The 68,834-nt window shown below is 47.0% G+C and overlaps 13 protein-coding genes; 5 read left to right on the top strand and 8 right to left on the bottom strand.

Annotated features, from left to right (window-relative positions):
• Positions 1-17,277: 17,277 nt before the first annotated feature.
• GSTUM_00003758001 (uncharacterized protein) lies at positions 17,278-18,048 on the bottom strand (the record flags this gene model as incomplete). XM_002837376.2 has 1 exon in its annotated part: positions 17,278-18,048. The coding sequence occupies one exon, from the start codon at positions 18,046-18,048 to the stop codon at positions 17,614-17,616; it is 435 nt and encodes a 144-aa protein (XP_002837422.1). The 3' UTR covers positions 17,278-17,613.
• A 3,418-nt stretch (positions 18,049-21,466) lies between these two features.
• GSTUM_00003756001 (uncharacterized protein) lies at positions 21,467-22,203 on the bottom strand (the record flags this gene model as incomplete). XM_002837375.2 has 2 exons in its annotated part: positions 21,467-21,717; positions 21,811-22,203. One exon carries the CDS (start codon positions 22,201-22,203, stop codon positions 21,919-21,921), a length of 285 nt encoding a protein of 94 aa, XP_002837421.1. The 3' UTR covers positions 21,467-21,717; positions 21,811-21,918.
• Positions 22,204-23,506: 1,303 nt separating this feature from the next.
• GSTUM_00003755001 (uncharacterized protein) lies at positions 23,507-24,559 on the top strand. XM_002837374.2 has 2 exons: positions 23,507-24,052; positions 24,132-24,559. Exons 1-2 carry the CDS (start codon positions 23,823-23,825, stop codon positions 24,265-24,267), a joined length of 366 nt encoding a protein of 121 aa, XP_002837420.1. The 5' UTR covers positions 23,507-23,822; the 3' UTR covers positions 24,268-24,559.
• A 25-nt stretch (positions 24,560-24,584) lies between these two features.
• GSTUM_00003754001 (uncharacterized protein) lies at positions 24,585-25,581 on the bottom strand. XM_002837373.2 has 2 exons: positions 24,870-25,581; positions 24,585-24,802 (listed from the first exon to the last, which is right to left on the bottom strand). Exons 1-2 carry the CDS (start codon positions 25,547-25,549, stop codon positions 24,775-24,777), a joined length of 708 nt encoding a protein of 235 aa, XP_002837419.1. The 5' UTR covers positions 25,550-25,581; the 3' UTR covers positions 24,585-24,774.
• Positions 25,581-26,392, bottom strand: GSTUM_00003753001 (uncharacterized protein; the record flags this gene model as incomplete). XM_002837372.2 has 4 exons in its annotated part: positions 26,286-26,392; positions 25,948-26,222; positions 25,673-25,890; positions 25,581-25,595 (listed from the first exon to the last, which is right to left on the bottom strand). Exons 2-4 carry the CDS (start codon positions 26,114-26,116, stop codon positions 25,581-25,583), a joined length of 402 nt encoding a protein of 133 aa, XP_002837418.1. The 5' UTR covers positions 26,117-26,222; positions 26,286-26,392.
• A 957-nt stretch (positions 26,393-27,349) lies between these two features.
• On the top strand, positions 27,350-30,571 carry GSTUM_00003752001 (uncharacterized protein). XM_002837371.2 has 2 exons: positions 27,350-28,063; positions 28,169-30,571. Exons 1-2 carry the CDS (start codon positions 27,461-27,463, stop codon positions 30,416-30,418), a joined length of 2,853 nt encoding a protein of 950 aa, XP_002837417.1. The 5' UTR covers positions 27,350-27,460; the 3' UTR covers positions 30,419-30,571.
• Positions 30,572-33,146: 2,575 nt separating this feature from the next.
• GSTUM_00003751001 (uncharacterized protein) lies at positions 33,147-36,135 on the top strand. XM_002837370.2 has 3 exons: positions 33,147-33,477; positions 33,547-34,784; positions 34,844-36,135. Exons 2-3 carry the CDS (start codon positions 34,752-34,754, stop codon positions 36,083-36,085), a joined length of 1,275 nt encoding a protein of 424 aa, XP_002837416.1. The 5' UTR covers positions 33,147-33,477; positions 33,547-34,751; the 3' UTR covers positions 36,086-36,135.
• A 464-nt stretch (positions 36,136-36,599) lies between these two features.
• GSTUM_00003750001 (uncharacterized protein) lies at positions 36,600-38,166 on the bottom strand (the record flags this gene model as incomplete). XM_002837369.2 has 4 exons in its annotated part: positions 36,600-36,896; positions 36,958-37,100; positions 37,152-37,820; positions 37,892-38,166. The coding sequence occupies 4 exons, from the start codon at positions 38,164-38,166 to the stop codon at positions 36,718-36,720; spliced, it is 1,266 nt and encodes a 421-aa protein (XP_002837415.1). The 3' UTR covers positions 36,600-36,717.
• A 611-nt stretch (positions 38,167-38,777) lies between these two features.
• On the bottom strand, positions 38,778-40,273 carry GSTUM_00003749001 (uncharacterized protein). XM_002837368.2 has 2 exons: positions 39,841-40,273; positions 38,778-39,526 (listed from the first exon to the last, which is right to left on the bottom strand). The coding sequence occupies exons 1-2, from the start codon at positions 40,063-40,065 to the stop codon at positions 39,458-39,460; spliced, it is 294 nt and encodes a 97-aa protein (XP_002837414.1). The 5' UTR covers positions 40,066-40,273; the 3' UTR covers positions 38,778-39,457.
• A 2,658-nt stretch (positions 40,274-42,931) lies between these two features.
• Positions 42,932-46,410, top strand: GSTUM_00003748001 (uncharacterized protein; the record flags this gene model as incomplete). XM_002837367.2 has 7 exons in its annotated part: positions 42,932-43,138; positions 43,260-43,301; positions 43,467-43,545; positions 43,606-44,754; positions 44,810-45,592; positions 45,654-45,897; positions 45,972-46,410. Exons 1-7 carry the CDS (start codon positions 42,992-42,994, stop codon positions 46,408-46,410), a joined length of 2,883 nt encoding a protein of 960 aa, XP_002837413.1. The 5' UTR covers positions 42,932-42,991.
• A 2,526-nt stretch (positions 46,411-48,936) lies between these two features.
• GSTUM_00003747001 (uncharacterized protein) lies at positions 48,937-51,242 on the bottom strand. XM_002837366.2 has 1 exon: positions 48,937-51,242. Exon 1 carries the CDS (start codon positions 50,459-50,461, stop codon positions 49,496-49,498), a length of 966 nt encoding a protein of 321 aa, XP_002837412.1. The 5' UTR covers positions 50,462-51,242; the 3' UTR covers positions 48,937-49,495.
• A 1,031-nt stretch (positions 51,243-52,273) lies between these two features.
• GSTUM_00003746001 (uncharacterized protein) lies at positions 52,274-53,227 on the bottom strand (the record flags this gene model as incomplete). XM_002837365.2 has 1 exon in its annotated part: positions 52,274-53,227. The coding sequence occupies one exon, from the start codon at positions 53,225-53,227 to the stop codon at positions 52,889-52,891; it is 339 nt and encodes a 112-aa protein (XP_002837411.1). The 3' UTR covers positions 52,274-52,888.
• A 155-nt stretch (positions 53,228-53,382) lies between these two features.
• On the top strand, positions 53,383-54,776 carry GSTUM_00003745001 (uncharacterized protein). XM_002837364.2 has 4 exons: positions 53,383-53,476; positions 53,677-53,846; positions 54,166-54,248; positions 54,357-54,776. The coding sequence occupies exons 1-4, from the start codon at positions 53,469-53,471 to the stop codon at positions 54,696-54,698; spliced, it is 603 nt and encodes a 200-aa protein (XP_002837410.1). The 5' UTR covers positions 53,383-53,468; the 3' UTR covers positions 54,699-54,776.
• Positions 54,777-68,834: the final 14,058 nt, after the last annotated feature.

Raw genomic sequence — 68,834 nt, 5'->3', positions numbered from 1 at the left:
TGCACCTGACTATAATGAACGCCAAGAATCATCACCTCAGACTGCGTTCACTAATTTTTACTATGGGGGTTCACTAAAACAATTTTTTTCCCACCTGTGCAAATGCACTAGCGTGCTCAGATGAATTGGTTCATTGTAGCCAAATATTCATTATAAAGAAATTCCTGACGTTTGTGAACGCAACCCAAGAAATAGGTTGGAGCCTCAAGATTTTGGTGGTATCATATATGCAATAGCGATCGTGTCTACAAAGTTACGAGTAAGAGACTAACGTCCAAAATGTTTCACCCCCTCACTTTTAACCCTTTACAACTACAACCGATAAACATCCAATCACCAACACTCCACAAACACCGTGTCAACTCTGAGAAAGATCCATCCGCCAAAATGCCCATAATCAACATTATTAGACATACGAGACTTGTCGTCACCGGATGTTCTGGGATCAACCGCAGGACCTTCCCCCAGGTCTGTATAGCCGTGGGAATCATACTAGATCCGAGGTAAATCAACCACCGTAGTGTTAGCAATTATTATTTGCTTTTACTAAGTCAAGCGTTCAGCCCACCAGTGACCACACCCCTGAGCATTCTATTCTCACGACCTCTAAATCGACGCTTAAGGCAGCAAATCATGCGTCCCCGTCCGGCAAGCTAGGATTGCGAGGTATACTCCGCAGATGTCTCATCACACTAATGACTTTTTAGGCATTTGCTGCTCTAAAAGCAGACGTGGATCAATTGAAAACGACCGGGGCCGTGGTTACTGTGCAACTCGAGAACCTCAAATCCTCGCTCGATGAGGTGAGGAGAGATGTGAAAGATATAGAGAATAGATTTGAGCGCCAAACGAATGAGGTGAAGAGAGATATGAAAGATAGGGGGAATAGACAGTGATCCCAAGCGGCCTGTCCGGACCATAGTCCGGACCACGAGTCGGCAGTCCGGTCGAAATTCTCAGTGGCCGCCAAAGCCCGGCGGCGCCCAGGCAACCGCCGGGTCGAATCTTGGCGCAACACAGGTCAAAGCCGCCAGATGCCCAGGTAATCTGAAGATATCTGTTGACGGCCCGCATGCTATCCATTTTAAATCACTTGGAATAGGATAATAGTACCAACACGCCCAGCGCTATATCTCGCTTAAACCAAATCTATGCCATCCGCAGATGAACCACCATGATACCCAAATATACTGTCCAACCTCAAGACAAACTATACCATTCTTCACACAACTCTCTAACTAGCTTGGGTGAATATGTATTAACCGAGTGACTTCGTAAAAAATTAATCCTGTTGAATAATAAAATATTTATTAGTAATGAAAAACAAGTGATCTCTTGAAACATCAGCCTGCAGGCGACCCAGGCCGGGCCCGGCTTTGGTTTGGAAAAGCAGCTTTCCCACAGTCCGGCCGCTTGGGATCACTGGGAATAGATTTGAGCGCGAAATAAGAGATATGGAGAATAAAGTTGATAGGAAAAGCGATAAAACCGACGCTAAGATCGACCGCGCGGTATATTTTTTTATCGGCAGTCTGCTGTTGAAAGGATTCTATGACCACTTTATGAGGTTGGAAAAAGTGGCGGTAATGGAAACTCCCCAAGAGAGAAAGAAGGAAGCTCCCCAAGTGGGAAAGTAAGGTGGCAGACCTCATACTCGAGCGCTGTATTCCATCCTAATTGATATCAGTACTGACGGCGTTAGGGATTGTTTTGTTTCGCAGCAGCAGGGGCGGTCTCCATTTCTGTTGTTATTAGATTTTCATGGTGGGGAAATTGTTTTTCTCATAGTTGATTCTTTTCTGTACGCCCTAAGGGTATATATTTATGGTGGAACGGGCCCAATGAAAATTACTTCCTCGAGTTCTGTGGATTAACCTTGAATGCCCATCGGTACGTTAAATCATAATATTCTGTCACTTTTATATTGGGAGTGTATATTTGTGGTGAGGACTTGGTGCTGGACGCCTCCAGAGTCATTTCACAAGTCTCGGCAATGCTTAACCTTACTATGTGCGCCAACATTCTGGCCAGAACCTGCCAAACTTATGCGTGCGATCTGGCCACCATGCCACACTCCGACATCACGATACAAACCTCCTACTTCATTCTAGGAAACACTAATGGTTATTCCAGATGCGGCGATGTTGGCGGCAGAGGTGGCTCCCCTATCGAGTTGTTGGGATCTATACCAGACCTCACAGACAAAGTTCGGATCCGCACGAGCAAAATGGTCGAGGCGGGGCAGCCTCCTAGCCGAGCAGTTGGTGGAGGTGCTGACGAGAGGACAACCGCTATTGGCGCGGGATTCCTTGAGTTTAGTGCAGCTCAAGAGGCTGGTCCTCAAGACGACTAGATTAAAGGTACGTTTCTTTTCGCTTTACGCTCCGCGGGAGAATTCGCAGTAATTAATTGGAGTGTTGCCACTCAGACTTGGTGAATCGAACTTTCTACAGGACTTGCTGCTGCTGCTGCCGCCTGTGGTGCACTTGAAGGCACTACGAAAAGGGAATCTGACGGTTCACCAGCAACCGGAATACGCATTTCATCGCTCCCCTATGTCTACATTTACTACGAAACTGAGCGGGTGGTTCTCTTACTCGCCCGCAAGTGACCTCTCACTCCTGCTACTTTCTAAACAAACCTTTGAAGCAACTTACCCCGTTCCATCACTCCCACCGTACCAGATAGTTAATCACTAGTAGGAAAATGGCCCCCCGAGATGGACTGCTAGCAAAGATGTCAAGTGCAGGGGTTTTATATCTCGATGTGCGGACCTCCTGGAACATATAAGCCAGAGGGAACGAGTAGAGGGCCTTAGGGGGTCGGCCTACCTTGTTTAGGACGCATTTGGGGACACCGTTTCCGAAGAGAACTATCAAGATAGGATTAGGAAACAACCTTGCTTTTGTAAGGCAGGCAAGGCTTGCAATGGCGTTATTTAATTGTGTCCGAAGTTTGGTAGGAAGGGAATTATGCTGCTGTGGGTAGTAATTCGAGAGATGAGACGAAAGAAGGGGAAAGGTGATGGAACAGGAAGGAACCCCGGTAGGGTTTAACGATATTATGATTTCTGGTGGCAGTCACTTGGCACCATGGTCAGGACGCGGAGGGGGCAATGCCGGGAATGGACCAATAAATTTATCATAGTTCCTCCTTGACGAGGTTGCTGCTTTGCCGGGAGAGAGTGGTTTGTTAGGATTCCTGACAAAAACTTTGGGTCATTTACGATGGGAGGACAACACCGATTTACCAGTTGTGAACATACTCCTTCTCCCATCGAAAACTATGCAAGTTGTAGAAGGGCACAGCAAGAAAGGTCCACTTGTTACTGATCCCTATTCATTACCATAACCGTTTCGTTCAAGACCACTGCCTACAATGTCAGCCTACACTATCATTCGCAGAGCTGGGTTCCCATGTCGCTTATCCCCACCAAGATTCACTAAGTTAGGTTTAGTGGGGGCAGGAGTTGATTTTTTTGCAACGTTCACCTGGTGTAGAACCAACTATGATACGAGTATCATACACCACGGAACCACCCAAAAGTTGATCAACCTCCCCACCTAAACTTGAATAGGGAAGTGATGAGTCAGCCATCGGTTGGATACCACATTTTCTATCGAAAATCATCCTCTTCCCCCGCCAATCCCAACCTAGGAACATATGGATATGTTTTAAACAACTAATTTGGTGGTGGGGCACAGCGGATCTAATCCTTGTGGACCGAAGGACACAAAACCTTTATTGGTACGAGTAGAGATGTTGTAATAAGGGAATAGAGAAGTAAAGAACAGAAGTGTAACAAAGTAATAGGAAATCGTCTAACTAAATAATGAATGAATGTGATGAAAAACTGATATGAAAACAAGTGAACAAGTGGAAAACAAGACAGCCTTATATCCTCCTCCAGAGAAACCCTCCTGTCCTCGCATGCTTCCTGAGCATGCCTAATCTCACATGAGATTGTTCCACTCTACTTCTTTTCATCCTGCGGTGCCAAATTCTTTCTGAGGTGACTGAGGATATAGTTGTTGTTCAACATCAGTACTGCTTGCATTTCATAGTAGGTGATCTGGTGTTTGTGGTAGTTGTACTTTGTATGCAGGGTGGATGTTTGGCCATGTATGAAGCTAACTATAGTGAAACTGCTGGTGAGGAAGGATGTGTAGTGGATTATAGAGGTTCCATTTCATGTGACTCCATGAATGGGAAAATATATGTATGTGGTGAGCAGCTGAGAATGACGAATCTCTAACACTCCCACTCTGCGAATCCACAAATCCTAGTCTCATCCTCCAAATGCCAGTAGAACAAACAAATACCATCCAAGGAAAGTTAATCAGTAAGATAAAAATAAAAATAAAAAATAAAAAACCAGCTCCAATCCGCAATCTCCCACTTGCTTCCAACTTTCCCCCTCTTACTATTCAATCTCATAAACACCAAGGTGTTTGCGTAGTCACTCTACCTTTTCCCGTGGTAGTGCTTTGGTGAGTAAGTCAGCCAGCATGTCCCCGGTAGGTTGATATTCGAGTTGCACCTCCTCCTCTACAACCTTTTCCTGGATAAAGTGTTGTTGGATACTGATATGCTTGATGCGATTGTGAAACTGTGAATTCTTTACTAACACCATGCTTCCTTAGTTGTCAGCAAAGATCGTAATCGTTTTTGATTTATCCCCCAAGCCACTAATCTCGTCTATCTTTGTAGTAAACCTTTTAATCCATAATGCTTCTTTACAAGCTTGTGTGAGCGCCCTGTATTCGGCCTCCATCGAAGAAAGCGCAACACTAGTCTGCCGGTTGCTTGACCAGGAGATTGCCGTGTGTGGTGAGTTTGGCTGATTTGTTGATATCGTACAAACATAAGCCCCTGTACTCCTTCTATTATTCCTATCACCAGCCCAGTTGGCGTCACTGAAAATGAGTAGGGTAGTGGTAGATCATTGATCGAAGTGTCCAAAGTGTAGGCCATGGTTTTTCATTTTCCTAATATACCGTAATAGTCTTCTTGCTGCATTCATGTGTGGGATAGTTGGATTGGAACTGAATTTACTTAGTGTTCCCACAGCGTAGGCCAAGTCTGGTCTCATACAGAGTATTAAGTACATAACACTTCCAAGGATGCTCCAGTATACTGCCTCATCCGTACACTGCACCTCTGGTTCTGCCTTGAGTAACTGGACTTCAGGCTCCATAGGTGTTGACACCATATACGAGTTCTCATAACCGAAGTACTGAAGAATAGTGTCAACGTATTGGTATTGGGAGAGGGTAACTTTTCGCAGCTCTAGTTGGCGAACAATCTTCATGCTTAGGAAAAAGTGTGCGATGCCCTTATCTTTTAATAGAAAGAGTTGACCTAACTCTTGTTTTGCTTTAGCGATATCCTCGGGGTTACCTATCCAGAGTACATCGTCCACCCAAATAATCATCCACAGAGGTGCCTTCTTGTGTCCAATACGATAATAAAGCTCCATGATCTGCTGCTGACCTGAGAAATTTACATTTCTCAATAAGAAACTCATCCCATGCCTTGTTCCAAAGCCTGCCCAATTGTTTTAGCCCATAAAGTCCTCAGAGGTGTCGACAAATAGTTCTCGCACTCTTGGGTTTCGCTTCAGGTACCAGAACTCCTTCCGGTATATCCATATAAATTTCTTCATCCAGTTGTCCCTGTAGATATGCACTCTTAATATCCTCCTGATGGATTTCGTAGTTGTTATAAGAGGCAGTTGCTAATAGAATCCGGAGCAATCCTAGCTTGACGACAGGTACATATGTTTCCAAATAGTCAATTCCATACTGTTGAGTAAATCCTTTACCTACCAACTGTGCCTTATACCTTAGAGTCTCGCCTTCTGCACCCTTCTTCTCTCTAAACAACCACTTGCAGTAAACAGGAGTTCGGTCAATCAGTAGCTTGGTCAAAACCCATATTTTGTTGTCATTCAAAGAGGTTAGTTTTTCTGCTATCACCTCCCTCTACTCCATCTGGTGTGGACCTGAGATAGCATCTGCATAGGTACTTGGTTCAGTTGTACTAATAGAAGGTAAGGCATAGAACGCAGGTGAGGCTCCAGAATGCTGATGCACTGCCAAGAATGATTCATCTTGGAATCAGGTAGATGTGTATTTCCCCATGTTCAAACATTTTGGGCATTGGGCATAAGGCTCTTCTTGTGCAGGAGGATCAGAGAAGCATACTTGTATACTATCAAGTGGAGTGTCTATGGGGAAAGCACTGGGAGTGTGGGATCGGGGCGGTATCTGGAGCAATAGTGGTAAGTCTTCTGGTTCCGGTGGTTCTGGTGTTAGAGGTTTAGGTTCCTCAATAGGAGCCACTGATGCAATTGTGTCATCATTGTCCTCGTCCTTATTTTGGATAGGGACATATATGTCCTGTTGACAATCTGGTTCTATTTTCGTCAGAGGTTTGGATATCATAAGATCTTGAGTAATATGAATCTTGCGGTCTGTAACCGGTACAGGTACTCGGTTATTGGTTTTGTTTTATGTTTTGTTTTAAGTATCGCTTTGATACTTGGTTTGTTTTAAGTATCGTTTGATACTTGGTTTTGTTTTATGTTTTGTTTTAAGTATCGTTTTGATACTTAAGGAGTTTTACCAAAGTGTATCGATTGATACCTTTGATTAGTTTCGTTCATGCTAGATATGAACAGATTTGTGTATTTAAAGACCGCCTGTTTCTATGATAGAAAAGGCAGACTTCGACAGACAGTATTTCAATATACTTGGTTGAACAGTTACTTCTTTGTTCCTCAGTACACCCTCGAAGCCTCCTTTAGTTCTCAGCTCTCGCCTCCTCTCTGGAAGAGCAGGCCACCTGCCAACTATCGTATCTATTCCCAATAACGTGATTAGCACCCTGCGAACACGTTACATGGTCAATCAATATTCGAAATTGACCTGATCCAGCATATCCAGTGAATATGCAAGCCATACTATTTGGCTCCCACTTAGTCTTTAGCTTCTTTAGAATGTGTTTGTATCCTTTTACCCCAAATGGGATCAGCACCCCGAGCTTTGGAATTTCTCCAGTGAATAGCTGCAATGACGCCATTCTCCTGTCAATACCACTTGTGGAACTTCTATTTTTTAAGAACACTGTAGTATGGACTGCTTCTCCCCATCTTTCATCCTTGAAACCACTAGCAAACAGCATCATCTTTGCTCTTTCGATAATGGTCCTGTGAGCATGCTCAGACACTCCATTCTACTCAGGCCTGTATGGTGCACTTTGTTTTCATATAATTCCTGCATTCTCCAATACTTGCATAAACTCCTTACTGACAAGCTCTCCTCCCCCATCACTTCAGAATCTCTGAACTTTGTTGTTTTACTGTCTTTCGTCTAGGGCTTTAAACATTTTAAAGCAATCAATTTCTGCTGACTTTTTTGGAATCATGTAGACTGTTGTATACTGAGAATAATCGTCAATGAACAACAAGAAGTATCTTGCTCCCCCGAGTGAGGCTGTAGCCATTGGTGCCACTACATCACTGTGGATAAGTTCTAGTGGCTTGGTCGTATGATGGGTGGCTGCACTAGAGTTTGGGTTTTGTGTCTGTTTAGCGAGTTGATATGATTCGCAAGTGGAATTGTCCATACTTCCGGTAATTGATATTTCTGTTGTGGTTTTGGCTAATAGCTTAACATCCTCGAATACTAGATGTCTAAGATGTTCATGCCACTCTGTAAGTGTCCCAGTAACCTTACCAAGCCCTGCTTGATTTGCCGTTAACTTGTTAGCTATATTCACATTATAGCTTTCTGCTTTCACTAATAACACGTAGGAATTAGATTTCAGATTGGCCACTACTATCTCCTCTTTATTCATCCAAATCATAACTTTGTTTGGTTCGGACTCTCTAAAGACAACTATGGCACTGGCCTTCTGAATACAACATATGGAGACCAAGTTGTTTGGGCCGAGATCTGGAAAGTAGAGTGCTTCTCAGAGAAGAATTGATGTAGTATGTCCCTTCGAGTTTGCTGTCTCTATTAGAATTTCTTCTTTCCCAGTCACGCCAATCGTTCCTCCATTGGCAATACTAATTGAGGCATTATAAGTTTCGAAGTTTCAAAAAAGATTCCGTTTGCCAAACATGTAGTGTGTTGCACCAGAATCGAGGATCCAGTTTCCAGTATGGGAGTCTGGAGTTGCTGCTGTGGCTACAGCTCATGCTCGAATTGCTTTCAATCGTGCCTCATTAGCTATCTTGGAGCTCTCAGGTATCTTCTTGGGATAGTTTCGAGTCCTATGACCTTTCTCATGACAATGCAGACAACTGTCCTTGTCAACCCTAGGAGATAGGTTTCCCTTGTTGCCTCTCTCCCCCTGGTGCTGATGGTTATACTCTCCCACCCCAGCTCACAGCTGATGGGAGCTGTTAGGAATACCGAGATCCGATACCTAGGAACCACCCTAGGTAGGGTAACCTCTCCCGAAATCGAAATCTCAGGTCTCCAACACCCCCCTCCGGCCCCCTTACGGGGCCCGCGCGTCATCATACATATCGATCTAAGTTGCGTCCTGTGAGTATTATACCACAGAATCGAAGGTGTTAAAATAACACCGTATACGTCGCCACCGTCCGTCCGACCGGATCCTGTTCGCAGAATATATAAGAGGGGACCTTCGGCTAGGTCTGGGAAGTATAACGGAGTGAATCCGTCAACTACCCAGAAAGTTACTAGGCTTCAAGAATGAGATATCTTTGGCATAGGCCACAGGTAACAGGACATTTTCGCGCAAAGAGATGATGATGAATAGTAAAAAGGATCTTAATAAAAGACCAATACATTCACATCCACCCTACGATAACCAGAAGAGTCTGGAACTCCTGAGAATACTACTATCGAACCCAATGGAGTTCGAGGAGTGTTACAACTAGGTTCCGGTACATACTGCAACCGAGGGGGTGACTCCCAAACCGGTGACAGTAACCAGAATCCTATTACCCACAGTAACCAAGGATTACCGACCGAGGGATTATCTACCAACCCTATGGAAAGGCTTCCTGCAAGTAAGTAGGAAGTCCTCCGGAAAAGATCTATCGGTTGGGTATGGAGTTATGAAGAGTTGAAGTTAGATGACCTAGAAAGTCGGTAATAACAACTATCTTCGCAGATGCAACCCGCAGACGAAACTGATCATTTCATCGACAAGGGAGACGATTGGAGCCAACACAGTTCGACTTGAGAATTGGGCCAATTGTCTAAGAAGACTCTCACCATCGGATAATTACTATTGGAAACAGCATGACTTCCAAATAGTCATATTATAATTATCAAAGAGGGTGGAATGATTTTCAGGGTCTCCAGGTGTTCGCACCTTGGAAGAAAACCCGACGTTGCGAGTTATATTGGAAAAAGGTACATGGTTGTATGTTAGTTAGATGTAGCCCGCGAATACTCAGATGCAGAATATAAATATCGAAGTGCCTCCCAAGCTTTAGACATTGTCAAGCAACGGAGAAGAGACCTTAACAATATAATATTGTTCTTACGATTTTACTTTACCTTACTTTACCCTATTTTACTTCACTCTTAGTAGTCATAAACGAAACGAGTGAAGTCTGAGCCTTCCTAGACAATCTCCATCTATAAAAACGAATCTCGATTGGCCTAGACAACTCTGAAGTCTATCGGGTTGTCTCCGTCTAACAGGAGCATCCAAAATGTCTTCCACATCTGCGTTCTCTTCTGTATGTGCCTCGTGAGGAAAAGAATGCTCCACTGGTACTAGTGGTTACTGAACCACCCAGTGGCTTTCCAGTATCTCCGATGAGTTGCTGATATTCCAATATCAGCCTGTCGCAGATATCATCTTACTTAATATCGTCGTAGTTTGCCGTGTTCAAAATAGCGGTACGGAATGGGTGGTATTCGATGAAAAGGTTGGAGAGTAAAGCGTATAGTTTATCCTTCTCCCCCTGCATTTCTCCTGCACCTGCCAGCTGATTGAAAAGCTTCTCCAGTTTTGCAATATAGTCAACTATTGGATCTTGATTATACTTTACTTGGGATAATTCGCCTCTCAAATACCAGATCCTAGCCTTGTCCTTTCCCGCATACCTACTCTCTAGCTTAGTCCAAAGCTTGTGAGGATCTCATTCAGTAGCATATAGTTCTCGATGGTTACTGTCCATCATTCAGCCAAGTAGTCCCCTTGCCTTTGCTGCCTTTTCCTTAACTGTGTTATCAGAACTCTCACCGAATCCTGGCTTGGACACCATGTCCCAATAGCCCTTCTCAGCTAGTATATCAATTACTGCTAGCTTTCATTCCCAGTATTCAGATCCTCAAGCGAGTGGTCGAATTCTGGTACCGGCTAAGAGCTTGTATTCGGTAGTAGCAGTGGCAGACATTTCTTGTACTCAGAGTTCCTCAAAGTCGTGTTTCTAGTGTCAGTTCGGTCTAGAGCCCTGGGCTCATAACCTTTTAAACAACTAATTTGGTGGTGGGAAACAGTGGATCTAATCCTTGTGGACCGAAGGACACAAAACCTTTATTGGTACGAGTAGAGATGTTGTAATAATGGAATAGAGAAGTAAAGAACAGTGTAACAAAGTAATAGGAAATCGTCTAACTAAATAATGAATGAATGTGATGAAAAACTGATATGAAAACAAGTGAACAAGTGGAAAACAAGACAGCCTTATATCCTCCTCCAGAGAAACCCTCCTGTCCTCGCATGCTTCCTGAGCATGCCTAATCTCACATGAGATTGTTCCACTCTACTTCCTTTCATCCTGCAGTGCCAAATTCTTTCTGAGGTGACTGAGGATATAGTTGTTGTTCAATATCAGTACTGTTTGCATTTCATAGTAGGTGATCCGGTGTTTGTAGTAGTTGTACTTTGTATGCAGGGTGGATGTTTGGCCATGTATGAAGCTATAGTGAAACCGCTGGTGAGGAAGGATGTGTAGCGGATCACAGGGGTTCTGTTTCATGTGACTCCACAAATGGGAAAATATGTATGTGGTGAGCAGCTGAGAATGACAAATCTCCAACAATATGTTCACCTCTAACGTCAAAAATTATCACCCTTTGCATGGCACCAGCCCCCCCCCAGGCTCCAGCCAAACTACACCCTACCCTCTCAAGCCTATCAATTTCACCACTATTTTCGAAGAAGGACCCCACCGATACGCCAGACCACTGGTCAAATGAGTGAAATACTTCCGCTACCTCCCACCCTTCTCCCCCACCACTTCAATTCTACCAACTGACCGCACTAACAAGACTTCCGATCACAGCGATCGGGAAAGAAAAGTACACAGGGTTCGAGCTGTGCAAGACTGAATAAAGGGGTATAGGATATATAGTAGTGGGTGGATGGATGCGGGAGACTAAACGCCCTTATGATAAGCGCAGAACAGAAGAGTATTGTTGCGCAGGATTTATTTGACTTCTAAGTAGGGCTACGTGAGTATGATACATGACTGACCCTCGTATGATGTTGATAATATGGAAATGATTGGGCCGCAGGTTATGAAGAATCAAGAGAGAAAGAACTTGAAGGATGAAAGAATGCCCGTATCTGGAGAGGAAAAGGTTGGTTAGTTGATTGTTCAGTAGAGTGAGAGAGATAAAAAATTGTTGATTATGATACAGCACAAGAGGGAGGAAGAAAGATATGATAGATGGAGACCTGCCTCTTCGGTGCTTGAGCATTCGGCCGACACGTGCTGGTATCATATTATAATTATAATATGAGCCTGTACCAGCAAAAACCTGAGTATCGGACGCTCACCTCGAAAATTTATTTTGCCTTAGCCATATAGTTCAACATGTAAAGTATATGTACAGTACAGCATCTTAGAAAATATTATTCATACCTGAACGAGCTCTGTAGCTCATTTTATAGTTGAAAATCTCAAAATCCTTGAAATTTACTTTTCACCATCTAAAATAACTTTACATTCTGGTGTATCTTATTAAAGAAAATATATTTGTGTAATGTCAATTGGTTGTAAAGCTATTTCAGTTGCATATTTTTTTTTTTGGAAAACTATATGAACACAACATCCTTGGTATGTAATAATGTTTTGTTTACATAATTTATTTTAGCCATCATGAGGTGTTTGATATTAGTAGTTACAATTCACCCTCCGCATATTTTAAAGATTGGTGCATATTATTAAAGTTTTTTTTTTATGTTGGAGTAGTATTAGTTCAAATGTGTTGCAAATAACAAAATGACCGATACCTCAAGACTTATTTGGTGGGTTACTTGGGTTGCAACGCATTTTTCTCAACACCACACAAATGGCCGATACTCCGGTTTTTGCTGGTACAGGCTCATATGATATCACGGGTTGTCAAATTAACGCCAACACCTTTGTGTATCATAGCAAACACGTTCCCTATCCTAATACCGTACGGGGCGATAGTATGATAACTCGGGTAACCTCAACAACAGAAACAAAAAAAAAAAAAAAAAAAAACTTATCATAATACACTTTAAATCTTGTATCCCATCCATCAACATCATTGACAGCTTTCATCCCGTGGGGTGCGCTCCTTGCCAGCAAGCAGGTTGTGCTGAAACCAGAGGAAGTACCCTCACAGATTCCCAGTTGGGTATATCATACCTGGTCGCTACGCAAAGGTATTCGCATTGATTCGACACCCCGCGGTACAGTACGCACTTTTGCTGACATCTTTCCCAAGATATGATTGACTACGTCACACGAGTGATCATTCATGACGGCGGATGAAAACCTCTTATGCCATAATCACAGCGCCCTGCGGACCGAGAGTCTACTACTATACGAAATGCCAAAATCATATCATAATATTATTTACAATATATATATTTCTCAAAGGGGACGAAACAAGCAACTCACTTACCAGCTTACCGTAATCAAAAAAAAAAAAAAAAAAGCAAAACCTAAAAAGTTTTCAAGTCCAAATATTCCCCCCCCCCCCCATGAATATTTTATCATAATATTATTATCATAATTATACACCCCCGTGCTACCACTGTTTTTACCCAAGGCTCTACTTCCTAGGCAGCGGCACCGAGGTGAGTCCAATTGGCGTGAGACCTATCATACCGGTGGTAGGTTGTTTTAAACGACTATGATACGAGAAACGACGACAATGAAACTGTGAGTATCATAAGAACCAGCGAAACGGCAAAGCAACGAAATGCCAAAGGGAACGAAGCGAGATGATTATTGGTCACTCTGAAGAACCAGGGCCTATGTCGCCAACACAAGAAATTGGAAAGGAGGGCGAGTTCACTCTCGTTCAACACTCTCCCTCGCCCCGCTCGCTCTGTCCCCCAAAACATTTAAGTATACTACCGTAATGTAACTAAGCGGAAATGACCAGAGTATATATCATATCAATCACAACAAAGGTATCCCTCCTATGCCAACAAAAATGACAGGCTTTAAGAGAAAGGATAGGCTTCGTTGACGAGGACCCCCAAAAGATGAATTCGTTCCCTACCACACCTGTGCTCGAGCTTTCCCCGGTATGTTTCTCGTGAAGTTACCGTAAGCTAGCCATGGGCCATGGTCATGAGCTAAATGAATAAAATTTAGAAGCTCGGTGTTGATACTTGATTTTTCCTTTTTTTCCGAGACTGAGATTCCTTATGATACTAGTACTTGGACCCCAACCTTACACCTATGTGCAGTCTATTGTTAATCACCGGTGCATACTGAGGAGCTGGTTGCAGAGTTTGTGGCGAGGTGGTGTTACAAGGAAATGTGTTTTGGTCATTCGGGAACAGTGAAGATTTGGGGTGACATGGTATTATTGCGAAAAAGGAGAGAAATGTGCGCAGGCTAGTGGTGAAGGAGCAAGAATTAAGCACTATGTATTGATGATGGAATTGCGGTGGCAGACATTGTAAGGGATTGGAAAAGGACAGTGTGGCAGTTATGTAAAATGGTAGACATGATGTGATCGTGTCAAGACTTACACGAATGATGAGTATGGTTATTTGTACTTAAGGGCACCCTGGCCCCCGAAGTTGGAGACGATAATAGCAATACAGGATCAGATTCTACCCCAGTTTTTATCAGTCCTCCAAAGTATCTTACAAAAGTTAATAATTGAGGCATCAGGCCAGAGAAAAGACAAGAGAAAAGAAAGGAAAACCGAAACCCATTAAAAATAATTTGTACTGTACAATGCGCCCGCTGCAGAAAAATGACTACCCAAAACCCATGAACAACAAAAATAACCCCCCAGAGGATTAAATATATCACACTAAAAGAAAAGTATACATGTAAATAGTGCCAAAGCAAAAGAAAACATAAAGCGCCCACCAATTTAAACCAACGCCAACCTAAAAATTCAAAAAGTCAAGTTGCAAACTATGTACCAACAAACCAAACTCAAAAATGTGATAACAAAACACGCCGACGCCCTCTCCCCTCTGCCTTACTACCTATCCATCGCCTATCCTACCACTCTCCGGCGTTTCCAAGTTCCTCACGTCCCTGCTCTCCCACTCCTCCACTTCCTCAACGACAAGTCTTCGCTCATCGACGACGAGTCCAATCTCTCTGATAAACTCCTGGGTGATGGACAAAGGCCTACTACTCTCCCGCTTCCTAGCGACGCGGACCATCTCCAGGACTTCTCCTGCGTCGGCAGGCATCGCCATGGCTCCGTCTGGTTGGTTGTGGTGGTGGATGCATAAGCTTGTCTTGCTAGTGCCGAACAGACTCCCACCACTCCCACCTCTTGCTCCGGTGCTGGTAAGGCCTAATTCGGAGGCAGCTTCGCAATACCCCAGATCGAAGGTGTTGGTTTGGGAGCTGGTGTTTAGCTCCGCAATGTGTTTCAGGTCTTTAGGAGGAAAGGTCGGCGTGGGTACCGGTGACAAGTGGTGGTGGCGAAGGTGGCTGTGGGATTTGGCGCATTTCAGGTTTGGAAAGAGGCGGGTTAGGACTGCTTTGTAGGTAGGTAGACAGGCACAGATCATGCCTGCACTGGATTCTAGGGATGTTAGGTTTCTGGAGGTGCTGTCGTTGTCTGAATTCCGTTAGAACTGCTTGTGAGAGGGAGGGGGGAGGGCGATATACAGGTTCTGTCATCGCTGGCTCGTGGGGCATGCGCAATAAAACCCATCCTTATGATACTGATAATGCACGCGCTACTTTTATTACTCACTGATGGTCAATACTAGTTCATCCCCTCCATCGCCTTCCCAAAAACAAATAGCAAGGACAACCAACAAACTGGCAATAGCAAAAATTCCCACAACCCACAACTTCTGCCTCCTGGCCACCGGCACCGTCCACATCATCCAGATGGGGAAAGACAGCAGAACCAAGTCCGTGAAAACGTTCCCCGCACAATTGTACCAAGTGAGAACGACCACGGACATCCGGCACTTACCCACGTCGGCGGGAAGGCTCAGGTCGTAAGCCTTGCTTATAGGGTCGCATTGGAAGATCCAGATGAAGATTTGAACGAGGTAGTTTAGGAATATGAAGACCAGGAAGACGTAGTTTACGCGTCGGAAGGCCTGGTCGACGGATATGCGGAGGTACAGGAATACGAGGGAGGTCTTTATGAAGCAGAATTCGAGGTTTACGGGAATGGCGCTTAGGTAGATCAGCTGTCGGGTATGGGTCAGCTTTGGCGATGTTGAAGGGGGAGGAGAGGAGGACCCTCGTATATGTTGGGAAACCTTCATTAGGGACGTATTTCCTATGCGAACCGCCGCCGTAATGGATCGCTACATGGAGACCACCCGTCAATTCACGATCAAGCAGCACAGCTAAACACTGATCAAACAAACAAACAAACCAGCAAGAAACATTCCAGTCCGTATAGCCATCAACAACTACAGTAACCCTCCCATATCAATTAGCATCAGCGCCCAACCCTTCCCTTCATCCTTCACTTTCATCCCATGGAAGCAACCACCGTACATACCCAGGCAATCAAGATGCAAGCTATCGCCAAAAGTCAGCCAATCGTCCCTGCAAGGGAAAAAGAAAAACCCACTATCATCATGCCCAAAATGCTTCGTAATCCTACACCTGGAGTAAATCCTTACCCCAATGGCAAACGAGCTCACGACGAATAAACAAGTCTGTAACGCCACCATCGACGGCGCCTTGCTATCGGGTCCGTACCCAACAACCATCGTGAAGGTGCCAATGTAGTACGAGCGCAGGGCATTCCCAGCTCCCTGGATTGGGATTTAGCAGGAGCAAAGGGGGGAGGGGTATATACAAGCAGGAGTAGGAGATGGGATGCGGACATGGTTGTTATATCACTTTTATTGTCATTATTAGAATTACAGGATGGTGTGGTACCTATGTAAGGTACTATCAAGTGTCAAGCTAGGGGAGAAGGGAGGAGAGAGAACACTATTTTCGGTCATGAGGACTTTCATAAAGATCAGCAGGAAGGAGGAGGAGTGGAGTGGATAAAGTTCCAGTATGACACATTACAACTAACGAACCCCCCCCACGCACAGCATCATGCCGGTACTGCACTCGTACCTTTAAAACGAAAACATAGCGAAAAAATAGACGACCAACAATACAAATCTAGTCTCCCGCCCTCACCGCCTCGAAAACCTCGATCGTGGGAGCCGAAGAAAAAAAGGAATGAAAAAGGCGGCACCAGCCGCACCCAACCCGCGACTACGGTAACGATACAAATACAGCACAAATCCAACCATTCGGGACCCGTGCACACCCAGTACTCGAGTATGCATCGTGGGGGCGTTAATCTCCACTATTATTGGCTGGATGGGTGAAACAGAAGGAGGAGCGGAAGCGCGAACGGGCCTCCTCTTGGTTCGAGTGTTGCGGGATCGGATTCGGGATGGGATGGGAGATGGGAAGGAGGAGGGAGGGCTTGGTCGGCGGTGGGGATTGAGGATTCCGAGGTTGGGTTAGGATGGCTGCCAGGGCTGTGGGAGGCGTGTGTATCATAAGTATGATACTGAACTGCGCTTGTTGAAGCGAGGAGGTGGTCATGTTGTCTCACTCGGGTTCTCGCCAAACTCTAGACTTTTGGTACTCGAGTACGGTACCGTATATTGGTATCATACTGGTATTACAAGTCTATCTTACATCGCGACCAATCCCCAAATTACTATAGCTATCGTACTCATACTCTACCCAGCGCCCATCCACCGTGCATTTCAATTTATAAAGTATCCGGACGGTTTGCTGCCAAGACAAGTGCTAATCAATGCCCAAGTGTCCGAATACTTTACAAGCTGCTGAGTATGATACCCATCAACCAAAACAGGAACCCCTCTAGTTCCATACCGGTACCGGTGGGCTATGATACCAAGCAACATCACCAACACTTTACTGGCCACACTCCTTCTCACGTCCCGCCCACGGATCACCCTCCCCGAAACCCAAAACCCAAAGCCATCCACAAAAACGCCCCCAATCGACCCCCCAACCTTCCACCAATTAAGCCTCTCTGTTCCAATCTTCTCGGGTCCAGGTATGACATATCGGGGCTCTAACCTACTCGGGTAAACCTTTCCTACTCAATTTTACCATCGCCATGGTGCGGCCCGGCGAGTGTTTGCCTGACTTGACTTGAAACCTCGATTGCGGTGGGTTGAAATGATATCATTTTATGACGAAGAGAGGAAGGCGTTGGGAGAATAAAATTTATTTCGTGTGCGCGGGAGGGAGGGAGGGAAATTTCGTTGGGGGTGAAAGGAAACTAATAATATTATGAATACCGTATGATACGTGGAAGAAAATGAAAGCAAAATCAAAGAGAGGCCCGATTGCTTGCATGCTTGGGTGAAAGTAGTGGAAGGAGCGTTGTTTATCAGACGCCGATGCTGGGCTACACGGACCTGTCCTGTGCTTGAGCGGAGAACTGCAAGACTCGCAGTAAGCTGCAGCCCTGCACTTCGGTAGCACACTCGAAGACCGGCGGAGCAGTTCGGAAATCCCGGCCGAACCCTCCTCCGTCCTAATAACCAGAGATGGCCCACAGACTCCCTCCTAACCTCGTCAGACCCACCCACCACAAAACGACGTGGAACCGCACTTCCCATCACCTCCAATTAATCCATCCAACCCCGCAAATCACCACGCCTAACGCCCACCTCGCACCCCTCACCAGCCCCACTATACCCCCGCCCCCGTCACCAGTACTCTGCACAAAACCACCAACCCCATTACCCCCTCCACTTGCCACAACCCCGCCTTCACTCCCCTCCGCTATCTGCCCAACGCTCTGATTCCTACCATCACTAGAGGCAGTAGGACTGTGGGCGGTGGTGGTGTTCCCGGGGGCCGCCACGCCTCGACACTCTGTCCTAAACTCGCAGCAGGCGACGGCGCCGGCGTCATCGTACCCGCAGGTGTAGTCGACAGGACAGCAAAAGGAGGGTTCGGAGATTGTAGCGCAGGAGAGGTGGTTTGGTGGGCATTTTTCGTCGGCGCGGGACGCGGTGGTTGGGTAGATGTGGAGCATGGCGAGGAGGAAGGTGGCTAGGAGGAGGTGGAGGTGGATGAAGTGTTGAGAAGGCATCGCTTGTTTGTCTGGTGTTTGTCTGGCTACGGACGTGCTCGCACAGAGGGGTTGGCGCTGGTGGGATTATATTCGGTGGGCGTGGGAGAAAAATCAGAAAAAGCGCTATGTATGATGCTGTGGAACTTCCCTAGCAAAGCACAACACAGCGCAGGGTGATACGCACAACAAGTTAACAAACCCGTGATATACCATCAACATGATACATTATCACACATCCTGCTTTCCTGTCCTTCGTTGTCACGCCTGCGTTGTCTCACCGCCCGGTTGACACAGCACTCATTGGCCAATCACCGTCCTCCAACTCCTCCCAACCAATGAGATTCCACCTACCCGCCTTGTTCGCATCCTCGGCTGGAGCTGTTTTTTCGGTTTTCGCTTTGTTGTGGCTGGGCTGAAGTTAAGTGCTGGATTGTGAATTGGCGAATTCATTGCCAATGGATGCTATTTTGGATTGGGGTGCGGAAACATCGAGATATGGGTTTTGGTTTTAGGTTTTGGGGGTTTTCTATGCGCGATATTATGCTGAGTTAGCTGGCGTGGTTGTTTTTTTGTTTTTTCAGAGAAAAAAAAACGGGGGAATAACTGATATTTGGGGGCAATGGGGTGTTGGCAAAGGAATCTCTAGGCAGTTGCGTGTGACTTTTTATCTGGTAGGATATCTTTTTCGGTATGATATTCTCTTTCCTTTGTCGATCACGAATACCTACTCAGATGTTCTGCTGGGGCTACCGTACTCTCCGGTATTCCACTAACATTATAAATTTAATTTCCATTTCCTAACGTGCCCATTCGCTGCGGTTGTGCATGCGGTGAAAATGTCTCCGATACGACTAAACCTTGATTTTCCCCTCCCGAGTGATGTCCCATGACAACAACAGTTAGCCTGCAAGGGGTACTGATGTCTAGCGAAACCCCCTTCCCCACTTCTTCTGATAATTTGGAGAAATTACCAATTGGGCCAATGTAATATCTGGCCTCTTGAGAAGCGCATAAGAAACAGCCTGGCTTCCACAGACGATAGTAATCAGCCGGAAGGGAAATGGATGAATGGTCGGAAAAGGCCATGTTTGCGGAAGAAGAAAAGGCGTGTAAAAAACAATGCGGCGAGTTCGTGCGAGGTGCTGTAAGCGTTGAAATGGCTAATCATACAAAGCCACGTACCTGGCCAAGGCAAGGCGGAAGAGGAGATACTACCAAGTACGAACACTATATACAGACCTCATCCCCAGGTTCATCCTGTCGTCTTGGTCGCCTGGCTGTTATGCTCACGCCCAAGGGATCTCGGAAGAAATGATTTGTCTCCTCCATTTCTGGTTCCTCAATCACTTCCGCTTGCCGCTCTCCACGGAACGATCAGGGCTGTGGATTCCCGCTGTCCCCCAGAGGAGCTGACGAGAGAATCTCTCGTCTCAGCCAGTAATTTCCTTGCGAGATAGGATGGCCCAGTCGGCGGATGAGTAGGGGCTGGTGGTTCACTGGGCCTTGGTGGCCGCATCTCAACGTATCGTATGAGGGAGAGGAAAGCCGGGGGTACGCCATAGCCTAAATCAACCACTAGGCCTATAGCCTCGGCTGGAGACATTGGAGGGCTGTGAGAGGAAGGCGGGGTTCCAGGTTCTGGAGTTGGGGAGCTCGGAGAGGGTTACTCTCGGGCAGTGAGTGGGATGGATGAGAATAATGTGGAGGGTTCTGATACAGAAGTGAGGCGTGGAAAGGATTCAGTGATGGGGGTCTTGATATCTTGCGGGGACGATCCAGGTCTCGGGAGTGCCGAATCGGAAGGTTCGGGGGTTGGGGGTGGCGGTGTTGGGGTTGGATAAAAATGTTGGGTTGGGGAAGAGGGAGAGGGGTGGATAAGGACTGGTGGGTGGGCTGGAATCTTGAGTGCTTGCCGGGGGCGCCTAAGCTATTGGCGGGGTATTGGCTGTCACTAGTGGTGTCACTTGGACTGGACGTGAAGTGGCGATAAGGATTTCCGTGGGAACGGGAGTAGACGTCGGCTGAGCAACTGGAATTGGTGTTGTCTGTGCTGGAGGCGGGATCGGGCTAGTGGAAGCATTGTCGGGGGTGGAGTAACAGAAACCGATGTTGATATCAGTTGAGGTGAGGGCACCGTTGTAGCGGGCCTTGGTATTGCCGCCGTTGGCTGAATAGCAATGCTTGTAATTGGGGGAGCTTGAGCTGTGGCTGAAGGTTGGACATCAGCATCGCCGGTCTCGTCTTCCTTCCCATACTTTCGGCCCTCCTCCTTGTTTCTATTGCTACCCGGATTGTCAGGTGTATCAGGGATATCAGGAGTATCTAGACTATCTGGTGTATCTTGAGGTCTAGGGACTGGCATCCAATATGAAGTAAGTCGTCTGATCAGCTTATCCGCGGTGGGAATCTTACCCACTCTCGATGCTACTATTGGAATATTCAGAACTAAAACCAAAAGACATAGAGCGAGGACGATAGCAGTCTTTTTTTTTTCAAGGGGTGATACCTCCCTCTTAGGGTCCTCATGTTAGGTATTTGGCACAACCAGGTGCATACCTCCAGAGTATCCGTCTGCTGCTTTTAATCTTGCACTTGATATCATACTAGGCGTCAATTAAACATTTTGAACGTTTCGAAATAAAATTATATCTCCCCAGACACAAGCCTCCATCCTATCTATCCTCACTTCTATCCTCACTTAACGCTTGTAGGTATCCCATCTTTGTGGTGCTAAGGCAAAGGAACCAGGGGGGGGGGTTAGACCCCGCGTAGTGAGTATGTATGCCAACGGAAAGTGCGGATGAGGAGCCATAGCTGAAACCTATGATACCCCTTCACCTGAGCGATGTGACTCTGGTATACTCAATGGAACTCAGCGCTTCTCCCCATATGCAAACCAAAGCGACAAGCAGATAAATGAAACGGTGCCCCACTAGCACAACATTATTTTGGATAACTTACCGGGGTATTTTTTTGCCGGATAATTTCCACATCCGAATCAGATCAGAACGACTGGTCCTGGGTAGAATACCGGTACCTGTGTTTGGACTGGAGGCATAGACCTTACAGGTTACGGGCAAAAAGTACCTGAACACAGGTAATTCTTACTAAATACTTGTAGACTACTACCGAGGTGGTGCCCCAGACGCACATCCTCGCCGCCACAGGGGTAGTTTCCGGATCGGCGGTGATGGGCGGTGAATGTTGGCTGGAGCTTAAGTTTAGTAGGGCTTCAACTCTCTCTAGCTACAAGAATCAATCAATAAGGTATTATAACTCACGGAAGGAAGGGAAAACTGACTCGAGTTAGACTCTCAGTGTGAGACTCAAAAGTGTGCCTGAGACTCGGTTTAAGTGAGCACAAAGACATAGCGCCTGGACCCAAGCTAATACCATGCCCCCGATCTCCTTAGATGCTAGAAGTTCTGGGAGCTATCTGGTTGATGTTAGGAAGCTTAATTATCAGTTTGCGATGTCTGGGGGAAAAGCTTGACATTAGGAACCCCTGTACAGTACTCGAGTATGATAGAGAGATGTTTGTTTTTCTGTAACTTAGCGAGCCACGGGCAAATTGGCTCGTCAGGTGCGACGTACGGTAGCGGGAAACGCCAGAAGAGACTGGAGCGTTTCTGAGGATTGTGTTCGGAAGCAATAAAATCTGGGGGTCTTCCATAGCTAAATTATCTGGGTTCATCGTTCACTGAGGAAGATGCAATATTAATCAGTCGTTCTTGTCTTTATTGCAGGATAGATGTGTGTGCACCGATCACGTGTTGAGTATATATGCACACTCCCCTTCTAAAGTATCATATCAAAGAGAAAGGCGTTTGGCCTCAGTGATCTTCAAATCCGTACGTGCCCACTCTGTCAACACCTAGGGCAGGATATGGCATAAGGTCCAATAGTGTCGAATCACCGAGCCCTGTTTTGCAAAGGGCTGTAGGTCGCGAAGTGGGAAGAATGGTCAAAGCCTTCTGGGAATATTATAGAGTATAAGTGTATAAGTTAGTAAGGGGATGAAAGTAGTGGATGAGAGGTGTAACCTAAGAGATAGTCAACTGTAATATATATACTGCCGTAATTTGTATAAGAAATACTGACGACACCCCGGTCCCCTCATATACATATAGCCTATCACGCATCCATGTACTATGCGTGGTGCTGCCTTGCGCCCCCAAACAAGTCCATTTCAAGGCAAATCCTGGTTAATGGAGGGAAACAATGTCAACAACACATACTGGAATCTCTCCCAAGCCATCATTGGTTACATCACTCTGATTATATCCTGCTCTATCCCATGTTGGACTGTATGATAGGCACTAGATACTTGCGGATCTTGGGTATCTACTGGAGGTTGGGATCTCAATTATGGCAGAAATGGGTATACTCAGGAGCCACTGTCCTCACTGAGTGAGCGCGGCCTCCTTATTTGAACAACGATACCAACCAGACCATCTCCACAAAGCATGGCGGTCCCTAGAGCTGTAATTTGGGCGGATGTTATTGGGTAGGTTGGGGCAGGCCCCTCAGTAGAATCACCTGGAAAGGCTGGAATCGGGGTGAGTCCTGTCAGGTGTTTGTCCTTGCATGAAAACTGGGTAACACCGTCTATTATAAAATCTGGAGTAGAAGCTTGCCGGTGGATGTTCTTGGAAGCATAGTAAGATATCCTTTGTAGGGGTATTTGTCTCGTTTTGGACCGAATTCATAGTCTTGACTTCTTCGAAAATTTTGCATTGAGGATTTTAAATAGGGCCCACATAATATCATAGTAATTTATAAAGCGATTGTCTTTTACGTCTGGCTTATCAGCACTCTGCCCAATATGACGATAACCTTATCGCAATCAAATCTCTGACTAGACTCTGATTACGAGTGACAACTCATGATTACCGGAGAACCAATGTGGGGTATGATAGCTTCCCGGTAGGGTACCAGTATCATATCCTAACCATCCGTCCTGTTTTCGCCACCAATCAACGATGAAAAAACCTCAAACCCGACGCACCAAACCAAACCACAGAGATCCCCAGAGGACCCGGGCGCAAACTCCTCTTCTCCCTTATTTTCCCACCCCATCAAGTCATAACACAATTCCATTCCAGATCTCTGCGCCGTAGTAACCTTACCTCGCTCCCTTCCGGACGAGTACTTGTTCCATCCGACCTCACCCACGCTTGCGCCCCCCAAAAAGACTCGACGTCACCCTCTCGCTTACATAACAGCCATCCCACCAACCACATCGACCATCACAACCAGCCGCCACACGACAACTCCGCCAACCACCATCACCACCACCACCACTATAATAACATGCGCCCACCAAGAGCCATCCTCCCCGCCGCGCGGCACTATCGCTATCGCTACATGTCCAGCAGCAGCGGCAGCAGCCACAGCCACTACGACCCGCCAAGTGGGTGGTTCCTGAATGTTCCGCCGGGAGAAAAGCCCGTGAAGGAGGGGTGGGAGAACATTTTCTACTGGGGCTTCTTTGGAAGCTTGTTTGCTGCGGGCATCGCATATGCCTATAAGCCTGATACTTCGTATGTTCTTGTTTCTTTTTTTCCCTCCCCGTTTGCGAGGGATGGGAGGATGGGGGGCTGATGATGTTTGTGGATGTAGTATTCAAACGTGGGCACTTGAAGAAGCTAGGAGAAGATTAGAGGCTGAGGGGATTTTGGAGGACCCATCGAGTCCGGGAGCTTCGAAGCATGAGATTAGGACTGTGTCTGGGCTTGGGCGTGGGGGGAAGGCATAAGGGGAGTTCGTTCGGAGGAGGGTTAGTGTTGGATAGATGTTCTGATTGATGGGGGGTGTAACTATTTGGCATTTTTCCTTTCTTTTTTCATTCAAGTTTTCGTCTTTGCTAAACCTTTTACCCTACGATTTCGAGGACTCGATTGCGTGGTATTTTTCTTCTTGTTCTAGGAGGGGGTTTTTTTTTTTTCGTTCCCCGATGGATTGTTGGATTGCGGATGGATTGGTTAGACCGGGCAGGGGATTACGGTGTAGCGATTTCTGTAAAAAGGGATAAAAACACTCAAAAAAAATGGGAAAAGGGAAAGGGGAAAGGGGAAAAAAAGGAAGAGACATATCATTTCTATTTGGGTGAGCATGAATGCTTTCCCGGAACAATGACTACAGTATCTTATGTCGAAGGGGGAAAAAATATAAAAAATGGTAAGAATCTAATTTTCCCTCAACACCCCACCCCGAAATTGAAGGAAATAAAATGGAAGAAAAAAAGGTATCTATCTAGTTTAAATTAGAGGTGGTGTTGGGGAATAACGTAACTATCGAATTATTCGTTTGCATGACTATTATATCAAAACGGAAGATGGATGGGTGGGGAGAACTAACCTCCAATCACTCTCGACGTCCCCATACTGCCTCTGCTCCATCCACTTCCACATTCTCTCGGCGAGCATGCCCGCTTCCTTACCCTCCTGCAGGGGTATCGTAATGTCTCTAGGTGTACCACCAATGCCGCCATCCCAGGAAATGAGTCTAATCGGTGATACAACTGCGGCGGTCCCACTCCCGAAGGCCTCGACCAACCTGCCTTCATCTGCAGCTTTAGCTACCTCCCCGATGGTGAATTTACGCTCGCTAACCTCCCAGCCCTCCTTAGTGAGGTGTTCCCTCGCGAGTGCAAGGATGCAGTCTCTGGTGACACCTTCGAGAATAGTTCCGTCCAACGGAGCAGTAACGATTTCCTTCTGGCCTTCAGGGGTGATCCATGCGACGAAGAGGTTCATTGTTCCCACCTCAGTAACATATCCTTCCTCGCCAAAGAGCCAGAGGTTTTGATGGAAGCCACGAGACGCAGCGTCAAGTTGGGGGACGATACAAGGTGCATAGTTTCCGCCGAGCTTCATGTCTCCGACACCGCCGGGCCAGGCACGGATGTAGCGGCTGGTCGCCTCAAGACTGACTGCTTTGAATCCAGTAGGATAATACGGGCCTACCGGGGAAGCAATAACAAATAGCAGTGCACTCCCGGGTTTGCCAACACCCAAAGTGCTCTGGGTTCCAATCATGGTGGGTCTGAGATAGAGGGAATAGCCCCGCTTATCCGGAATGAACCTTTGCTCCAAGTTAACAAATGCAGCAAGGCATCTGGTCATTTCTTCAATAGAGAATGACGGAAGAGCAATGCGAACAGAGGATTTATTTAAGCGCTGCATGTTTTTATGAGGGCGGAACATGCGGATGCTGGACTTCCCGTTCACGGTGGAGCGATAGGCCTTCATTCCTTCAAAGCATTCGAAACCGTAGTGGAAAACGCAGGTTGCGGGATCGAGGGAGAGGTTTTGATATGGAGTTATCTTAGGGGCGGCCCAGCCAGATCGAGCGGTCCATTCGATAGATAGCATGTGGTCTACATTCTTTATTGTAAGATTTCTTGGGCGATGTGCAGTAGGGAAAGTGGGGGTACCGGTGAAGTTGCGCCCAAAGATAAGGTCCTCTGGTTTCATCAGAGCCTTTGGTGTTTGGGTGCGGGTAATGGTCAATTTTGAAGCATCAATGTCAGGGATGGTTTGAGTGCTATAGGCTCTCAGGGCCTGTGGGGTGCGAATCGCCCGGAGGAGGGAGGAGCGGAGCATTCTGTGGAATGCTTAAGGACGAGCGGAGAGTTATGGAGGAAGAATAAGAGGTAGAGAGGAGAGGGGGTGAGGAGGGCGAGAAGGGCCGATGCAAGGGTGGGTTCGACTACCGGTATCAATTTGGGTTAGAACACGGAAATTGATGGTGGGGGTAAAAGATGTGCCATACAGTAGTTCTGCTTGAGATAAACAGGCATTAGAAAAAAAAGAAGAAAAAAAGGTGCTTGATACAATTATAATAAGAAAAAGGTTTCGTGAGAAATTTTTGATCTTTTGGTTTCTATAGTGCAGGTCTGGAGAAGGGTTCTGCACCTTTGTTATTCGGTTTTAAATGCGATTCGGTAGCATAGAAAGCACTCGGGTACTATTCCAAGCCCCTACGGTACTCGAGACCTCGAGCCTCGGCATTTGCTCCTGCAGAGGTTGCCTCACGGCAATGTCTCCAAATTGTCCTCAATGTAATGTCCTTGGTGTAATGTTTTATTTATTATGCTGTAGCGTGTAATGTGCGCGGTGTGGTGTTCTATTTAGTGTAATGTTTTTACTCATTCAGGTACTTTGAATTCAAATATTCCCTCCTTGATCAAGTTCCATACGCCTTTCTAGAATTTACGCATTTTCAACGTCCAGTTCGGTGCCAAATCCTAGCAGGTGAGAAAGAAAGGGTAATATTGAGTTGTGGGTAAATCGCAGAGGTCTTATCATATGAGGTCCCTGTTGGCACATATTTTCTCAGTATGATCGTGTAGTGAAAGTATATTGTATATCGAATAAATAATTTAGGGCTTGATATCAAGAAACAAATTTCATCATGTAGTTGTTTAAATAACGCAGAATTCACAATAATTAATGTATGAAAGCAATACAATATTATAAAACTTTTCTTCTTTAACAAATTCATATCTTCTGAAGAGCAAAATCTCAACAGACACAGATTCTGATAGGGATTCGAGTGACTTAATAAGCTCTAATTATGTCACAACTTGTGACTGTACCTTTTGAAGCGGCAGGGTAACTCTTGCTTCGCTACGGTTTTGATAGTGATAGTCTTTACTATAATTATACTCAGATATACTCTCGCTTCCTATATTGTGCCATTTAATTCTCACCGTGGGTGTTGTTCTGGGCATTTGCAGCAGCTGTCAGATTGTGGAAGCGCCCATGTCGATACTGTCACCAGCCTGCGTGTTTGCTTGCTCAGCCCAGCCTCCCTTTCTTCCTTTAATACAGCATCAACTTCTTTTGTACCACCTTAGACTTCATCTCCTTATCCTTCTCCTTATCCTTTAACAGAGAGTATCGCTCTGGCTTCTCCCCTGAGGAGATAGAGTATAACGGCAGAAAATGTTTGCGAATGCTCTGAAATCGTTCACTTCGAATATAACATCAAATTACACGCTTTCACCTTCCCCGAGCGGCCATTCAGGGCCCTGGAAAATTTATGATGCAAAAAAAAAAAAAAATCCGAACCAGGCGGTCAGTGTCTTTGTTTTTGAACGAAAATCTCTTGATTCGGGCGGGTCTTCCGGCGGGCTTTCTCTCCGCGGGTCCAGTTCCAAAGATGGTCTGAGGGCAGCCCAGGACGAAGTGGTCGACCGATTGAAGAAGGAGGCAAGCCTGCTTGCCCGCCTACGACATCCTTCTATTCTCGAGCTTGTGGAACCGGTGGAGGAGATGAGAGGTGGTGGGTTGATGTTTGCAACGGAACCGGTCATGACGAGTTTGGCGATCCTGCTTGCGGAGAAGGATGAGGAGGAGCGGAGCAGTGGGGGGAGATATGTTGCCGATGATGGGAAGGGCGGGCGGAGGAGACGAGAGGTTGAGATTGATGAACTAGAAATTCAGAAGGGGCTACTGCAAGTTGCAAAGGGGTTGGAGTTTCTACATGAGAGTGCCTCACTTATACATGGGAATCTAACACCGGAAAGCATAATACTCAACGTCAAGGTCAGTCCTTTTTCTCTGAATCCAAGGGATAGGTTAGGGAGTGCTTGTTATCCATAACCTTTCACATCTTATATAGCTTCAGTGATTATAGCTAATTTGTTATAGTCCGACTGGAAACTCACCTCCTTCTCATTCACAGTGACGTCTGTCAATCCCCCACTCCCGGCACCCTACGACCCTCGCCTACCATCATCTGTTCAATTATCACTTGACTACGCATCTCCGGACCTAGTACTTGATCAGAATTTGACACCTTCCGCAGATTTGTTCTCCCTGGGTCTGCTAATTGTAGCGCTATACAATCACCCGCACCGCTCGCCCTTAGAAACACATCATGCAACGTCAACATATCGCAGATTGTTGGCCTCCGCCTCTACTACACCAAATAGTGGAAACAACTATCTATCTTCTCGTCCACTCCCACGACCACTTGTTGAGACGCTCCTCTCCAGACTGCTAACGAGACGGCCGGCAGGTAGGGTTACAGCGTGCGGATTTCAGCAGAGTCCCTATTTCGATAATATACTTGTTTCAACCCTGCGATTTCTGGAAAGCCTTCCTGCCAAAACTCCGTCAGAGAAATCGTCCTTCATGCGCGGGTTGCTAAAAGTGCTTCCGCAATTTCCTAGGGGTGTTCTTGAGAAGAAAATCCTTCCAGGACTTGTTGAGGAACTCCGCGACGGCTCAATGCTAGCTCTAGTTCTCCCAAACATATTTTTAATTGCGGAGAACGCTAGCGCAAGGTTATTCTCTGAGAAGGTGCTTCCGAAGCTAAAAGAAGTCTTCATAAATCACGTTCCGAGCACGACAGAGCACAAGACCGCTGCTGCAAAGATCGCTGAACGGGAGAGGGAGTCTGGGCGTGAAGGTGGGCTAACAGTGCTACTATCAAACTTAAACATCATTAAGGATAAGACTACTGCAAAGGAGTTTAAAGAGGATATACTATCGGTACATCGCGCTGCACTCGAGTCGCCAACCCATGCCTTGCAAGATTTGGCCCTGCGCTCCATTCCAACAATCTTGCCAAAGCTTGACTTTCCGACTCTAAAAAACGACCTATTCCCCGCTGTTGCTAGCGTGTTCACAAAGACCTCATCCCTCGGGATTAAGATTCGCGGCCTAGAGGCTTTCAAAGTGCTCTGTTCGCCAGCTGCTGCCGCAACCTCGGACGCACCGGAATTAGATAAATATACCATCCAGGAAAAGCTTATTCCATTATTGCGTGGAATCAAAACCAAGGAACCCGCCGTCAGTATGGCGGCACTGGACGTGTTCAAGGTCATTGGCAAGACGTGTGATAGGGAGGTTGTCGCCATGGAGATTCTGCCATGTCTCTGGAGTATGAGCTTTGGGCCCCTATTAGGCGTAGAGCAGTTCACGGCGTTTATGGAGGTTGTGCGGCAGGTTAGTTCTCGGATTGAGGCAGAACAGGTACGGAAGCTACAGGAGCTTAGGACCGAAGGGGAGAGTGGTGCTGGTGCGGGTGGCATTTTAAGCTTCGGAGGAATGCCCGGGATAAGTTCCGGAATTACCGGAGGTGGTGGGGACGATAACTTTGAAAATCTGATTTTCGGAAGGGGAGGTGGGGATAAGTCTTTGCTCGTTAATAACGGTGGTTTCGATACTCCATGGAATAGCACAAATGCAGGCGGGGGTGGTACGGTTACGGCACAAAGGTCCGAGCCAAGGTTCAGTTGGTCTACTCCTTCCTCGACGACAAATCTCCATTCCTCCTCCTCGTTCTCAGGAGAAGTATTACAACCTCAGCAGCAAACTCGGACGATGACCCCGGAAGCTAAAATGAGCTTCCAACCTCTAACTCCAACCTCTCCATCTCACTCCACCGCCTTGAATTCGATGAGCAAGAACGCGTTCTCCAACCTCAACCTAGGTTCAGGTTTTGGGAGCACGACGTCTCTGCGCCCTCAGCCTTCCCACCCACAGAGTGTTAGCAGTACAAGTTCCAGTGGTGGTGGCATAGATTGGTCCGCAGCAGCGACAAGACGGAGCTTCTCTTCAACAACTTCAAACACCCAAACCAGCAGTCTCTGGGACACCCCGCCATTAAAGCCCACACAATCACCCTTGGGTGGCGGCTTCAAACCACCCGCCCAACAGAACCAACAACAGAATCACCCCACAATTCTGTACGGTCAGACAAGACAACAACCCGCACCGACTACCTCAACTGGGGCGTTCTCTGGCTTCACGATACCGCCGCCACCGGGAGCTGACACAAGTAGCGCAGGAGGGGGAACGCCTGGAGGAGGGTTTACATTGACACTTCCGACTAGCATGAATAAGAAGAGTACAGAGAAGAAAGGCTTAGACGCCTACGAAAGTTTACTATGATTTGTTCTGTTTTTGTTTTTTTTCTTTTATTTTTTGTAAAGGTCACATTATTTCCTGTAGGGAGGGCGTTGTAGTAGGTATAGATTGGCCGGAGTACTTTTTGATTAGTTTAATTTTCAAGCAAGCAAGCAACAAAAGCTATGCCATACCATGCCTTCAAGTATTTATTCCCCTTTCCTTCCTTTCCTCATTCCTCCTCGTAGAAATCCCCTTGATCTTCTCCACCGCATCCTCCAAATCCTCGTACCCGAATACCGGAAGCCTCCTCTTGCGCAACAATGCGCCCCATACTATCACCATCCACCCCCCTTGCCCCCATTAACCTAACAACAATTGGCATGCTGATGCCTACCTCCCCGAAAACGAGTGCTATTCCCCCGGCAACAGCATCACAAAGCGTCAACCCACCAAAGGCACCAGCATGCAGCACTTTAGCACTCAACCGATCAACACCATCCTGAAAAATTCCCGGATAGTCTCGACAGTAGCTCTCCCACTGGTGTCTGGCATATTCTAGAGGGTAGGGCGTGGTGAGTTGGGATGTCGAGTGCGTTCATGCTTGGTCCTGCGCCTCCTACCATCGTTCCAGTTCTCGCCGTGGGCGATGGCTATTATGTACGCTTCGGTTGCTGTTAATTGCTCCCCATCCTCTCGGCAGAATGCCGGGTGTTTGGAGAAGGGAGATTTGCGGGCAGGTGTTGATACTAGTACTGGTTGTAGGATGGGATGGAGAGGATTTTGGATCGGATGTGGTACGGTCAATGTTCAGGGTGTGGAGTGAACTTCTCTGGTCTTTGGGGTTACTTATTGGGTTCCTTGGGCCTTCGTCGGGGAGTTTTAACATTCTTGAACCGAATTATGCTAGGTGGGAGACCATTTTCACACTTGCATGGGATAACCGGGTGGTAGGAATATGGTTAGGAGTGGGAAGAGTGATACATGGTGAATATAAGGTGACTTATAATACGATACCGCCTGTATGATATCTTTTCTTCTATCGCACTGCTGAATCACCGGGGCTGAGCCACCGGGGGCTCTTACCGCACCTACGCGGCCAACTATTTTGCCCTCTTCGGTGGTGAGTCCAGCAAGGAGCCCATAACCGGCCCATCACATAACATCAGCCCTCCTGCCCTCCATCCTACCCCCCTCCTCCATAATTTAATCCCAGAGGGCATAGTATCATACTCACTACTCCTAAACCGCTCCTCTCCTCCTCCTATACCGCCACGACCCAAATTTCCACATCCCCGCCAACTCCCCCTAATAACCACAATCGCCCACTCCAACCAACGTCATGCGCACAGTCCAATCCCCACCCATACCCACAACGAATTTCTATCATATGCCGCATAACTAGTCGCAGCAACGGCTTCATAACTCAACGCCCCGATTTTGCGCCGATGCCGACCACACCGGGTGCGAAGTCAGGGTGCGGACATGGAGCCGATCTGGTGGCGGGCTGCGGCGTTGATGATACCCGGACAGTTTGCGCCGAAGGGGCGAAAGCGGGATTGTGATTTCGGATACGCACTCCGCTGGGCTGATATCGGCGGAATTTCGGCGGCTATGGACTCGCCCCTTGATTGCGGAGGCGGAGGCGGAGGCAGCGGTTGCCCAGGGGCTTAGGTAGTGGGCGGCCTCCGTGAGCTAGGTGTGGTGTGCGGTGTGAGAAGGTAATATCATAGTTATGGGGCCACTTTTACGATAGGAAATAAAGGTAGCCTAAGGTATTCGCCGGGCTTAGACTGAGCCCGCCGCCCGGCCATAACGCCTAGCGGAGCATAGCATATATATCATGGTAATCGTGATTCTACCTTTTCAGATAGCCAGAAGAACCACCACCCCCCAACGATCTTGGTCCCATGCTCTATCAATTGGACCATCACATTGGCCATTCATCCCCCCGAGGTCGAAAAAGTGCGTTTCGAGCGGGTCCACAAGATTTATATGCGGAAAAGGCCTGGAGGACCCACATAAACATTTTCTTTTTTGAAAAAAATGAAAAAAAGACCCGGGGGATGAATGCCCATTAACTCTCCCTGTTCCACCCTTCCCTTTCCCCAAAATGCAGTAAGAGCGAGTACCTACAAACCCGCGAACCCCTGATGTATATAACGTAAGGTTTGAGCTCTCCAGCGGCTATGCAAGTGTGCTAAGGGGTTTACGCTGCGGCACAGCATCTGGGGAAGGGGCTCTACGATACGTTGTATGTGTGGCCGTGGGTATCATACCCGGTCTGGAAGGAGTGGTCGAGGTACGGTGCATGGTGGTAAGCCCCCCCCACGAGGTCCGACCGGTCTGATACAGTACTGTGGCCGAGTACGGTGGTGTATAGTACGGCACAGTATGATACCATGCCGGTATTCATAGCAAGAACTGGTTGAAACATACTCATAGATGACGAAAAAATAGTTCTGCATCGAAAGGAAGTCTTACGAGACCTCTTAACTAGGACTCCCAAAGGAATTCCACCATGGATATTATTGTGGCGGTCAGTCGCTCACTCCCATTCATCCCTTTCGCCCGATAGACTACCACGATACCGGTGGACTACCGGTGTGATATGTACTTGTACTCGCAGGGTGCGGTTGTCATTGGTTGGCCGGCCAACAACCCCATAATTTACCCCACACAATTCAACCCGTCATCAATGTGCCCCGCCAAGCCCTACCTTCCCCCACACTCTATCTCCCACGAGGTTATGACAGGGTATCATAGTTGCATACTAATACATCTCCTCTTCACCACCATCGTCTTCGTCGGCGTCTTCTCCATACTCTCTCTATCCATCTACCAGCATTACAGTCTCTCGGGGCTTATGCATATATTGTGACGGTGTCAGCATAGTCCGCAAGTGCTCCACGAGTTAAAAAGTCGATTCGACACCAGTACGAGTTAGAGGGAGGAGGCTTTCAGCAGTTGACCGTGTACCATACTGTATAGTATTGTACGAGTAGTGGATACATATTGCCCCGTACCAGTGTCGCACGATAACCTACACATCTGTAGAATACCATACAAAGCACTCATCAGGATGAGCAAACCCTCACCAAATGGTTCCAGCCCCCCCTCCTCCCTCCCTTCCTTCCCCTCAACTATCCCATAGGCTAATATCATACTCACAGACCTCCCAACAATCCTCTCAAACCTAGCACTCACCTCCACTTCCGCCCCAACAAACCCTCCCCGCAGACTAAAACGCAAGCCCAAAACCCTCGACTCGTGGGAAGACGCCTCCATTTCATCATCACCATCCTCCTCGGAAGACGAATCAGATCGCCCCTCTCCACCACCGCCAACGCCCACGACACCCTTCACCCAGACGCACACTAGGAATTCGTCTTCGGTGTCCTCGATCGCTTCCCCGCGCGAGACTATTACTACTCCCGCCGCCGTCGTGCCCGCGGCGGTGACGGCGGGGGAGAGGGGTGGCGGGGGGGAAAGGCCCGTGACGACGGATGCCGTTGCCCGAAGGATGATTTCAGCCTCGTTGGGTGTTAGGGCTAAGAGCACCAAGGAGCAGCGCGAGTACGACGCGGCGGTGAAGGCTGCTGAGCGGAAGAGGAGGGAAGGGGAGAAGGAGAGGGGTAGACTTGAAGAGGAGGAGAGGGAGAGGGTCAGGAGGGGGATTTGGGAGGATTAGATTGGGGTATTTGGGGTATTTGGGGTATTTTGGCTAATTTTTTTTTTTTTTTTTTTCTGGGGGGTGGGTTATTAAAACGGAGGAGGGTTATTGAATGTTATTATGTTATATGTACGAGAAGATGAGGTCTCATCAAGGAAGTAAGAAAGAAAGTAAAAAAAAATTTTCTTTCCCCACGATAATTCAGGGCTGCAGAGCGTAAAAAAACCAGAGCCCCGCAAACCAGGCTCGAAGATCAAGGCAGTTGATAAAACGAGTCCATCATCAAAAAAATTTCCTTCGTAAAGAGTTGCGGGCTACTAATTCGCCATCCCGGTATTCGAATTGGAAAATCAACTGCGGTAGAGGTAAACCTGGCATGATATCGTATCTCCACCGATTTTGTTGCAGGCGGTGGTTGTGGCCCACACCAACGCCAAATGCCACAGATAGTGCAAGCCAAGCCAAGACAAAAATCACATCTGATGATTCGGCGGGGCGCCGGGGGCCAAATCCTGGGAAGCCACGGCGGCATGAGGTTGAACCGGGTTGTGCTCTGGCGCTTGCTTGGTCCTTTTCAAAAGCGGGAGCTTCACCGTCATTTTCCCCATTCCCCCTCCTTCCTTCTCCCAACGTGGCTCTGACGACGTCGGCTACCGTACCACAATATACAAGTAGCGGGTAGATACAGTATCATACTTGGCAGTAATGGCGGGTTCGAATAAACTTAAGCTAGCAATCGTAACCTTCCCCCCCCTCCCCCCTCCCTTGCACCGCTAACTTTCTTCTATTTTCTCCAGGTCCTCCTAACAGTCTCGGCCTTCCTCTACAAAGCCATAACTCAACGTAGCCCACTCTACCTCCTTGCTCCTCCCTTCCCCCTCCCCCCTTCAATCTCTAGCAGCTGCAGCAAGAACTTTCCAGAGCTCTTACGAAATTGCGAGGACTTCTCCATCCTTCCAAACACAACCCTACTATTCCTCTCGTGCGACCGTTCACGTCGAGAGTGGTATCACGCCTTCCGCGCGTTTCCCCCTGACGTGCCGAAGGGCGAGATATTCATCTGGGACTATGACAAGCCGGAAGTCGAGCCAACGCTGTTGTCCGGAGCAGAGAGTCTGGATGACGACTTTCACCCCTTGGGGGTCAGCGCTGTACCGAGGGAAGAAGGGGGTGAGGTGAGGCTATTCGTAACGAATCAGGCAAAGAAGGAGGCCAGGATCGAAGTGCTCGATGTGGACCTGGAAACCAGGACCGCGCGACACAAGCGCAGTCTGACGGACGCCAAGATATTCTCCCCGAACGGCATAGTCGGCGTCGACGAGAACTCGTTCTTCATCACGAATGACGGCTTCTTCTCAAGAAGGTGGAGCACAGCTCTCCTGTTCGAGGTCATCCTTGGCGCCCCTGGGGGACAGGTCGTGCACGTCTCCATCCCCCCATTAGCCTCCGCGACGGGCAAAGACTCGGTGGACGCTTACAGCGTCGCTTGGATCTCACTCGCGAATGGCCTCGCACTCGACCATGTCAAGCAGAAATTGTACGTTGCCAGCAGTACGCATGGCGTGTACACTTATTCAATCCCGGATATGTCGCGCCCCTACCTTACCGTTCCGGAGTCGTTCCATCGCACGCCCTTCGCGACGGACAATCTGCATTTAGGTCCTACTAGCCGCCTGTTCGCCAGCGGGATCACCTCGCTCGGTGACTTTGCCACGAGTATGCTCTCCGAGGGAATTGTGGGCCCCGCAGCATGGACTGCGGAGTTGCTACCCCGGGTGGATCCTAGTGATAAGAGGGAGGCAGCTCTACGCGCCTTGGATCCGGCCAACAGCCCGCTCCGGAAGGAAGAGTGGGTGTGGAGGAGTGTGTACTTGGACGATGGAAAGTTCTTTGGCGGGGTTAGTACCGGAGGCATTGTGGATATGCAGGGGACGTTTGTCGGGGTTAGTGTTGTGGGGAAGGGAGTCTTGGTTTGTAAGAGGGTTATCGAGAGGCCGGGAGTTCTTGTTGGGGAGGAGAATGTTAAGGAGGAGTTATAGATGGTTATCATCGGGAGAATAGCAGTTCAATTATTTGATTTTCTTGCGAGTCGATGAATATATATCTTGTAAAATTTTGCGCTCGGGTAATCCCTCCCTTGCCCAAAGGCAAACAAGCACTCTACATCCACAATGGTATAACGTAATCAATCTCTTGACACCGGCCTACGATAACTTAAACCTATCCTTCGCAAGTCAAAAACCCATCCATCCATCCACCCTTGCTCCCCACAAAACATCACTCATAATCCTTTCCAGCCCAAATATCACCACAATACATCCATCCACCTTAGATAATTGAGCCGTGTGTTATGTCATTCCGGTTATGATACCTCCTCTGGTAGGGTGTGGCATTATTATTATTATTATTTTTGCTCGTTTTTATGTCTTGGGGGAACAGGGAGCTGGACGGCTCACCTTTTGCTGTGCCTTTTTTTCGCACTCCTTACCTCCAGGTAAGAAAATCTTGACCCAGCGCAAGGCCCAATTGTTCGAGATTCTACGGCACCATAGCTCATGTCACGCCTCCCCAATACTTAAATCACATGGAGCCCCTAAATGATATTTCATCCAAACTGCCACCCACGCAACCCAAACCAGATGAAAACGAAAAACGGAATAACCCCCCCCCCCTAAGGAGCCTTATAATACTTTGTCTCTACAAAAGGCATTTTTGTCACAGTCCCGCTGCGTTCCTTTCCACGAACCTTGATACCAACTTCAGTACCCTGCTTGTGGAAGCCGCTCTGGATGTAGCCCATAGCAATGTTTTTGCCAAGGGTCGGGGAGGGGCAACCAGATGTTATTTTCCCTGTAGTTGCTGGTGTTAGCTCTGCAGCGAGGGAGGTGGAGGAAATCGGTAGGCGTAATACCAATAACGTCATCCGTCCCCTTCTCCACAATCTCTGCGTCTTCTCTGGCTGGTGGACCCTCAACGATAAAGCCAACCCGGCGTCTAGGAACAAAACTCCAGCTGTCGTATTGTCTACTGATTATTTCTGCGCCGAGGAAATTGCTAACCCACGGTTAGTATTTAGTGAATTAGTCTACCTCGGAAAAAACCCACCCATCCATAGCTCTTGTCTTCCCTACTAGCCACTTGAGTCCCCCCTCGATTGGTGTAGTAGTATCATCCAGATCATGCCCATAGAGGCACATTCCTGCTTCAAGTCTAAGACTATCTCTAGCTCCTAGACCAGAAAGCCTAATCCTATCACCAGTAGATCCTACATCCAACAAGCCCATAGTAACCGTTTCAGTGTTCTTTTCAGAAATGGAAATCTCGAATCCATCCTCTCCGGTGTATCCTGCACGCGCAACGTGTAGTTTTTCACCGAGAGATGGAATCTCAACAAACATTGAAGTGCCAAAGTACAGTTTCGAAAGATCTACCGGGGAGCCGGTCAAGCCGGTAAGGTACTCCGTCAATATATCCTTTGCCAAAGGCCCTTGCAAGGCAACCAAGCCTTGTCCAATGAGAACTTCATGTTTAATGTCCGAAGAAGACAAGTGCCTCATATTCCTAGCCATATATGCAAGATCCTTATCTTTGCACGCAGCATTAGTAACGATGTAGAAATCCTCGGGCCCATGCGAGGTGATGATCAAATCATCCACTATCCCACCAGTAGTCGGATGCAAAAACACCGAAAGCGTAGACTGAAACTGCGGCAGGCGTGTGAGATCCGAGGGGGTAACGAAGTGTAAGAAAGGCAATGCTCCGGGACCGGTTAAACTATACAATCGCATTCCATTATCTTTCCCCATCCACATAAATCTCGACCGGGAGAACGATTGGAAACAAACCGGTGCTGAACCATATGGGAAACATCAAACAGCCCGGCCTTCTCCCTGACCCAATTATGACTCTCTCCCACACTCTCTCCGGAGTAAAGCACGGGCATAGAGTACCCCGCGAAGGGAACCATCTTCGCTCCCTTCGCAACATGGAGGTCGTGGAGGGGAGTCTTCGCAAGAGTTCCAGGAGCAGCATCACTGTAAAACCTTGAGAATGCATTGAACTTCGAATTGACAGCAATTCGAAGCGTCGAGGCCAGTCTAGCAGTACGTGGGAGCAACATTGCGATGAATCGATGTGGATGTAGGGGGAGTCGGTGGAGGAGGGAAAGCCGCAAGGGTCTTGGACGAAAACCCGCCGGTATCGATAAGTGCACGTGATGCACGGTTTACACCGAGTAACCGCAGTTTGGGACCAGCTTATTATATACTTGAGAGGGTAGCTCAAATCTTGACGATCTTTGTCCTGGCGGTAAATGGGAGGAGATCTGCTAGATGTTTAGTGGAGTGTTGCTTCGGGGGAACTGTTGGCTGCGGTAAGGTGATTGAAACGGGGGTCACAAGATCTCACTCGTGTTTGCCCAGTTTCCGAGACAAAACAAGCTTTGAGAATCCGAGCCAACTTATGCCGTGGGGTCAGCCGAGTAATCTGTCTAGGATAAGTTCCACCCACACACGTGACACGCCTATTGGGTTCACCGTGCGAGCTATGGAGGGCCCCATAGTCTGCCCCCCCGTAACGCAAGAAATACCAAACTCCGAACTGTCACGACGCACAGAATCATGCTACAATAACACAAATCTCGCAAGTCAGGGTTCAAATAACCCGCAGACTGTCGCGGCGAACCGAACACTTGGACGCGTGTACTATGTAGCGTTTATCGAGTGATGGTTTGTGACAGAATTTGTCTTTTATTCCTTCTCGGTAGTCAGGAGCAGATAGATAGTGGATAACAATTCTCTGCCCATGGATTCTACCCTCAGCCCCTCCCACAAACTAATTCGGGAAATAGGCGTCGAAAGTGGGAATCAAAAAAACAAAGAACAAACAAATAAAAAAACACCCAAGACATAAGAGACCGGCGAATAGCGCACCACACAAAGAAAAATAGATAATGGCCAGCGATAATAGGAATCAAACGAAAGAAAAATGTCACTCATAGGTCGTGCGCTTCTTGGCTTTTCCATTTCCCCGAAGAAAAAAGGTTATCACTCCTTGGTTCCGAAATGCTCGCTAGTATCGTGTTGTGTTTTTGTCGTGTATGTATAAAGATTAGGCCTCCTTTCAAAGCACACCCTCCCGCCCTCTTTGTCCACCCACTGCTTGGAATGAGAAAAGAGTAGAAACCCCTACAAACAACATGAATTATAGGTGCACTTCCACATAGTGAACCAAAGCCAGAAGAAAAGCAAAAGAGAAAAAAATAGCAAACTGCAAAGCCATTCAAAGAATCAGCCCGCCCCCCCTTCTCATCCCATCCGTATCGCGAGTATCCGAGTTGTTGATTAGCTGAACTCTCCGATGCGAGCGAGATTCGCCGGAGGTTGGGGCGGCTTAGAAGTGGTGGTTTTTTTTTAGAAGGAGGATCCACCTCCGATTTGCTCTTGGTGAACCTCAAGTGTATCTCCATCTTGCATATCGAGCTGCATATCCATTAGTGGGGTGTCGGTAATATCGGGCATAACAGGGAAATAGGGGCGTGGGGTAAATTGGAGAAGAAGGGTGTGATCTGGCAAGATTCAAGAATCTCAAAGGCCAAAGGCAAGGAAGTAAGTGACCAGTGAGAGGAAATAAAAAAGAGCAGAATCAAGGAATCTTAGAAAATTGCCCCCTCGTCCCAGAACGATGATAAGGTCGCCACTGGAATGGAATAGAGGTGGGTATGATAAGAGATACGAATAAGAAACTGGGGTAAGAGAGGGGAAATAGGATCAAATTTTTTAAAAAAGAGACCTACACTCTCAGGCGAATCCCCGCCCTGGACGCGAGTTCCGTCAAAGAGGAATCTCACTGAATTGGGGGCCTTCCCCTGACGATCGCAAAAAGCATCCATCAACTTTTTGAGCTGAGTGGTTCTCTTGATCTTGAAAAAAACCTCATTGTTGCCATCGGTAACCTTGATATTCAAGTGTTCGCTGGCGGTTTCCTCCGGCTTGGGGTCGTTTGGTGCATCTGTCGACATGGTTTAAAGCGTGTTCGTTCGAAGTTTGGGGACTGACGCGATGGATTGGTGGAGCGAGGTCAGGTTCCGTGAGAGTGGACGGTGAGCAAAGGTTGTGGAGGAGCGGAGGACGAAGGCGAAGGAGTAAGAAGGTTGGACGAGCCTAGTGGTTGGTTGTGAGAAGGTTTTTGACTTAGCCAGATTTGTGGGAGGGGAGGGGCGAGGGTTGGAATTGGGTTGCTTCGTTGAGGAAGATCCCGAGACAGGTTGCCATCAGGCAGCCGAGCCAGGATGGGGCGGGGGCCCAGACAGGCAGCACGGGAAACCTTTGTGATGGACTACTACAATCGATCTTGCCCGACGCCATTGACTTCATACTAGTAATTATGAACTCCCACTCGTTTGTATCATAAATCCAATATATTGTACGAGTACACAGATTGCGTACAAGAATATTGTGCAATATCGTACAAGACCGTATCAAAATTATTGTATGAGTACAGACCCTGAATTGTGCACACAGTACTAGTACAGTGCCCTGTCTGTATCGATATCACTACTATTTCTCTATCACACGGCACTGGGGTTGTATGGACTTTAGATGCATTTCGTTCCCGCCTGGTTCTGCAATCGCTGTCATGATGATGACTTCACTGTTGAGACCCAGCCCTTTGTCCTGCATACCGCAGATAAACTCCATCTCCTCCCATTGATGATGGTCAAGAACAGGCCAGGAACATCCCATATTAATAAGATCGTTACTTCCCAATCAATCCCTCAAAGAAGCAATCATGGTATGCTCCACAGCCGCACATTAAACACAATGGCTACGGCTGAGCTGATATTCAAATGTCCACAGCCGACCTCAATAGAGGAAGCTTTGAAGACGGACCCACCATGTCATCCCCGCGCTGTGAGTCACATCTTCCCGTCACGCACCCCACTGCGTCAGGACTCTTACTCATGTGGCGGGGGGGGGACAGTGCGCCATTCAGGATTGCCTCCAGAAGAATAATTATAACGAATCCCGCTGCATAGACTTGATTGACGCCTTGTACGACTGCTGCTCCAGACTCTACAAACGAGACGGTCCCGGAGCGAATAGTACATGTTGTCCGAAGGAGAGCCTGTTGAAGCTTAAGATCAAGCAGAGGGCGGATGAGAGGGGATCTCGGGGGGCGGAGCTTCACCAGACGAGAAGACATTGATGCGGGAAGTTTCGATGTCATAAACGTGGAGACTTGCTATATGACAGATATGAGTACCCGGGAGATGTTTTCGCACAGGAGGGGCCATCCTGCGGGTTAACCTAAACTAACCCGCTTACCAACCTTCTATGGGTACTTGTCATCTAGATTTACAACATGATTGAATCCAGACAACTTTATTCATCGATGAGAGCCATCTATGTTTCGTCTGGGACGAGGCTCTGAAATTTACCGAAACTTTGCGCCGCAACCACGTAGTTCGAATGAGGCATGATAGAGTGAATCTCAAATGTAACAGTCCTCTACCTAACAAAACCAACAGGTTCGATCAAAGGGATTATAACCCGAGATACAAGTAATATGACGCACGTTCTCCTCCAGGGGAGAGGGGGGGGGGCAAAACTGAATGAAAAACACCGACCTATGATAGGTGCAGGGAGAAGGAAGACAATCAGCACTTTGGTGAGATATGGTGCAGTAAATGGCTCCCGGAACCAGGACACCAAAGACAGCAATGGTCTATCATACCGAATCTCGTTCCTTCTAGGCTTCTGGGGTCTCCCAGAACGAAACGGATTCATGATATGATGCACTGAATCACTAAATTCGAGTCGATGGAAAGATGCCGAACAAATGCTCCTTTTTGTTGCGATTACCACATCTTACAAAGGCCATTAACTAACTGGTCTACCGGTAGACCAATACCCATCCATCCACGGTACTTGAGCAGGGCGTTCTATCCAGCAGTTAAAACACTTCCATCGTGTAAGTAGAATATCGAGATGGTGAACCAGGGCAGCAGTCGAGTACCAAGAACGCGCGTAATCTACATTTACCAACGCATGCAGATACAAATTCTCGGGTTCTCGTATTCCAGTGCTGGTACTGTAGATGCCCCCCACCACGACCAACAGACGGAAGCACGGACGAAAGGGAGACACTGGAATCAGTGGAATGTGTTGAATACGGTAGATTTACTATAGCCCTAGGCTCCAATCTAACACTCTGGGTCGGATCGGTCGTGTATCATATGTGCTGCGGGCAACCACACAACACACAACTCATCAATCTTCCCCACCATCATCAAAATCCGTCTCATCAGGATGATACCAACAACCCCCCTCTGCACGCCTACAAGTTGCGCCCTATGTTGTATGAAGAGTAAGAGTAAAAATAGACAATTGAATGTGCAACCCCATAAACGCTGGGCCCGCAAAATCCCTTGGAGGAAGCAAGGCAGCAAGAATTAGGGAGGTAAACAAATCCTCTAAGGACACGTTGAGCACGCTGAGGGCCGGTCTTGCCAGCCGTACAAACACTGAAGGAATCAATCTGTACCGAGACTCTAATTAGCGCCTAAAAATGACATTGAGGAGGAAAGAGGTTTGGAGGGGATCTCGCGAATTTATAGCCAAGCGGTTGTGATGCCAAGACAACAGAACAGCCTGTACGAGTACTGTACTCGTACCAGTGCACTCCTCCTGTTTCTTCTCATTGAGGTTGGAAAGTGGGGGCAGGAACAATGCGTTTGTTTTTCTTTGTCAGCACCGATTCCTCCTGAACAAAGGCTTTATCCTGCCGACCTCGAATTCTGCCTGGACAGGAAGTGATCTGCATTGGACCGTTGCAACCATTTCCAACTGACTGCCAGTGCAATTCAATTTATCCCGAAAACGCGACAACCACTAGAGAACATCTTAACCACCAACAACCAAAAATATACCAACCATCGCCACAAGATGGCCCCTATGATGACGTCCAATTCCCCCGCTTTGGCCTTCGGATCACAGAAGCCAGCTTTTTCTTTCGACATGCAAAACTCCCGTGGAAGCAACCTTTTCTCCAGTGCTAGACCAGCAGCGGCAGCAGCAGGTCCAAGGGTGCAGGTACGTGACTTTCCTTCGTGTCCGATGGAGATTGGCTCTTGCCAAAATAGTGGATTGGGCACCGGAAACACAAGCCAGAATGCGCAATATGGGCTGACACCGTGGCTCTCTATTTCTATAGGCTCAACAAATGGAAGGAAGCTGGGATATCATGGGTGATGATGTACGTTACCTCTTGTTGCGATCTCGCACTCCTCGCACATACCTCTCCACCCCCCCACCAGCATCACCGCTGGCATTTGCGGGGCTCTGCGTCGCTTCACCCTTCCTCTCTCCGTTCTATCTCGTGGAATTTCTAGAATAATGGCTCATGGTTTCATCGATGCAGGTGAGCGACGGAGTCCGTAACGACAACGACGAGGACGACGACTCTAGAGCTTTAACCTCTGAGGACGACGAACAAGAGGGTACTGCCACCCTCCATGTTTTCCTGGTTTCTCCGCCCAGGGTATTGACAGTCGTGATAGAAACCATGCCCCACTCTCCCGGCGCCCCGGACGGTGGCATCTTCGATCAGGAGTGGCCGGAGGTCGATGCGTTTGCCATTGCACTAAACTCCTCAAACCTCCTCCAATCCGCAGATCCTAACTCGGCACAGGCTGCGACATCCGGCTATGACCTGATCGAGCGATTCAAGAATGTATCTGGGGCTCAACTTGACGAAGTCAAGGCTGCGCATATGCCAGAGCTATCGCACGAAAGCACCTCTGATGTTGTGCACTGGGAGCTGGAGCACCAAACTTGGGAACTATTCGGCACCCTTTCGTCGCATCGACTTGAAGGTAGAATTCAATCACAGGATCTACCGGCAGAGCTTGCAAACAACAAGTACACAAGTAATCAACGTCTACGACAGCATCTTCGTGAAACCGATGCCAAGTTCCGAGAATGGTGTTTGATTTTGCAATGGTTGTGTGCGTACGCTCCGGACCCGTCGGATCTCTTTGATAATATCGAGGAGCTTGGTGGGAAGGGGGGGTGGATGTACACCAAAGAGAGCCTAAAAGCAGAGAAACGTCTTCGCGGGAGAAGGGGGAAGGCGACTCTGGTCTTTGGTTCTCTTGGAGGCGGAAGGTCGGGCAACAAAATCACCGAATTAGATCCTGACGCGCCCAGTAGACAGCGAAAACAGTTGGAGAATGAAGATGAGGAATCCGAGAGATTCCTTTTCAGGGCTATCTGGGTGTTTCTGCGGAAGGGAGATCTGAAGGGTGCAAAGGACCTATGCGCTGAGATGGGAGAATTCTGGAGGGCCGCGAGTCTTGACGGAGGAGAGGAGGCGTGGGATCCGATGGTTGACGGCCAACGATTTGACAACCAGTCAGATGAGGAAAGCATGGATATGAGTGAGAATTCCCAACCCGAGGGAGTTACGGGCAACAGAAGGAGGGAGTTGTGGAAGAGAATGTGTTATGCTATCGCGCATCGAAGTGGTGCAGAGGACTGGGAGAAGGCAGTCTATGGAACATTGTGTGGAGACTTTGAAAGTGTATGCGCTCCTGGATCCCTCACAATTTTGACAAGGGAATTATGGTTAGCTAAAATGAGAAAAAAAACAGGTCCTTCCTGTCTGTGCATCGTGGGAGGACCATCTATTTGCCCACATGAATTCACTTGTCGAAGAGTACTATTCCCAGTATCTACTTAGGCATGGACGGCTATCTCCTGCAGCTACGAGTTTCCCCGCCTTTGACTCGACCGCGTTCCACTCCCGCGTCGGAAGCCTCGCTGAAGATGAAACTGTACTCTCTAGAATTATCGATTACCTGGCGTCTTTAGACCATATTAAGGTAGAGTCGAGGGTACCCCTAAGGGTTATCCAAGGATCTTTAATGTCTCTACGCTTTCATGAACTCGTCGATGAGCTCTATCGTCAGTTACTCGCCTTCCGAGACATTCCAGATTATGATCCACTACACGAGGAGGATAGCATAGGCGTAGACGTCACAGACTGCCGGACTCTTCGAATTGTTGTGCATATTTTACTTGTACTCCAACTGCTGAATGCTGGCTTCACCGAGGATACGCCCTTCCACGTACAGGCCGAAGCCTTGATCGCTGCTTATATCGAATTCCTTGCAGAGGCCGGTAAAGTGAAGTTGATACCACTGTACGCAGGACAGCTTTCGCCTCAAAAAGCTATCGATGTCATGGGCACCATCCTCAACAAGATTCGGGAAGAGCCGTTGAGGTTGGAGCTCCTAGAGTTAATGAGGGCGCATAACATCGACTACGTGGGGTGTCTGAAGAAGGGGATGGAGATCGCGTTGGACCTGACAAAAAACCACTACGAGAGCGAGCGGCGGCATGTGGCCACATTATCTGTGACCGTGGGAGAGATACTCGAGGAAGATAACTTGTTGATCCAGGGGTTGGAGTGGTTGGTTCTTGGGGGCGACGAGCTGAAGGCTGAATCGTTAAAGTGCGCGACTGTGATATACAAGCGGTTACTGCGTGAGTAGTTTTGGCTGCTATTAATTCCCTCAAAAAGATGCTTTTTACTGATCGAATTTAGTTTCCGGGCGTCTGGCAGCAGCAAAGAGGGTTTCCCAGACTATCAGGAGCACTGACCTGATTCCTGAGGGCGAAGATGTCAACCATTTCGCTGCCGGGGGCATAATGGAAGATGATGAATTCAGGGGTGTGTTCGATAGCGATGTTGATCAATGGGCTTTGGCAGTCGTGATAGAAATGGAAGTGTTCATCCAAGCACTCGACGAATTGGAAGCGTGGAATGAGCTATTGGGACAGAAGACAAAGTACGAGAGCCCCCATCCCCCCTCCTCCCGACCCCGGAACCCAGGTGGGCGTTCGATCCTAACCATAGCAACAGCAGACACCACCTTGATCGCGCGAGGAAGGCGGCACTCAGCGAGGCTTACAGCTCGACCAACCACAAGTTGGGCAAAGTGATACGATCCTGGCTGCACTCGACTCTCAGCACCGTGCCCCCATTCCCTCCCCAATCTCACATAATAAAGCCATCCTCCATTGTAGCTATCCGAAACATATACATCCCCGAGCTCACATTTGCCCTTCACGACGTCTACATTGAGGCGGGGAAACATGTGAGCAAGAACTTGTTGGGAAACACACTCGAACTGGCAACCGTCGTTGCGGATCCGAATGGGTCTGTGCTCAAGTGCTTCACCGAGACGGCGAGGGTGGAGGAGTACTTGAGGGCACTCGGACTGGCGAGTAGGAGCGTGTTGGGGGCATCTTCTGAGAAGAACAATAACAATAAAGGGTTGGGGATTTGGAAGGTTAGATAGTATCGATCATCACATCATACCTGACTTGTTTATTTGTGTTGTTTTTCTTTCGTTTTGCGTTTCTTTTTTCTTTTCCTCCCGGTCTCCCCGTCTCCCTTTTATTTTTCCACCTCACCTGTCCGTCCATCCATCCATCCATGTATACCAATAGAAATCTATAATATTATTATGATATTTTTATTTTATTTTATTTTTCTGCACAACCTGTATTTGTCCCCTTTCTTTCTGATTTGCCATGTTTTCTCGTACCAAATTTCCTTTTTTTATGAAATGGGGACGAAGGAAGGTGCTTTACGCCAGTTCAGTTTTGTCTTTTTTTTTTTTTTTTTTTTTTGTCCCTCTCCTTTTTTTCTCCATTTCTCCATTTAATTCGTGGGAATAACAATAACAATGCGGAGTTTATCTATCCCCTCCTCTGCCATTTGCTATCTTTCCCTTACCGTATCTTGCTGCCTTGCCTTGTCCATGTCCATGTCAATGTCCATCACTCATCCAGTTCCATCCACTCCTACGTAAGTACAAGTACACACGGTGCAGTCATACAAAGAACGAACCAGTGAGAATGTAGATGGAAAAAAAAAACCCCATGTTACCACCGAACCCCTACCCATTCATCCATCCATCCATCCACCCATCCAGTCAAATCACCTCTCCAAGAAAAAATCCCCAGAATCATCATACGAACCCCACACACACACACACACAGCTGAATCCATAATCTCTCCCCCCCCCATCACCATCACCAAGTAAAGTACCGGTAGGGTACGTACCTTTTATCCACAAACCGTACTTTGTGCTTTTTACCTCATTCTTACACCTCATTTCTTCACCTTCCAACGAGATCCCCCCATTTTCCTCACGGTAACTAACTACCCATCCTTCGCATTCCACCGCAACCAATACTTTAAGATGCCACGAACGTATCAGAATTTTGCGATGGAGATGAGTGATGAGTGGCTGTGTGTGTGTGCGTGTGTTTCTCTCAATCAAGTCCGGTTTGTGAGTGAAAGGGGGAAGAAAAGAAAAAAAGAGTCGGTGACCTAACCAATTATGATAATGCTTTTATATGGTTGGTCGGTAGAGGTTGAGTTGTCGATGCGGACGGATGGACGGAAAGCGGGGGGGGGGAGGCGGGAGCGAGTGAGGGGTTGTGTTCCATCGCTTTTTGGCTATCATACCGACTTTATGTATCATACCGTTAAATTCGTATGGTATGGAAGAAGTATACTAACGCATATTCCACTCCAATCTATCCATCCATCCATCCATCTATCGAAAGGGAGATAATTATGTGGGGGGTCTTGATCGGAACGGGGGAGTTACAGTCGCACACCGGTATCGTACCATAATTATCCTTCACGATTGGATTCTCGACCGAGTAGGGCTCTAGCTAGTTAGCTAGCTAGCTAGACTATGATAGAATTCAATTTCATCCAAGCGTTTGAATTATCTTACTCTATTCACGATTATCATACAGTACAACCTCTCCCCAGGACAGCAAAAGTATATTACTATAGTACTCCGCGCCAACGCCACGGTAGACTACCAAACGCAATCCGCACGCCGAAAGCGGAAATTTTATTTTATATATAGAAATCAACCACCGGATGCATTCAGTCTCCACTGGAAAACCGCAACGAGAAAAGCAAGAAAGGAAAAAGGATAAAGAATGCGCTGGCGATACCCCCCCCCCCCAGGGGTCACGACGTCTCAAGATATGTATGTATGTATGTACAAGTACGCATCACGCATGATTTTTTTTTTTTTTAAAAAAAAAAAGACCCTCCCATTGGAAAACGCATACGACGCACCAGTAACTTGACTTGAAAACTTGACGGTAAGTTCGGGATCGATCGCGCAGGGACGTCGTCGGTTCTTCTTCCTTCACCTTCTTCCCCTTCCAGAAGGGGGGCGGAAAGGGAAGGGAAGGGAAGGGAAGGGATACAGTAAGGCGAGGTTAGCTGTGCGGGGGGGGGAAGGGGGGGTGTTTGGGATAGATTAAGTTACTATACCTTGATAGTTATTGCGTGAAATGATCGCGTAGAGGGTTTATTTTTTTATTTTTTTTTATTTTTTTATAAAAAAACCCTTTCGACAATGCGATGGTTTTAAACATGTGCTCGAAAACCAAAGAATATTTTTCCTTCTTCGCGAGGAGGAGGAGGAGGAACTGGTGCGCTCTAGACTTACAGTGCAGAGCCGCTGACTCCCTCTTTCGCCGCATAACCCGCATAAACCCACCACCCCCCACTCACTCCTTTATTCGTTATGCCATGGTCCGTTTGTTCGTCCATTTGTTCCAGATGGGAAGTTTGTGGGTTTTTGTTTGACTTGTCCATCTTGATCCGGCCTTGGTTGCGGCGCATGTATTATGGATGGGTGGGTAGAGATTAAAAATGGGCGGGCGCGGAGATGGCAACATCGTATGCGCCGGCGCTTAGATAGACTATTGTTAATGTGGGGATGTGGATGAGGAATGAAAAGTTATAAGTACCGGTATTATAAGTTAAGCGCGGGTCACGATAATTTGTTTTTCCTTTTGTTTGTTTGTTTGTGACTTCTTTTTTTAGCCTGTGTATAGTAGATTAGGTTGTGTAGTGGTGGGTATGTACGATACACCATGATAATAATATTATGATAGTGATGATAGGCAAGACAAACCAAAGAAATTTCGTCCATCGTGTATTGTGGCAACAGGAAAAAGTGAGGGAAAAAAAAAAAAAAAAAAAAGACAAGAAAACTAACTATTAGCGTAAAATAAGAAATTAGAAAAAAAAAACCAAAATACAAGTTATTAGACTAATTTTCTTTGGTTCGTTTCGTTTCGTTCTTTCGTTAAAAATGTCGTGATCGTGAAGTGTCATCACCATTCGTTTGCCAAATAAAAATAAAAGAAATGCCACTTGGAGGAAACAAAAACAAACGCCCAAAGATTTCCCATCCACCCATGCTAAACTTGATCCGTCCGTTTCCCAAACAAATGAAAGGCATGAACAAACACTATGAAAATTAATAAAATAAAACAGTAAGGGAATAAGGCAAAACATGATGCGCTAAATATTTCACGAACAATCACCCGCATCCCTCATTCCTCGCCAGAGAGGAGAGTCTCCATGCTAGCGCTCATATTCCTCCCTGGTGCGACTCTCTTGAGGCCGAGTCCGGTGATTCTGGGTGCCTTCGGCAGTGGGTATGGACCGGCTGGTTGTCTCTTTCCTCCTCCAACTCTCTGCTGCTTGCCCCTTCCGCCCTGAACCCTCCTCTTGCTCTGCACGCCCCTCCCGCCCTTCCTGACCGGTTCGACAACTTCCTCGACTTCAATTTCCGCCGCAGCCTTCCATCTTGGCGGAAGGCTCCTCTGCCGTCTTGGCGATTCCTCAGCTGGTAAGATTGTAGGAGAGGTGGAGTACGCTCTCGGGGGGGTGGTAGTCGTTCTGTTACCAGGGCAATCACGCCACAGCCTTCGTCCCTGACGGGGCTCGTCTTCGGTCAGGTATGGTGCGGGATTGGTCGGCGAGGAGGAGGTTGACGATGGAAGGGGTTGCAGCGCTGCGATGTTATCCCTTCGTAACGAGTCGATGAATTGCTCCGTTACGTGGATTGAGCGGCGGTATTTCCCTATCCCTTCCATAGGGCCTAGTGGGGGCAGTGGGTACAACAATGGTGGAGCAGCAGTGGCAGTGGGCTTGGTGGGTGGTGCCGGGGTGGGGGACTTGGTGTCAATTAGTGCATCGTAGGAGATGGGGCTGCGGGTTATGGATGTGTGGCGGCGGTATTCAGGCCTTGGTGATGTGGAGTATGATGTCGATGGCCTGGACCGTACGGGTGAGCAGATGCCCGATGATACAGCCGATGATGTGGAGGACGTGGACGACGAAGATAGTGACGGGGTCATGGCTTCCGATCGTGGGGTTGTGGGGGTGTTGTATGGCGTTGCGGGTACTTCCGGGAACGAAGACCTGCACACAGATTTTTCCCACACCGCTCGGGAGTGCCGTTCGCGTTGTTCGCGGGTAAGCACCCAGTTGAATAATGTGTCCAGAAGACCCATTTTCGCTTCGAATCCAATCTATTTTTTTCCTATTTCGAAAGAAGGAGAAGAAAAAGAAAGGAAGGTCGGTCCTGGATATTTCTTTTACTTTCTTCCCGTTGGGCCGTGTTGTTGTTGCGGTAGCTTTCGTAAAGGTGTGTAGTACCCGTTGCTCTGCGTTGCGTTGGAATAGTAGCTTTAGTAGTGGTGGTGTGGGTATAAAGTGTGGTGGGTGTAGTAGTTGCAGTGGTTGTGTCGGTAAGGTTCGTTGTAGATCAGGGTTCACTTCTCCTTCTTGTAGGGATATCCGAAGAGACTGGGTCGACTGTTGCGGCCTTTAGGCATTGAGGAATTAATATGCTGGTTTTGCAGACCACCAAAAGGAGCAGAAGAAGGATATGATTATTTTTTTCCTCAATAAATAAAACGAAGAGGAACCAGGTAGATGGTAAATGGTTCCTCCACCTCTTATTTAAGGTGTGATGTTGGGGGTGGGGGGGGGAAGAATGAAAGGAGGAGTTATGGAAGAAAAAATGTGCGTATGGTGTGGGGTATTCGTGGGAACCTTTTAATTCAATCTTTCTCCCTTCCTCTCTTCCTTCTTCTCGTTAGAGGATGAAAGTGAGAAAGAAACACCAACGATTATGTATGAAGAGTGGGGAGTTGATATATTCGATGAGGAGTAGCAGTTGTAGAAAAATTCCAAGGACGAGGGGTGAGTTGATGTTTATGTACGGTAGTTTGTTGTTCGAAAAAAAAAAAATAATAAGAAGGAGACGAGGGGGAAACGTGTGAGTGTGCGTGAGTGTGTGTGTGGAGTTGTGGTAAATATTATGTGTGTGAGTTGTGGGTCTCCTACTTTCGTTGTTGTGGGCTGCGGAGGAGGCAGTGGTATTTAGCTGCGTGAGTTGTGTCCCCAACTCATCAGTTTTTTTGTGTGGGGGGAAGGATAAAGGTACTCGCCAGCGGACCAAAGAGGCATAGAATGTCTTTGACTGGGCCCTTCCCCCCTCTCTCTGACCCGGAGACAGATGGATGGATGATGGATGGACACAGAAATGGGAGCTGCCCTTTAGAAATGAGAAGAGGGAAATCTCCGACGTCCACTGCTACACCCAGATCTGAGCCAGACAGCGAACGAATGCCCGCACACGATGCGGTGTCTGCGTGGGTATAACGCTGTAGTTCACTGGTTATTGTTCTTTTTTATTATTTCCATTATTACTATCCTTATTATCATTATTATCATTATTATTATCATTATTATTATTATTATTGCCACCACCGCCCATTATTATAATGATATGTTTACTTCTATACATCCAGTACGAGCACGCACAGTACCGGTACTGTATGATACTTTACTGTACTAGTACTGTACACACTGCAATAGAATGCCAACTATTCGTTGCTCTGCTTGCCCGCTTCTGCGCTCCTCACAACCAACCTGCCAAAGAAGTGAAGGAATCCCGGAATCTCAATATCCCTCGGCTATCGACGAAACATCATCTAACACCCGAACCCACCCCCTCCCCGCCATACTCGTACATTTCATGGACAGCGGAATCGAAAAACGTAGGAGATGGGACTATCATTTGCACCACGGTACGGGAGGGTGAAAGGAAATCGAGAGAGAAAAAAAAAAGGGACAAAAAAAGAGACAACCAGCAGAAATCGGTTGCCGGTAGTTGATTCAATGCACTTGTTGCGCATTACCCGAAAGCAGGGTGCCCGAGACGACGATGTTCTGTACTCGAGTACCAGTAGTAGTGCCGGGGTTGTCTAAGGTTTCTGCAATGCGATGCCAACTCTACAGCGCCGTAACCACAACCAGAATCCGGGGCGAATCCAATGCAAGAATGGATACTTTCACCCAGGTCACCGATAGATTGATCGCACTGCACTTGGAAATTCCATGTCGCCGGAAGAACACAGTACTCGCACAGTACAGTACGGTAGGTTGATGGACTATCGTCTTATTATCTTTACCTTCCCGCCAAGCTGGGTAAGAGAGCTGAAGATGAGGCTGAAGCCTCTAGTTCTCTTCCGATAGTCCTGATAGGTAAGCTAGGGGCCATCCAGACTGCGGTAACGGTATCCCGCGTTACTCTCTCTGGCTTCCTTCATACCTGCTGCCACAGCAGTCATGCTGTAGCCAGCTTTGTGTCTAGCAACTCGCACACAACACTCTTGTATCACCGCTTCCACGGGCAGCCGCTGTCACACATCGAATAGCACCATTCTAACCACGGAAACTCCAGCCTCCTGCACTTCACAAGCCTCGGGAGGCTCGAATACAATCCACCGCCCATTCATTCCCTTACATCTTCTCCAGGATAACCCCAGTTCCACCCCAAATCCTGCAAGCAGGAAAAAAAAAACGGGACTTACTCCATTTGACAACCCTTCCCACTCACTCTTCCCACTGAAAGGGTTCGCATCTTTTCCCTATCCTTCCTTGCATTCTTTTGCTTTTCCTCCCTTCCCCTCTTCCATACAGTAAGCGTACGGTACGGTACTTGTGAATCCCGTACGTGTCAGGAAGACTTTCCCCTTCACCGCTAAACTGTGAGTGCTCGAATACCGGTACAGGTATCGTGCGGCAATGGAGTTACCGTAGGCGGAATGTAACGGACGGCAACTTGGGGTTTCGGTAGTTTGATACACGTGATCTGTAAAGGAAGAAACTGCGATGTAGCTGCAGAGATGGGAGGGTGAAGAAGAAGAAGAAAAAAAAAATCTGCTATCATACTGTACGGAGGAGGGTAGTAGACCCCAGAACCTCATAGGGCTCACTTGTACCTTAACCTCGATATAGAAACAATTACATTGTTGGGAGAAGATTCACCATCAAGGGTCCAAAATCACGTCATTCCACTGGAGCTTTCACTGGGGAGAAAGATAAAATTGTTTTCTGTTCCCCCCGCTTTCTCGGTAAACAAGTAACGAGCGAACGAGTGAAAAGGAACACAAAGAAAGAAAGACGAACCCCTTCTCCAGGACTCCTCAATCACATCAATCTCAACCAATGTCAACGTAAGTATCACTTATTTCTCCCCTTTCTCCTACCCACTCTCCCCTGTTTCTTGTTGCTCCCTTGCTGTTTTATTTTGTTCCATTGATTTTTTGTTTTATCCCCCGCGGAAATTCCAGGAAATACAGGATTGGGGTTACCGGCGGCGGACGGTATCTTTTGATAGCAGGAGGTGGTAACCTTTTTTGGGTGGAATTGATAGGAACATAACCTGGCATCCGGGGCTCACCCGCACTGAGCGCGAATCCCTTCGGCGTCAGAAAGGATTCACAATCTGGCTTACGGGCCTAAGCGCATCCGGAAAGAGCACGATAGCAACTGCTCTGGAACAACACTTGCTCCACAACAACATTTCTGCGTACAGGCTCGATGGTCAGTAGCCCCCTACTTTTTGTTTCGCTTCCCCTTTTTCTGTTTTCTCCCCAACCCCATGTCCTTACCGTATCTCATATTTCTCAAATATCTCTCTTCCCTTTCCACCCACTCACCATTTGTTGGTGTGATCCTGTGTGATGAGTGGTGGTGATGAATATTTTTGCTTTTTCCTTTCAACCCTCCTCCCCCATCACAGACATATTAGAAGAAGAAAAGAAAAAAAGGCATCAAGGCAGAAAATAAATAGTAAACACTTGTCGGGGTGGCCCGTGAAACATACACCATGGAATTGACTTGAAAAAAAATAAAAAAACAGGGGACAACGTTCGATTCGGTCTGAACAAAGATCTGGGGTTCTCAGAAAAGGACCGGAACGAGAATATTAGGAGAATAGCTGAGGTACCCCCCCTCTCCTCCCCCTACCCCTGTGAATGAATGGATGGATTGCCCCCACGACAGTTGGTTTAACATAAACTGATGAGACTTTTACGGCTCACTCCGCTCCAGGTGTCCAAGCTATTCGCAGACTCCTCTACAATAGCAATAACATCCTTTATCTCACCTTACATCGCGGACCGAACCGCAGCAAGGGAGTTACACGGTGAGATCCCCTTTGTCGAAGTACACGTCGACATACCAGTGTCCGTGGCCGAGCAGCGCGATCCCAAGGGCCTCTACAAGAAGGCCAGGGCCGGAGAGATCAAGGATTTCACGGGGATCTCTGCCCCGTACGAGGCACCCGAGAAGCCCGAGATCAGAGTGCAGACGGATAAGGTATCGGTTGAGGAGGCGGTCAAGGTTATTGTTGATTATCTGCAAGAGAAGGGGTTGGTGAAGCTGGGAGCGTAAATTAGAAATGCACGGTATGATACGAGTGCTGTATATCCCATGATTACTCGTAGAAGACAATACAATCCAATCCATCCAGGCTAGGGTAACGATGAAGCACGAGCAAGCAAGTGAGATGCTTCCGTACGGGCCTTTTTTTTTTTTTTCTAGTGTGGGGAGAAAAAAACCCACCCTTCCGAGAACACGGAGGTCGGGTGGGGGAACCTAGGGCGGCGCTATGAAGGCGTAAAAAAATAAAAATAAAATAAATGGGCCAAATTACGACCATAGCGAATCCATCCCACAAACATGGCCCACGGAAACATTGTGGGGGCACCCGAAGACCCAGACCAGACCAGATCCCATCCCTCGGCACAGAACCCAGTCAATTTCAACATAAGCACCCGTATCAATCCAAGGAATGTAAAAGGAGGCACGTGCACAGCGCAGCGGTGAGCGGGAACCAATTTATCTCATTAATTAAACAGAGAAGAGCGTCGCTTCGCTGCGGACCTTTGGGCTTCCGACACAATGAATGGGGTGAATGATATCCTGTGATTGGGGGGGTTGTGCTAGGTGTCGGTCGGTCGATGTCGGGCAGCTGGTGCGAGTGTGTTTTTTTCCTCATCCCACGCCCGTGAATGGACGGACGGATGAATGAAGGTCGGGAGAAGGCATACCATCATATGTTGGCTCCATCTCACCAAGTACGAGTACAGTTACCGGTATCCACGGGCACGAGGACCCCTACCGCCATCGTACTGTACAGTACTGTACCTTACCTACCGTTTGCCATCGTGCAGTGCCCCCAACTGTGGTACCGTATGATACAATGCGTATGATATGATAAATATATATATATATATATCATTCAAAAGAACAGCTCGTGATTGGCTGAGAAAGCGAATCATCATCACAGGATTTATCATCGTCGCCATATATCCAAAATACAAAATGCAAAAAATAAAAATAAAAATAAAAAAAAAGCCGAATTTCGAAAGGGGGTAAAAAATTTGTACTAGTACTTGTACAGTATGATAAGTAACACTTCAAGACGTCGAAAAACGAAACCACTTTCTAACAAAAAATCCGAATCCGAAATCGAAATCGAAAATCTGAATCCGGCCGGAGAAGGATATCACGATTTCACGATATACACCACAAACCACAACTACCGATATAGCATCATAAAAATGCCTGTACAGTACCACGCGTTTCTCGCCATCGGCTGCCCGGCCGGCTGGATAAAATATCGTACCGTGCACCGCTTCCTCGTACTCGAGCAGAGTACAGTACATATAATACATACATACATACATACATACATGCATATATAGGACCCGGTATCAAGGCTCTTGGGTAAATCGCCGACGGCGAAAGAGGGAAGAAAGAAAAGGTTTCAAAAGTACCGTAAAGTGAGGAGAAATAACTCCGCTAGCGGAGAAAGAAAGAAAGAAAAATAATACAGTAATGGGTTTTAAATTTTTTTACGAGTCCAGTAGAAACCTCCGTTCCGGAGCGCGCCGGTGCCGGATGGATAGAACTAGTTAGTTGTTTTCTGTCTCCGTTCGGTGCCGTGAATTATTATTTTTTTGCTCGTGATGGTCGTCGTGATCTGGTGATGCGGATGCGGAGAGTATGTATTTTGGATGTTTAAAGTCGCTCACGATGGGAAAATTGAATTGAATTGAACGGGACTGGAGTTCGCTGCGGTAGATCGCCCCCCCCCCTGTAATCTCCGGATTCTGTCTGAGTCGAGGGCGAGGTTTCTGGGAGGGATTGGCGGGGTAGACTATGGGTTGTTGGATCTTCGTTATTTGGGCTTTATTGGTAGTCCTCCCTGTTTGACTTTGTCGAGCTAAACCCACTGTACTGTACTGTACTCGAGTACAGTACAGGTACAGTACAGTACTCGGGTATGATACTGTGCTACGGGGCTGACGTGCTGATTTTCCCGCCTGATGATCGTACTTGTACTGTTTGGTCATTTGTGGGGTTGTGTGGAACTGTCAGGGTACCATATTGATTGACACAGTAGGGTAACAAATTTTTTTTTTTTTTTTTTACATTGTTGTGATACAGTAGTCAATCCCTGTTTGTCGGTGTCTATTCTTGCTGTTGTGTGTGAAGGAAGAAAGTTGCGCTAGAGGTCTTTGTGATCATGAGTGATCACTCGGAATTAATTAATTTTTGGTTTTTTTTTGGTTTGTGCTATGTATTATATGATACGGTAGACGGATCATGGTGAATCTCCTTCCCCTTCGTGCCCGAGGGGAGGGAGAGAGAGATAGGAAGCCCTACATTCCAAAACCTCGCGAGATGGACAACTCGTAACGAGCTGTATGGATTAAATTGAATTATTTTTTTCTGCCCTTTCCGAATCGCCTCACGTGTTTAGGGGACTTTTTTTTTTTTTCTACATGTCTCTCGGTCGGTCGGTTCGGTTCGATGGATGGGTGTCTCTTTTTTCTTTCTTTTTTTTCTTTCTCGCACAGAGGGAGGAGGAGGAGGAGGAGGAACGAATAGGCTTGAATTTTCCGACATGTTCTGGTCGGTGAGAAGGGCTTGGGATATTTGAGTTGTACTTGTATCGTGGTTTTATTGGTGGGGTATGGGGTATGGGGTATGGGGAACGGGGGAGGCTGGAGGCGGGGCGGGCGCGTAATTTGGGCGGAAGGCGAGGCGAGATGAGGCGAGGGGTCTTTCTTTTCTTCGATATCGGTCATCTTATCATACCTGTGATATGCTACGCTATGCTATGCTATGCTATGCCATGATATGTATGATAGATGACAAAAGTGATGTTTCTGACCGTGGGGGGAGGAGGGCTTACCAGCGTTGTATCGTAATGGGGCGAAGGCGGGGGTTTTTTTTTAATTAATTAATTACAAGTTAGGTTTTAGTTAGAGGTTTATGCAATGCTTGATACAATATGAGGCGGTTGTTTGTTGCTGTGTTTCTCTCTGCAAATCAGAATTTAATTATGAGACTTTTGGCTTTGTTTGCTATGATACAGTAGCTACAGTACCGGTATCATAGTCCAAGCCGTAAACAAACTTGCTATGTATGATAAAGTAGGTGTTGTCCAACTCGCCAACTTTGTCGCGGTTTGCGAGTGGTAGAAAAGAAAAGAAAGAAAAAAACAGTCAACTCGCACAACACAACAAAAACAGAACCAACAGAAACAACCCCATCACTTACGAGCGCCAATACATCACCACCGCCATCACCACCCACACAAAAAGTGTCTTTTTTTCTTTTCCTTTCCTTTCCTTTCCTTTCTTCCTCTTCTATGCATCGATGCATCGTTGATCAGAAAAATAAAACATCCAGCACTTTCTGACCGAACCGACGAGGATCTTCCGATCCCCCCCCCCCACCTTCTCGACCAGCCCATCTAAAATTTCATGGGCTACAGCCTAACTGGAAGGAACTGAAATGAAGGCGTTCACTCACCCAACCAATCCAACAGACTTCACAAAGCTCAAAACCTCCGGCGAAGGGTTGCGGGGTACAGTTGAACTGTAACCCTAGTCCTATCATACAACCGGTGACGTATTGCAGAGAGGGGGGAGGGGAGATTAAGGGCGGTTAGTTAGCTTCACGGCGGGAATTTTGTCTGCCTGCGGTAGGCAAGATATAGTCTTTTTTCTGCCTGCCTTTGCCTTTCGGTGATGAGGGGGGTCAGTCGGTCAACTCATGGGGATAACTTTTTTTTTTTTCGTCGTCACCGTTTTTACTGCTGCTCTTTGGCGAGACGTTTCTTCTTCAGAGCTTGGGGAAGTTTTACTTATGCATGATCACGCTTTACGGTCATGGTGGATTTGGAAGTGATTGAGGATTTGAATGTTTCTTTTTGGATGAGGGAGGGAAAAAAAAAGAAGGTTTTTTGGTCTTTCCTGTTGGTGGAGGAGTGAGAAATGAGGAGGAGGAGGAGGAGGAGGAGGAGAAGTGAGATTTGGGATTTGCGAGTGATGGGAGGTGAGTTTTATTTCGGTCACGAGTCAACTTGTTAGACTGGGGATAACGTGCAAAAGTGCTCGAATGGTAATGCGGAAGCTGATATGAGGTGGGTGTGTGCCCATAGTCTATGATATTGGGAGATCTATTGGAGGAGCAGATTCCGTAAGCGACTATTGTAATCTCCAACCAGGGCTTGTACAAGTACGAGTACCTCACCTCTGGAGGAGGAAAAGGCAACTCACTGTCAGATGTGATTGTCTTTTTTTAAAAACCGTACACACACACGATCGTGATTTACCGGTGTCAACCGGATCACCACAAAGCCCTATTCACAAAACTTTCTCCATACGAGTAAAACATTTCGGTCAATCACAAGAAAAGAAGAAAGAAAAAAAAGTTCCCCCTCCTTCTCGCAGTTGTGTGTCACATAGCTCATGACCAACCCACCAACAAGTCCTCGATGCCACAGTAACCAAACCCTACCATACTCGTACAAGTCCTAACTTTACCCTCAGCTGCGCTGCTGCCCATCCATCCATCCAACCATCCAAGCCATTAATTTTGATCTCCACGCCCTACCGGTTAAGTTAGAGGATCAACGGTTCTTTTTTTTTTTTTTTTTTTTTTTTTTTTTTTTTTCCTTCTTGCTTGGGGCGTTAATAAAGCAAATCATATCATGTGGTTGTGTACTGTACGTAGCGAGGGGTAAACTTATCAGATCATGGGAGGGGCGAGGAAGAAGTCCCGATATGATAAACTTGTCATCCCTTGCGCATTTATTTATTTATTTATTTCAGTTCTCTCCTCCTGCGTATTATACCTAACTTACCCATAACATATTATGAAACAAACAACTCTCACGCTGCACTAAATTGGTTGTTTGAATTATATATATATAATAATATTATATAACAGTTCCTGAACCTCACGTGATAACTTGGTGAGAATTGGAGTTTGATAATAATATGTAAACTATCTGCGCCTGGATCGGTCCGTCATACACTCCGTTACTGTGAAGAAAAGAAAGCAATTTTTTTGTTGGATTTCTGAATGATATGCTGGAAGGGTAGGTAAACCTTAGGTATTTCTGTGAGGAAGCGTTCCACACAGGGTTGGAAATGGAGATGTAGAGATTCTCATCTTTCTTTCTTTCAAACTCTCGAGTAAGTATCATATCATATCATCGATTCTTGTAGTTCTCACAATCGCCCTACTCAGCCGATTCGTACGTACAGTACAGTACAGTACCGGTACAGTACAGTACTTACAAGTGTTTATTTGTCAGCAAGCGCATTTCAAGTCCAGAGGTGATGTATTAATTAACTAGGAGAAGTGGGAATGCGTGGCGTGCGCTGTCTGTCCATCATGAGCGGGGCTTGTTATTCAGGGGATTTTTGGGTTACTGGTCGTTTAGTTGTATGTCTGGAGCTTAGATCTGGAGAAAGGTTTTATATAGCACTGCATGGTATGATATTCTTGAGCGGAATATATGTTGCACTGCCCAAACGGTGTGCCTACCTACAACTGGGGGGTGGAAATGTTAGATTGGTAAGTACAGTACAGAGTGCGGTATAATCCGAAATCCCTTGGAGGTAAATTTTTGCCTCCATGTCGGTGAGTGGATAGTGCTGATTAGGGGTGTATAATATTATGTGAGTCTATTAAACCTTGGTACTGTTGCTGTAACAGCCCTTCATGGCGCATCACTCGTAAATTGTGCCCGATAGAGTTCCATGGTTAACGTCGTACTTGCTTTGAGCCGGGACGGAAAGACAGACTCGCTCGTCGTCCGGTAAACCCAGCTTCTGGGCACGAGCGTGAATGGGGAATTGTGGACATGATCTCTTGTGACCGTCCCCTTGAATAATTTACTTCCCATGCCGGCCGGCTTCGCATTTCGTATTGACCGCAAGGTCTGCCGTATCTCACTCATCCCTAGTCAGTACCGCACTGTACAGTACTTTACACACCACCAGAGCTTCTTCAACGAAGCTCGTAGGTTAGTATTAACGCGCCGGGTTCGTCGTCGGTTCTTGCCACTGACCGCCAAACGGGTCAAACGTCCCTGGGTCTTTTTTTCGTTCAAAACTCTGTTTGCTCATCCCGTCATTTGGCTTTTTGCACGTCTGATACTTTTGTGCGTGCATAATATACAGGGTATAATACCTACCGTTTGTCTCGTGCAGGAACGGGTAGCAAAATGTGCTCCCTCATCTCTCTACTCGTAGACAAACGTGGGTATTGGATCATTGGACCTTGCGTGAATGTGCTGTGCCCGGCGCAGCGGGTTCGGGAGTGGTCCCCGAGGAGGGGGGGAGGGGGGGGGATTTGCACTTGCGGCCCGCACCTCCGGGCCTGGCGGGGACCAGCGTGGTTGGTTTTTACTGTCTGGTTTGTGGATCTTTGGATGGTTCTGCTCCCTTATTGAAGTAGCTGGGGGATATAGAATATGATGACTGCTGCCCGGGTTTTTCTGGTCTGTGGGGCACTTTGTCTATGGGTTAGATAATCAAGCAATGGTGTATTTACCATTAAAATTTAGATTAAATGGAACACGGGGTGGGGTGCTGTGATACCCCCCCCCAATCTACTTTTAACCACAGGTGGGCTAGTGACTGTGTAGCCGGGTTCTCTATCACTCATGACTAAAGCTACACTTATAGTGATTCAGCACTGGGAGCATCTTGCATGCACCTAACTGCCCGGCTGGTGTGCCTAGGTCGGCCAATGGGCATTAAATCAAGCCCGGGACCATTGAGCCATCATATATATACGGTAGACAATTAGAACCATGCACAGAGGGGTTACACCCAGCGCTCTAAATCGAACAATCCCTCACCAACTACTTGTTTTAGCGAGCGAGGTTATCGAAATATCCGGACGATTTCTTTGGCAAGACCATATGTACACCACCACAAAAACTTGCCATTCCAGACCGATGTGATGGAGCATATATCCTGAGGCATATGTTTCTCGAATCGAATCGAAACGAACTTTTGGAAACGACGGTAGTGATGATAACCGGCATGTGCGGAGTGGTACGATATCTGTTCCCGAGCGTAGGTGGGCTGCCTGACTGGTGTGGTAAGAAGATGGAACATCTAAAAGAAGTGTATTGGGCTCGCTGGCCGAGTTAAACATTGCCATTTAGGATATTCACAACCGACGGCCTTAAAACCTGTCCCCTGTCCCCGGTGCGATTCGCGCGATCAGAGGGATAAAGTTAACGCAGCTAACTTCCCTAGGCCTCCGCTCTCCAAGGTATATCGGTTGCAATTATGCCAGCGCTTCTTTGGTCTTTCGATTCCGAATAATACCGTTAAAACCCTTCCCATGCCGACTTCCGCCTGTGTCCGGCGGTGTCGTGACTATCACGGGAGACACAGAAGCCATCATTTCACGCGGAGATTTTAGGCTCTCACCGACCGGCTTTACCGGTGTCAGGTGTTTTAGAGTAATTTCACGTGGGCGTGGGGAACTTTGGCAGGTGGAGTGGTGCCACTGGAAGTACCGGTATTCGCGCTCGTGTGTATGATGCAGTACAGTACCTCCCGAAACACTGGCCAGGGCGGTCTGGTTTTATTGCAATACCGGTTCCGTTGGACTCTATGGCTTGTGTGGCGGTAGCAATTTACTTGTACGAGTATAGTAAATATTATGATACGGGAGTCAGGTGTAACGTCACATACCGGTGCAACACTCGAATAGTGAGTATCGTACGAGCTGGCCGAGGGACGGAAGCAACCGTGAAGCACTGCAGAGGTTTCCTACCGGTATCATTATTGTACTAGTCTTGTGGGAGGACTGGGTGTCAGTCTATTTTTGGGGGGTAGAAGAAAATACCCACATGTTGTGTTAGGAAATGTTAGGAAATACCACTAGTGAGAACTAAAGTCACTGGAGATATGAGACCACTGTGATGGTCGATACTATGTACATGCGTAAAGTTCTGTGTTTGTGGGATAGATGACATACATACCTAAGTACAAGACTGATCTGCCTGCGGGGACAGAACTTAGCAACTGAATCATCCTTTCTGTCTAGTCTTACACATTTTTCTTTTCCTTTCTTTATCTTGTTTAGTCACTCAAAACAAGGACTGCATTCTCATCCTTGCGAGTCTCATAGTAACCGAATACAGCTTGACAGGTTATGAGCCCGGTACAGTTACTACCTCATGCATCAATCATCCTGCCAGATCAAGGACCGCTCAAGCACGCCATAGTGAGCTCTTACTACCGTTCCAAGTATGCTAGTGAGATTCCTCTTCTCACTGATACAAACTATAATGTCTGGAGAAATGCGATCACTATTCACCTATAAGCAATCTGTACATATGGTCATATTCTTGGGACTACAACTCCTCTGTCATCAGGGTTATCGGAACCAGGATCAAGTCTGCTGACTTCTACTCTACCGGATCAGCAGTCACTAGAAGCATGTAATTCCTACTATCAACTCGAAGCAAAGGCAAAAGGAGTCATACTTGGCTCAACATCTCCAGCATTCAGACTATACTTAACTGGAATGACAACTGCAAAGGAGATGTGGAACACTCTAAAGGACTGTTTGGACAAGGCAGCCTCTATTAATGGCAGATTGGTACTCCGTCGACAGTTTCCATCTGCATTACCGGTACCTGGACAGCCCTTAGGAGAGTTTATCTTAAGACTTCACGATATCAGGCTGCAGCTTGCCGGCAGTGAGTAGCGTATCAATAATGCTAGCTTCAAAGACAAACTTCTTAGCTCTCTTCCAATCAGCTATAACAATTTGGTGGAAATAATTCATGAGAGAGAAGCTGAGCTGTCAGTTAAGGACGTAATTCAAAAGGTTCAACAATCGGAAATTGCAAAGGAAACAGAAGTGAAGTCAGCAAATACCTCTCAGGCTTCCGGAAGTGCCTTGATATCAAGCTCCCAGAACTACTTCTCTAATGGAAGATATTTCAGTCCTGGAAGATCACGCAACTCGAACTGCTACTCACCCTACCATAATGCAAGTCGCCAATTCAATGGAACCTGTTTTCATTGTAAGGAGAGAGGCTACTGCGCAAGTGTGTGTCTCTGTGATCTCTCAGGAAGCCGTATTAGTGCTGCCTCCTAGGTCAGCCATGTGAAGAACAATGGTCCTAAGCCGATAAGTACTTGCTTTGCCTGTGGCGAAGTTGGACACAGGAGTCGCGATTGTCGCTATACTTCTCTTAGTCAAAATCAGGCTGCTTGAGGCAGAAACACCCTTCTTGTATGACGTACCCCAGTTATCCATAGAACGGACCAAGATAACACCACAAGCCAAGTGAACCTAACAGTTCAAGATCTGCCAAGCATAGTTAGCCCTTCAGGAGAGATGTCATCCAATCAATCACTTCTTCATATGGGCCACCCAAATGGCTTCTGACTAGCCGACCTTGTACTAAACTCAAAAATGGTATACGACCACTCTACCTTTTTCTATACTCCAACAATCCCGAATGTCCTACATGAAAACTATAACAAAGAAGACCGGAGAAACAGAATAAACAATAATATACATGATTTTTATATTGACCAGTGGATCCTCGACTCGGGAGCATCAGACAGCATGTGTAATGAACGGTCAATATTTTTAACATTTTTTCCACTGCCAGAAACACATCAAATCCGCTTTGGAAATGAAGCTACTGTCAATGCCGAGTACACTGGTGAAGTTGCTGTTGGAGGATTGAATCTGGAGGCTTTATATGTACCTCAGCTTCGTGTATCTCTGCTCTTGGTCTCACAGCTAGACCAATTAGGATACACACTGCAGTTTCAAGAGAGGGTTTGCTATCTATTGAACATACAAGCCAGACAAACTCATGAGGCTACTAGTCCTATCTCCTGCAGAAGAGAATCTCCAAAGTCTATATTCGCACACCTAATTAATGGCCTCTATCAGGTAATTGGAACACTATGTATGGGGCCTCAACACAGTAAACCAATAAGCCATAGTGCCCTACACACTGGGAGTAGTACTAGCAAGATATACAAAAATGAGGATTGGAACCGCTAGCACTGTCGCTTTGGGTATCTTAGTAATATAACTCTCTCTCAGATCTTGGAAAACCCTTCTGTGAGCATCCAATCAGGCAGAAGGAATTATACAGATGCCACTTATCAAGACTACTGTACTACATGTATCCGAGCTAAACACAAAAGAATGTACTCAAAGACTACCGCTGATCATGCAGCATGACCCTTTGAGTTACTACACTCAGACAGTTGTGGTCCCCTACCACCTTCTAAGTCTGGAGCTCGCTACTTCATTCTCTTTATAGATGATTACACCTGCAAGACCTTCACTTACTTTCTCATTCAAAAAAACTCCGAATCATGTACCAGCACATTCAAGGAACTACTAAGCTATCTTCAGAGTCACTATCCGAACTTCCCTGTAGCTTGCTTTCGATCAGATAATGGCCATGGTGAGTATGCGAATACTAACTTCCAGAGCCTGCTTAGCAAATACAGTATTACCTTTGAACTATCAACTCCACACTCATCACACCAAAATGGAGTAGCGGAATGCATGATTCAAACACTCTCTATATGAACATGAGCTGTGATGCTTGATGCAGGCCTACCAATTGACTTTTAGGCTGAAGTAATAAATACTGTTGTATACTTGCAGCAGTGGATCCCTTCCTCTGCTCTTGACTATCGCAGTCCAGAAATCATACTGGAGTACTCTACTAAGACCTCTAACCAGTTGTCCACTACAGCATATATTGAAAGACTATAACACTTACGAAGGATTGACTGTGTAGTATACAGGTGAATCACAGATGAGGACATGATATCAAAAACTCATTTGAAGTTCGGTCCAAGGTCCTGGCTTAGCATGATGCTGGGTTATAGTAATTCTAGGACGATTTGGAAACTCTGGGACTTCGAGAGAAATGATGGCCATGGAAGGCCAGTCTACTCCTCTGATGTGAGGTTTATTGAGACTGAGAATGCATGGAAAATGCGCTATGGCAGCGCTACTGAAAAGACTACTGAGTGAGACATATTTAAAAGCAGCTTGGATCAGGTGCTTGACAAATCTGAAACTCAGATTCTGTGAGGTGAATGAGCAGATGATATAGACCCTAGTGGTATCCACCAAGGTAGTGATGCATCTACAGGTACTATGACTAGCAGCATGCACCTAATTGGTGATCTCTCCCTCGTGGGTCTTGAGACTTATAAGACAGAATCTGACAGCAACCACATAGAGTGTGAGGCATCTCCAGAGTAGTCATATTCAGATGAGGCTAGAGACATTTGTTTACCTAATGAGGTATCTTTGGAGGCTGTGGCACTGGACAGGGCTGGCAGCATGCACTTTGATGATAATATATTTCCAGAGAGCTTAAGTGATACAAGAGAACACTTGAGCATTGGTGACATCCATCACCTAAGTGATCTATCCCCAGTGGTGCATTCAGTGGTTAAGAATAATAAGGCTCTACCTGTAGGACCAGAGAAACCAGTGCTGCCTACACGGAGAGGTACTTGGACTCAGAAAAGACCAAGGAATACACGGGACTATGAGGTTCTAACTGGAGTTTGCCCTCGGCCTCTTAACAATAGAGACAGCCAACTGATTACGGAAAATACTCTTCTGGCTGTTTGTAGGATCTCGTTTGAAGGACAAATGCCCATTGATTCAGATGGCTTTGAAGATGTTTAGAATAGTCCTATCCGTGAGTTATGGATTTAGACAATATGAGAAGAGGTCTTTGCACTTGAATCAAATGAGATATGGGAGATAACAACAGGTATACCACATAACTGTGAGCCAATTGGCTCTAGATAGATCTTTCGAATAAAACCAAATCTGGATGGGTCTACCAGATACAAAGCAAGACTCATCATCAAGGGATATGAACAGAGATATGAAACTGACTACAATGAGACCTATGCTCCAGTAGGATGACTTGAAGCACTTCGAATTCTCCTCACACTTGCCAGCCAGCATGGCCTAACTCTCCATTATCTCGATGTTGTTACTGCCTTCCTTAACTCTAAGCTTGATTGTGATAACTTATAGATAACACTACCTGATAGAGTTGAGAAGGCTGAGCCAAGTCTGTATCCGCAACAAGTGGTACGACTTTGAAAGGCTCTTTATGGTCTGAAACAGGCTCCAAGGCTCTGGTACAGAGAGATAGACTCATTTCTAATATCCATAGGTTTCGTTAAATTGTTAGCGGAGCCAAATTTATATATTCTAGTCTGTTTCCTATTCCTTTTGCTCTATGTGGATGATATGCTACTTGCTTATTGAGATAAGATAGTGTTTGAGTCTATATTAGTGCAAATCAAGGATCATTATCAAATCACGGATCTAGGCATGGCACAACGATTTCTTGGCCAAGAAATTGTTTGACTCACCTCAGGTGAATATCGCCTTAGTCAGACTGAATACATTAAGGCTATTCTTCACCAGTTTGGCATGGCCAATGCCAATCCTGTATTATCTCCTCTTACTAAGGATCCTTCCCTGGATGCAGCAGCAACCCACCTGGACAATGCAGCAATCAAAAGGAATACATGAGTATAATCAGATCCTTAATGTATACAGTCCTAGGTATCCAGCCAGGTATCACCTTTGCTGTTACCAAACTTAGCTAGTATAACCATGACCCATGTACTACATACATGACAGCTGCAAAAAGGGTCCTTCAGTACCTGAAGTATAGCCAAGACCTCGGTCTCTTATTTAGAAAGAATTCAGACCCCACCTCCTCTAACCTTCACAAACTACATGCCTATACAGATGTGGATTGGGCCAGTAATCTACAGGATAGAAAGTCAATTAGTGGTTACATATTCTTCCTGGGCACTCCCATATCATGGAAATCCAAATGACAGTCAATTATCGCAATCTCGACAACTGAAGCCGAATTTACTGCCTTCCTCAATGTCTCAAAACATGCACTCTGGCTTCGGTAACTCCTAGGAGACATTCACTATGGTCAGAGGGAGACTACAGAAGGGAAGCAAATACAAAGAAAGGAACCTGATCCTGGTTTCGACATCGACTATAATATCGCTGAGCCTCCTTACTCTCCTTATACCCATTGCCAAATTACAATCTTCAGTGACAGTGAATGAGCTATCGCTAAGGTTAAGGGAGAAGGGATCACTGTGAGAAACAAATACTTTGACATCAGACTCCTTAAGTCCCGTGAACTCCAGGAGCACCAGGTGGTGGACTTCACCTATGTTCCAAGTAAGTTCAATAGAGCTGATGGGTTTACGAAGGGACTTGACATTGGATGTCACATCGAGTTCACTATGCAACTTCAACTAGAATAGGCTTTTTTGTTTTTTCCTATTCATATCTACATACTGTTTCTCCTTTCTTGTTGGTGCATAGAGGGTTAAGGGTATACCTTTCCCTTCTGAGACAACTTGTAGGAAGGGTTTTACTGGTGCCCGATGATACCTGGGTGGAATTTGCTTTCTTTCTGTTTTCCTTCTTCTCCTTTTATATTTTGTTCTTCTTTTTCATACAACTACATGAGGATCCTGTTCAGGAGGGAAGGTATTAGGAAATGTTAGGAAATACTACTAGCGAGAACTAAAGGCACCGGAGATATGAGACCACTGTGATGGTCAATACTATGTACATGCATAAAGTTTTGTGTTTGTGGGATAGATGATGTACATACCTAAGTACAAGACTGATCTGCCTGTGGGGACAGAACTTAGCAACTCAATCATCCTTTCTGTCTAGTCTTACACATTTTTCTTTTCCTTTCTTTATCTTGTTTAGTCACTCAAAACAAGGACTGCATTCCCATCCTTGCGAGTCTCATAGTAACGGAATAAATCTTGACATGTTGTGAGGTTGCGATTATGATGGAGTCTAACGTCCATACTCAAGTAGGTTACCGGCACTCGGACAATACCGATACGAGGCCGTTACGACCACGGACGATCATTTACCGTGGGTGGAGTTTAAGCGTAACGGGCAACGGTAGCATAGGGATAGTAAGAGAGCGAGCGATCAAGTCTAAACCGCAAAACAAGAAAATCGAAATGAAAGAAAGGATTCCAAGGCTTAGGATCAGATAAGACTGTGCGGAAAGGCGCTTTAGGTAGGCTTTATTGGTCTGGGTAGCTAGGATGAGGATAGCTGGTAGGAATAGCTGGGGAGAGTGGTGGGATGGTGGAGCGAAAA

This window comes from Tuber melanosporum, assembly GCF_000151645.1.
Source record: "Tuber melanosporum whole genome shotgun sequence assembly, scaffold_189, strain Mel28".
NCBI lineage: Eukaryota > Fungi > Ascomycota > Pezizomycetes > Pezizales > Tuberaceae > Tuber > Tuber melanosporum.
Note: the sequence above shows the minus strand (reverse complement) of the source record. Positions and strands in the feature narration are given on the sequence as shown.

Bases quoted from the DNA above. Each gene is read 5' to 3' on its own strand.
- GSTUM_00003754001 (XM_002837373.2), bottom strand. From the start codon at position 25,549: ATGATTGGAACCCAGAGCACTTTGGGTGTTGGCAAACCCGGGAGTGCA. The intron at 24,803-24,869 runs GTTAGTTCTCCC...ATAATTCGATAG, and splicing joins GACGTCGAGAGTGATTGGAG to TTACGTTATTCCCCAACACC.
- GSTUM_00003751001 (XM_002837370.2), top strand. From the start codon at position 34,752: ATGGCGGGTTCGAATAAACTTAAGCTAGCAATC. The intron at 34,785-34,843 runs GTAACCTTCCCC...TATTTTCTCCAG, and splicing joins ATAAACTTAAGCTAGCAATC to GTCCTCCTAACAGTCTCGGC.
- GSTUM_00003752001 (XM_002837371.2), top strand. From the start codon at position 27,461: ATGTTTGCGAATGCTCTGAAATCGTTCACTTCGAATATAACATCAAAT. The intron at 28,064-28,168 runs GTCAGTCCTTTT...AATTTGTTATAG, and splicing joins GCATAATACTCAACGTCAAG to TCCGACTGGAAACTCACCTC.
- GSTUM_00003755001 (XM_002837374.2), top strand. From the start codon at position 23,823: ATGCGCCCACCAAGAGCCATCCTCCCCGCCGCGCGGCACTATCGCTAT. The intron at 24,053-24,131 runs GTATGTTCTTGT...TTGTGGATGTAG, and splicing joins GCCTATAAGCCTGATACTTC to TATTCAAACGTGGGCACTTG.
- GSTUM_00003749001 (XM_002837368.2), bottom strand. From the start codon at position 40,065: ATGTCGACAGATGCACCAAACGACCCCAAGCCGGAGGAAACCGCCAGC. The intron at 39,527-39,840 runs GTAGGTCTCTTT...ATGGATATGCAG, and splicing joins GCGGGGATTCGCCTGAGAGT to CTCGATATGCAAGATGGAGA.
- GSTUM_00003747001 (XM_002837366.2), bottom strand. From the start codon at position 50,461: ATGGGTCTTCTGGACACATTATTCAACTGGGTGCTTACCCGCGAACAA.
- GSTUM_00003745001 (XM_002837364.2), top strand. The intron at 53,847-54,165 runs GTCAGTAGCCCC...ATAAAAAAACAG, and splicing joins TTCTGCGTACAGGCTCGATG to GGGACAACGTTCGATTCGGT. The intron at 54,249-54,356 runs GTACCCCCCCTC...ACTCCGCTCCAG, and splicing joins ATATTAGGAGAATAGCTGAG to GTGTCCAAGCTATTCGCAGA.